This window comes from Zeus faber (assembly GCF_960531495.2).
Source record: "Zeus faber genome assembly, chromosome: 15".
NCBI classification, from domain to species: Eukaryota; Metazoa; Chordata; class Actinopteri; order Zeiformes; family Zeidae; genus Zeus; species Zeus faber.
Window position 1 is genome coordinate 20,971,255 of NC_137194.1, and position 72,089 is coordinate 21,043,343.

The following is a 72,089-nucleotide window of genomic DNA, read 5'->3' on the forward strand; positions in this document are numbered from 1 at the left end:
TTGCCCCATGCACCAAAAAAGACATATACATAGTGTGATCAATCTACAGTGTGATTGAAAAGGTCACATTTTAATATTTAATACTTTATGCATTCCTCCTTTTGGTTATACTCAGGGATAACCTCATGACCGACATCTACGGGGCCAACCTGTACAACCGCTACCTGGAAAAGCGGGCGAGCGGCAAGAACCTGAAGGCCGTCACCAAGATGATGGCGGCCACGGGCTCCACGGGTTCCGCGGCCACCGTCCCCCAGGAGGAGGTGGAGATGACGGACGGCGCCTGGGAGAGCGAGCTGGCGTCGCCCTCGGCCACGTCCTGCTGCTCCGTCCTGGTCTGCACGGGCGTCTACAAGCCCAGCGGCGAGGTACCGTCCTCGGCCAAGCGCTGCGTCCGGGAGACCACGGTCTTCCACGGCCACCGGGACTTCAGCTTTGACCCGGTGCTGGTGGAGCCGGGACATATCGTGCACGATGTGGCCGATGCCGTCGAGCTCATCTTCCAGAAGGAGAAGTTTGTGCCTCAGTAGGTCCTTTTTTTCGGGGGAAGGATCGATCTTAGTGTGATCTTGTCTGCGGCGGAGCAGATTGAGAAAGTATTCATCCAGAGAGGAAAAAAAAAGCACCATCATCTTCATCTGTAGAAAAAAAACCCCAAAACAAACTGCCGACTTTGTCATTTACAGCGTCTTTAAAAAAAACTGAAGTTTTTTCTGAGAAAAGCCATTGTTTAAATTAACATCTCTTTTTCCTTTCAATTGTTCTTTTATATGGTTTAGCAATAGTCCCTAAGTGGTCGTGTTCTGCACAATTACCCGTTTTCAAGCAATTTGAATTTAAATTACTGCCTTATTCGACAGTGTTTCATATTTTCTTAGATTATGGCAATTGCTTTAGATTGTCATTACAAAGTATCCTATACTATATTTATTATGAGAAACCATCACTTTTTTTATATAGTTATTTGGGTGTTCTTTTATTCTCAAGGTGACTTTTATTATGGTACTTTTATTCATCGTTCACCCATCTAACCTGGTAAAGCTATGCATGATGATGATGATTAAAGTAACTTTTGTACTGTAAGAGCACCTGTTTTCCATTGCAGAGTGCAATACTGTCCATTTTGATTGTACGATCTGTGTGCATTTTGTCTTGTTGTCCATCCCATAACAGTATTTGCACAGAAAAAAGCTTTTCATCCCCATTACCATATCGTCTGTGTACGTGAATCTACACCTGTTTGACTTCAGTTTCTGTTTTACGTAACAGAATTTTGATTGTGGGAGAGTAGTGATTATTAAACCACCCATTTATATTTATATTGTAGATATAAACATGATATTTTTTCATTAGAGGATTAACCACGCATCCATCAATCTGACACATTTGCATTTGTGGATTAAGAAAATGCTAGCCGGCCACAAAGAGAAACGAAAAACATAAACACAGTTTGAGCATTAAGTGAAAAAATAAAAAAACGGTGACCTCATTGCAACAAAAAATAAATCGAAACTTGACTTAACCGATTTTGGTCTCCACATATCTAATTCACTTTTTGAGTTGTTTGATTGATCACAATATAAAAAAGAGTTACTTTTATATAAATAACAAAGGCCAATATACTGTGTGTGTATATATATATATATATATATATATATATATATATATATAAAAGGCCAATTTAAGAAGTTCTTCAACTTATAATTATATTGACCTATCAGTGTCAGAAGAATCTACAACCATCTAGGGGAGCAGTGCCTGTTAAGTAGCTTTTATCTTGATAATGTGCTTGTTGTGCAGGGTATTTGTGGTAGTGATTTCATCTTGAGAAGCGTCCTTTCTAGCTCCTCCGTCCAGAGGAGAGGCGTAGAGCTCTCACTGACCTCAGACATGGTTCCCTGCTGTCTCTCTCTGGGCTATGGCTTCAGCGGGTGCAAAGGGTCGGCCCTAAAGCCCGCGTGCCCAACCGATGTCCAAAGTTTAGCTGTAGTTCTTGACCAGTCTGCGGAGCTACAGTTCACCCGGATCCCGGCGTGAGGGAGGGCCGAGCAGGCGCAGGGTGGCAAGCTGTGGTGGTTGTGCTGGTTGAGGCCAAGAGGAGGACCTGGATGCATCCTGCACGGACAACAAGATGTAAGACGAGGCTTCATGGTCACGATGAGGCTTTACTGTGTAGGCCAAGGATACATGTTCATACAGAACATCCAGTAAAATATAATAAGAAGCAACATTTAAGAAAAATATTGACATACCCTAAGTCACTTAACTTACACAAACTAAGTAGGTAGGCCTACTCATAATGTTACTTATCACTTTTTGTAATTCTTCACATACACCAATCAGCCGCAACATTAAAACCACTCCTAATAACCACATATTGTTTAGCTCCCCTAGTGCCGCCAAAACAGCTCTGACCCATGGAGGCATGGACTCCACAATACCTCTAAAGGTGTCCTGTGGTATCTGCACCAAGAAGTTAGCAGCAGATCATTTAAGTCCTGTAAGTTGAGAGGTGGGGACCCCATGGATGGTTGTTCTTCTTTGGACCACTTTTGGTAGATACTAACCACTGCATACCAGGAAAACCCCACCTTGGAGATGCTCTGACCCGGTCGTCTAGCCATTACAATTTGGTCCTTGTCAAAGTCACTCAGATCCTTACGCTTGCCCATTTTTCCTGCTTCCAACACATCAACTTCAAGAACTGACTGTTCACTTGCTGCCTAATATATCCCGCCCCTTGACAGGCGCCATTGTAACGAGATGAGTAATGTTATTCACTTTACCTGTCAGTGGTTTTAATGTTGTGGCTGTACATTGCTGAACTGTACATTGTTTTTTCCTTTTTCTCTGCATTTTTAGAGGTATGACTTTTTTCTTTTGCACACACCACTGTCTGTTTTCCATTGTGTTCCTTTTCACCCCATGTGTTTGCTTGTGAGGCTTTACTTAATTACTCACTGACTGACATGATTTAATTATTAAGGCCTCTGAGCTACTTTAATAATTACTTACTTCCTGACATCCCCTGCAGTCACTCCATCTTATTGACTGTCAGTTTTAGGATTGTCAATATTAAAAAAAACATGACTGTGAAGCAGTATTCCCAAGTTGAGGACCCAAAGTTGAACCCAAACCTGCAAGACATCACATCAGAACATGTTTTGCAGATTTGTAGAACAGTACTAAATCTATACTGAACAAATGGTTATTCTTTCCAAACAATAAGGTTAATGCACACTCATAAACAACCAAACTGTGTCACTGTTCAGGGTTGTTCGTGATGCCGTATTGCTGCGCCGTACTGTCGTATACTGTGCTGTATTATCCCAAACACTACCTCACACTATTCACATTCACATGCCACTTTAGTTCACATGCCACTTTAATTGCACATATCTGTATATACATAGGCATATTCCCTCTATCTATTCCATTTTATTTCATTTTATTTTTATCGTATTTTATTCTATATATTTTTATCTTATTCTATAAGTATTCAACTTACTGTATTACGTTTTAGGAGTCAGTTAGTCGGTCTATTAGAAAGGAATTTTTTACTTTTATTTTTTTCCTAGGACATATTGTGTGCTATCACCGGGTGCGTTGCATTACATTTCACTGCATATACGTATGAAAGTATGTATATGTATGTGACAAATAAAAAATCTTGAATCTTGAAATCTTGAAACTTCTGGATCGTACGGCAAGTCTTTCCTTAAAGGTGCAGTGTGTCGAATGCAGCGGCATCTAGCGGTGCGGTTGCACAGCGCAACCATCTGAATACCCCCCTTCCAACATGGCGGCGCCCGTCGAAGAGACGGTGGCCGCGAAATTCGCGAAAATCGCGAAAAGGAGCCACTCGGTGCTCGGTCGTTTCCGTTGTGGTTCTCTGTAGAGGAAACATGGCGGCCTCCGTGACACCCGCTCCCTAGGTAGATGAAAACGGCTCATTCTAAGGTAACGACGGCACAGCGATTCTTATGTTGACGGGATTATACACACATTAAAACATGCCTACGAATATTATATTCCATTTCTTCCGAGGCCACTCTGATACTTCTACACACTGCACCTTTGAGTGCGTGCCGAGAAAACCAATACAAGTTGCCAACTCAGATGGCTGAAATCGACTGTCAAACAAAACATTATTTAAAAGAAAAAGGAAAAATAAAATCACGTTTCAGCGTCAAGACGGGTTGGGGGTTTTGTCCTCGTGTCTCCAGTGTAATTCGAAACAATTCCTACCTTCTCAGAAGACTTCGGTGCCTTTCCATGTAGTAATTACGTTGAAATGTAAGTGAAACCTGCGAGTATCCACACAGCACCATGGAGTAAATCCTCCACCTGTGGCACGGACCGTTTCGGGGCCCAAACGGACTCGTCGACGCCCGACCGAACATAGTAAACCATTTATAAAGGATGCTTGTTTTTTTTTTTTTTTGTTGTTGTTTTGTTTTTTTCTATCAGAAAATATTGAGGAAAAAATTGAAACCAAGTCACATTAAAGATTAAACAGGACGCGCCTTATTTTAATTCACACACACACACACACACACACACACGCCACAACAAAACGGCAAATGCGCGCACGCAGACGGGAGGTAGAAGGCAACGCGCTGCGCCACACAAAACACTAGCAGAGGATGGTTTCGATCCATCGACCTCTGGGTTATGGGCCCAGCACGCTTCCGCTGCGCCACTCTGCTGCTATGACGGGAGGGTGGAAAACGACGGAGCGGATGAAAAGCTTTCGAGTTTCAATTTAATAATTGTAGTGTGATGGTACGAACCCTCTTCTCATCACTGTGTTTGAAGCGCTGAGTCACTTCCACCGCCTCGCTGCGCTGCGCTGCACTGCGTGCTGTATCACTGCATACTGCACTGCGTGCTGTATCACTGCATACTGCACTGCATGCTGTATCACTGCATACTGCACTGCTGCTGTATCACTGCATACTGCACTGCATGCTGTATCACTGCATACTGCACTGCTGCTGTATCACTGCATACTGTACTGCGTGCTGTATCACTGCATACTGCACTGCGTGCTGTATCACTGCATACTGCACTGCGTGCTGTATCACTGCATACTGCACTGCGTGCTGTATCACTGCATACTGCACTGCGTGCTGTATCACTGCATACTGTACTGCGTGCTGTATCACTGCATACTGCACTGCTGCTGTATCACTGCATACTGCACTGCTGCTGTATCACTGCATACTGTACTGCGTGCTGTATCACTGCATACTGCACTGCGTGCTGTATCACTGCATACTGTACTGCGTGCTGTATCACTGCATACTGCACTGCGTGCTGTATCACTGCATACTGCACTGCGTGCTGTATCACTGCATACTGCACTGCGTGCTGTATCACTGCATATTGCACTGTGTTGCTCTGTCGTACTGTTGTATACTATACTGTAAATATTTTTACCGGACATATCTGTATATACAAATAGCCCATCCCATATACATGACTCTATTTCCCACCCCCGCCTTGTATTACCTTTTTGAGTCTTGTTTTATTTATTGTATTTATATGATTCTATTCACTCACTGCATTACGTTTTAGGGAATCAGGTAGTTTCAGTTAGTTGGCTCAGTAGGAACGAGGTAAGCTATTATGTTCGGTTTAGTAACTATTGTGCATAATCTCCAGGTGCGTTGTAAAGACATTTCACTGCATATATGTATGAAGGTATGTATATGTATGTGACGAAACAACCTCTTGAAAATGAATCTATTTACAGTAATGTGCGCCCTCTAGTGGATGTGGTGCATATTGCGCATCTCGATATGACGGAGATGAGTTGAATGAAACTACACTTTCATCCAAAACAAGTAGCAACGGCTGATGTTAGGAGTCAGTGAACAATTCTTACGATTTGCGTATTTTAAGAGACACGTGGCCACCTTGGCCATTAGTCGAGGCAGCATTAACGGAAACCAATATTATTAACCTGTTCATTTTTACATATTTATTGATGGCGATTCAACGCGACCTTAACATTCTCGATCGTTCAACCTAGAGTGAACTTTTCCAACTTTTTTTAAACTAGTTTTCTTGTCGTGGGACATTTTCACTTCTCGTCCTGGGTGACAAATGGGGATGTGAAACGCACAAATATCAACAATTGACTTAACATTCTGAGAAATGCGTGGCTTTGGCCATGTATATGACCACAGTTTGGGAAGCGCTGATCTAGCCTAATTCAGCCGAAGGCTGATGTCACAAAACGCCACCAAACGATGGGTAGTATTGGTAGTATCGGTAGTATTGGTAGTATTTACACAATAACAACACATGCATACCATAAGTCATATATTTGTTTATTTTGCGTTCTCAACATTGTCACAGTTGAAGTTTTACAATAACTGGGGTCATACTGACTCACTATTCACTGTACAAACATAATGCACACAGAAATGAGGCCACTCCCATCTTTCCCTTTTTTTTTTTCTTAAAAAAAACCCCCAAAAAAACCCCCAAAGAAGTGTCTTCACGCCTGACAGAACAAGCCTGTAGCATGTAGGTGAACGGAACAGCCCACGTGTGTGTCCTTCTGCGTGTGTGTGTGTGTGTGTGTGTGTGTGTGTGTGTGTGTGTGTGTGTGTGTGTGTGTGTGTGTATGTGTATGTGTGTGTGTGGCAGTCAGCCTGCGTGTGTGAGGGATGACGTTGGTAGTGCGGATGGAGATGACCGTTCTAACAGTCGGACACACTGCTTTTTGGAGGCAGAGACACCGGATATGTGTTGAACCTCCCCCGCCCCCGCCACCCCAACCTTATTCTGAGGTGATGCGGACGCTTCCTGATCTTCACTGCAGATATCGGAATAGAACGAGGATAATAAACACATTATATACAGGTCACTTGGTCCCGAAACAAAGCCGTGTAGGCAAACCCTCCTTCTAGAAAATTCACCCTCTGCGCAACAAGTGTCCTATTTACATCATGAACAACAGAAGATCAATATTGTTGTTGTTGTTGTTGTTGCTTAGTTCTTGGTACAATGGGCGATTGCGGATGAAATGCACAAAGATGAGACGTCGGTATCTACACCGGCAAACACGGGGCGGCAAATCAAACCAAAATGAGTGAAAACCAAAAAAGAGGAGAGGTGGAACTTTTACTTTTACAGGCTGAGTCCTCCGCTCAGCTCACAGTGAATAGGACACACTATGCATCAGATCCATGCAGTGCATTGTTGGGGTTTCTTTCTTCTCAATTAAAAAAAAAACAAACAAACAAAAACAAAACAACCCCACCTCATCAAATTAATCAAACAACTCTTTTTTTTTTTTTTTTTTACATTATACCAAGATATCAGTTATAGTAAGAATATAAAATTAATAGCGACACATTCAACTGACCGTTATTGTCCCATACAGGATATGTTAGATCTCTCTTCCTATAATAACATATGAGGATCAATGTGTGTGTGTGTGTGTGTGTGACGGACTCATGGTGATGCATTTCCTTGTGAACGTTAATATACATTTACAACCTGATTATTGGAACACACAGCTGACTTTCACTAATTTACACACTTTTAATAGACACTTTTATTTGCAGAATGTAGAAAGTTATTATATATTTACACACACACACACGCACACACACACGCACACGCACACACACACACACACACACACACACACACACACACACACACACACACAGTTCCTTTGTATTTCTGCAGCAGGTTTTAACTGCGTTTTCCTGAAAATAATGAAAGTGTTCTTTCATATGTGCTTATCCAGCAAAATATTTCTGTTCAGCCCAAAGAGAAGGATATTCCTTTATTAAAATATATACACACATTCCTCTTTCTACTGTGAACTCTGTAGGTATTTATATATTCTCAAATGAAAAAAAAAAAAAAAAAAAGAAGAAAAAAAAAAAAAGGATATTTTTTTCACCTGAATCTCTTCCTGGAGAAAATAAAATACTTCCACTCTGCGTCCAAGTCTGCATTTTGGAACATGATTGCACTTAAACTCGCTATGGTAACACTGATTTGTTATACAATGTGCAGGGGATCGCTGCACAACAATAACATCACATGCAAAAAAATCTCTTATTTTAGACATTCCACTGAACTCCGAGGTCTCTCTCCTGGACTCTGCGAGGACAGTCGCACATTAATTTACGGCGAGAGACGGACAGGGGGTCAAAAAAAACCGAAACCGAATAAATAAATAAGGATACGACACGAAAAACGCACGGGAGGGGACGCCTCGCTTGTTCTGAATGCACAAAATCATCCCCAAGATATTGCACATGTGATTTTAAAAATCATGGAGACCAAAAAAAACAAAAAATAAAACTGAAAAAATAATTCTATGAGCTGGTTTGTTTTCTTTTTTTAAGAAAAAAAAAGATCTAAATTTCTACCGTTTTAAGAGTCTAGCGAGCAGCTGTCACGTTAAAGTATGTAAAAGGCAACGCACTGAGCAATATGTTCTGTTGGTATATTAGGAAATTTACTGAAAATACCTGAAAGGCCCAAAAAAAAAAAGTAACTTGTATCTCAGCAAACCTCTCACAATTTATGTTTTGACCTTCGGAATGATGTACTTTAGCTCAGAGGAAAGGAGACAGAAAAGTCTACCGTGAGGCTTTTTCGCTTTACATAACAGGCCATGTGCTACAGCTGCTAACCAGAGGCTTCGTCTGTCCATTTGGGAGGCGAGTCCAGATCAGACTATTATGGGATGCTTAGAATGGGGAGTTCATTCCTTCAGACGCGCGCGCACCCTGGTCTCTTCACGTCGTCCGCTTAACACTGATTCATTCTTCCCTTGATAATAACCGTAGTAATCGAAGTATAACCTTATAAATTACTTGACGCACAATATACTGTACATGAAGTCTTGACTAAATAGGTTATGCATAAGTAATTGGCACATTTAAATTTATGAGAGCTAGGAGACAACACGTAATAGCCGTCATCTACAGTAAATACAGCACTATAACTACTACGACTGAGAGTGCGTCCGCTCGGCGGTTCGCCCGGGGCCGCCGCTCGGGTTCGGCGTGAAATGGTTATATCTAGCGTCCTCCGCCACGGGTGAGTTCTGCGCGAGAGGCGCGGTTTACTAAAGACGACGGGACCCGCGGACCCGAGGAAGCGGTGTGTGGAGAGTTCATAAAAGACTACGTTCGGTATATAACGCCACCGCTGCAGCAACGCACGCCGTTCCTCCTGATCCTATGAAGCGAAGACGGGCTCAGAGGAAACGATGAAGCGACGGGAGGACGAAGCGAGGGCTATGGCGGCTGGTTAAAACGGTGTGGTTGGTGACGGTGGTGTTGGGATTAAAACGGAGCATCTTCCAGCATGGAGCGCCGACCTGAAACCCAAGCCAGAGCCGGAGCAACAAGCAGGTAAGCCAAGCAAAAGGCCGCCCCGACGTTGAAAATTTGAGTCCGTTTTCCAAGTCCTGCATAATATTTGAGTGGTGTAGGGACTGCCCGCGACCCATCGCCATCCCAGCGGCAGTATGAACACAGTGGACAGGCCGTAGGTTTCTGCCGTCGGTCCCTTTGGTGTAAAGCTGTTGTCCCTCCTCCGTCGTACTCGGAGGGACATCACACCACTGTGCTGATGCCGCTGTGCTTGGGTTTGGGTCCGCCGGGAGCAGCAGAGACCGGTGGCTGGCTGTGGTGGTGAGGCCCATGCTGGGAGTGCGGAGCGTGGTGTGGATGCTGGTTGTGGTGGCCGTGTTGGTGCTGCGAGTGGGCGTAGGTGGCGGGGTGCTGATGGAACTGCGCGTGGGGCGGCGGGTGGTAGTGGTGGTGGTGGTGGTAGGGCGGAGGGTTCTGCCCGGTCTGGCAGAACTGACCGTGCGCCGGGTGGCTGTGCATCTGGGCCTGCACCACGTGCGCCGCCACCGCCTGCGCCGTGTGGTGCAGGTTGGACGGGTGGGGCTTGTGGGAGATGAGGGTGGGGTGGTGGCCGCCCTGGGCGGAGGAGGAGGACGAAGGTGGCTTCCCCCGCTTGCTGCCGAAAAGCGAGCCCAGGATGGAGGTGGACGCCGAGTTGGGGATGGAGGTGTGGCCGCGCGGCGTGCCCTCCCGCGGCGTGGCCGCTCTCCGGCGCATGTGAGGACTGCTAATGGTTGACCCCTGCGGAGGAGAGGAGGCGTTAGCACATCCGCTTGCCGCCACACAGCTAGCGCCTCTACCACGCTACAACAGGTTGAATTCACAAAGCCTGAATATTAAGGATAAAAAAAATAAAATAAAAAAAGAGCAAAAATGTTGTCGGCATGCAAATGAGAAACCAAAAAGATTCTTCTCATGATGGGGAATGGCAGGACTGTGGATGTCTCCTGATAATGGACATGACCAGATCCATAGCGGAGCACTGATGATAACCACATGTCTGGAAAAATACAACATTTAGTTAAGCCGAGTCCGGGCTTTGAAAAGAATGCGTAATAACATAAAGATAAAAATACATAATAATAATAATAATAATAATAATAATAATAATGTGCATATGAGTAGAAACATTTTTCTGTTCTATTGTCAGATGTGGTCAATGTCGGACAAGTTTCAAACCTGCCAAGTGTCACACATGCAAGTTGTTAAGATCAAGGGAGGCACAGGTTCTACATGCAGAGGGTTTGACAGGCATCTTCATCCACATCAGGTCGGCATTCAACTCAACGGCAGCGGAACTAGGTTGAACCTCCACCCTGTTCTACACCCAAACGCCAGATCCAACCCTCCGCATTCAGAGCGCTCGCCCGCACGCGACTTCTTTGAAAGCGGAATGAAATTTTCAGGGTTCCAGACTCCCAGTGCATGGACTCATGGACACATGGAATGAGTGAATAGATGAATGAATGAAATCCACAACCTAGTAGCAGACCGCCTACTAACACAGGCTACCTTCCCTCCTCAACCCGACCTCTTTTTAGAGAGGACAAAGACAGAAGTGGACAGGGAGACAAGGAGACACAAGCTGTATTCATCCCTTCAACAGAGCAACAGAGCCAGCATTTTGGCCCTAGGAGGAGCCGAGACCCCCCCCCAAAAAAAGAAAGAAAGAAAGACGCAGAATGCCTAGACGTGACTGAATGAAGGACGACTGTGACAGAGGACAGGTGACGAGGGGAAGGACAGGAGGATCGGAGGAAGGACGGGTGGGCGAGGGGGTGGGGGATTAGTGGTCATGCTTGTTTCAAGATATAAAAGGCGTTGACAGCCCCATAGACACGACTAAACCAGGAGATCTTGAACTTCCAAACAAGGAGCAGGATCAGAGGCAGGCAACCCACGCATGCACACTAAACTGAGGCAGGCAGGTTACAGTGCATCCCAGGAGTCAAACCCCCTCCAAAAAAAACCAAAAAACGAACAAATGATCCAAAACAAAGGAACTGGAATCTATGACGCAAAAGAAGGTGCAAGACAAAAAAAAAAAAAAAAGGGAAATGGTGTGTTTGGACGGTGCACATCATCACATAGAGAGTAGCTTGGGAACCAGCTGCTTCCAACTTACTTCCATATTGCTGTCTAGTGATCCTGCACTGCTGCGGCGCCCCCGCTTGCCTGCCCGAGACATGCAATACCACAGATTAGAGATGGACAGCACGTTGGGATCAGCTACAGAGGTCTGACGTGGGCTGTCGGCAGATCCCACTGGGGGGGGGGGGAGTGGCGGTGACTGTGATGGCGATCTAAACGTGGGGTTGGGGGTCTTCCGGGGGAGATAGTGGTGTGGGGGGTAGAGGCGGTGACTCATTCTTCCTCCGCTCGGATTCAGCCATTAACGTTTTCATATGCTGGTCAGAGTCCACGCGCTGGCTGTTTTAACTAGATCGTTGTTTTATTAAACTGTCAGAAGTTCAGGAAAATACTTTTAGGGGGGGCGGTTTCGCAGACGGGGTCGAATCGAAGTCTGAACTAAAATAATCCTACTTGAACAAGCCCAGAACCGGAACGTTGCTTGATTTAAGATGAATCGGTTCCGGGCTGGGAGGTCCGAGGCTCAGGTGATGGAGGACTAGTCGGCTCCTTCCGTCTGGTCTTGGTGCTGCTCTTAGTCCAGATCAACCTGGTCCACCTGGAGGCCCCAACGTCCATTAAATCCAAAAATAAACCTCCCTCTGGCCAGGTCTGATCTAAACCGTCACCCAGACCTAGATGACCTCTAATCTGAAAAATCTGAAATGCGTTTTTATTTATTTTATTATTATTTTTTAAACCAAGACCAGGGCAAGTCTGAGACTATTTGAAACTACGACCGAGAAAGGTCAGTTTCGGTTAGTCCAGTCGAAAGTGTGATTCGGTCTCAAGATTAGGCCTGATCTGTGTCCGCGAAACCGCCCCGTGGACTCTTATTTCAAGTCGAAATTCCGCTGGAGGACTATGGGTCATTTGTTGACAACGCCACCAGTGTGTTTCCAGAAAACTGGTTCTAAGACGTAGCTCGTCTTTGGGGCAGGGGACAGCAGGAAGCCGGTCTAAATGGCAGTCACATAGGAGGAGACACATCGAAAGCAATACAATGGCTGTTGCACATGGGATGTACAGGCAGATACGGAGCACTTGTTGCCATTGTTACACACACGCACACACCCACACACACACTCAGCCAATGATACATGACCACTTATCACACACATAACCAGGCGAGTACCATGTGCATGGAAATAACAGTAAAGTACGCATGGGATGGAGTACGACTGGAAAGGAAAACGGGGGGGGAAAAAAAAAAACACAGTACACAAGAATGGTCCCACTATCATGCCACATCCTTCGTAGAGACTCGGAGATAAAACAACGTATGAGACAGGAAGGGGCGGACGCTAAGCGAGGTCGTTGCCAAGTCGAGCTGCCGTTTGGGATGTGACCGCAGGAGGAGAGAGCACGTCTCGGGGGCCGTGGGCTGGATTTCATTATGTTATTGTGCTAACTGACATGTATCTGTTCTCTGGAATGGATGGAATGTAATATCGCTTCGGAGACGGACACACCCGTTAGGACACTGATATAAATGGATGTGGAATGACTGTTAACACGGAAATCGAAACAGACTGATCTTGAGCCATTGCCTATTTTCTTTCTTTTTTTTTTTTTTTTTTTTAAACGCAACACATCAGAATTATATTACTTTCCACCTGCAAAAAAAATAAAAAATAAATAAAAAATCACAAACATGAGGAAAATTACGGCTGAATTGTGGCTTATTGTAGAAATATAAAGAAAATAGAAACTCAAGAGATGAGTAAAAAAGGTGACGGGGGAGAAAACAAATGATGTCCATAAATAAACCGGTTCAAAATGACGATGGGTGAGAACTGCCTGTCAATTTCATTCATCGTTGTAAAAAAGCCATTAAAAATAAAATAAATTCAAAAAAGCGTCACACTTTTTATCTTGACACCATGTCCATTTAATCAGTTTTTGGGGAAAAAAAAAATAAATAAATAAAAGTTGTAATTGGCTGGGCACACCTTAAACCATTCTTTAAACTACAATGAATACAAAATCAAATCCATGTGCACTGGAGTAGATGTACAGCTCCAAAATCAATGTACTATAAATCCCAATTAAAGAACCATTGCCATCCTCTTGGTATCGGCACGCAGAGTGCGTGGTGGTGGTGGAGAGCCCCCCCCCCTTAGTGGTGAGAAACGGGCAGTGCGCCGTGGGTGCTACCTGCTTCGGAGAGGTCCCTCAGGGAGCTGCTCAGGGCGCTCCTCTTCAGACCCTCCCCCATGGCGTAGGTGTCGTCCAGGCTGGCGCGATTCATGCTGCCGTTGCCGGCCTCCTTCTTCAGCCCCGAGCTCTGGGACATGCTGGGCCGCACCACGCCCTTCTGCTTCTCCAGCTCGGCTGTGGGCGCACATGGAACCATTCACATTTGTGCCTCTAATCTGGAGGCCATGTTTCAATAAAATTCCAAAGAAATTGCATACCGAGATCCAGTGGTGGAAAGTAAAGTACAAGAACTTAGTTACTGTATTTTCCAACCTACTGAAGTATATTCAGTTTGACACTTCACAGCATATATCTATTACTTTTTACTCGACTACATTTATAACACACATAACTTTATTATTATTATTTATTATTCATTTTTTCTTTTTTTAATGACAAAAGCAAGCCAAATCAGGGACTGGATCAACCAAAATGTTCATCAAGTATTCATCAGGTTCCATATACTTATCCCTCCCTTTCTTTTTTTTTTTGCATATTGTAATCTGGTCTTTGTTTAAATATTAAGAAGTAAAGTGTCAATGTGATTCTTTCACTTGTGCCGGTGTCAGGGTGTTTGTATTTTTATTTCACTGAAAGGTCGGAGTACTTCTTCCGCCAACGCTCAAATCTGTAACACACATGGTTGTGATTTAGCATCCGATATTCCCCCATCACTTCAGAGCTATTCAAGAAACTCAACGGTTTTATCCGCGCGCTCGTCCCGGGCTGCCAAGGCCGCTCGGGCCCGACCAGACAGACCGCTCCACCTCTGCTCGACATTCTGTGCATTCTGTAAACATGGGGCCTTCGTAAACAGGGGCTCGAGTAATGAGGACCATGCCCCCTGCTCCCGCTTCACTCCGAGGCGGACACAGGAAGGTGAAGAAGAGGAGGAAGAAGAAGAAGAATAGGGGGGGGGGGGGGATGGGAGAGAAACCGTGCGCTCACACTCTATTCTGTATTTCTCCATTTCCTGGACCTCGGCGATGGACTCCCGCAGGTCGTCCGTGAACTTCTTGCGGTCCTGGGGGTTCGGCGCGTTGAAGTTGATGAGGACCTTGATGTCGGCGCCCGGGATGGCGGATGTGAGACGGATCCCGTTTGGGTAATCTGCAAGAAGGAGACACAGAGATTGTCCATTGATCAAAAAAAAAAAAAAAAAAAGCAGCGGAGTCCATCTGAGGCTCGGGAAGTGGGAGACAGCACTTCCACTTCCCAAGTTTTGTTTAAGTGCCGAAGCCTAAACTCTGTGGGGGTTTTGATGCGAACGCTCTGATACGAGGCGAGAATAAAAAAAAGAGAAAAAAAAAGGTTCTGTGCTACTTACACTGATTCTCAAACAGCATGACTTGCATCCCGTAGAGGGAGAAGGACTGTCTGAAGCTGTACGTGACGGAGTTCTTCTTCTTCTGGAAGATCTTTGTTACCTGACATGGCACAGAGAAAACAGCATTCCTGAGTTATTGTTCCAACAGGGTTGCGGGAGAGGAGATAGGGCGATTCTTTCATGATTGATTCATCCCTGGAGGGAAATTGGAGGGGGGGTTACAGAAGCTCTCGTCAAAACAATAGTCAATAATAATAAAAGGAACAGGAAAAATGAAGAAGAATTGAAGACAATTGGAATTGGGAGACAATAAACATAAACATATCTATAAAAGAAATACATTTAAATAATAATAATAAATAAAAATAACAGAAATTGGAAAAATACACTAAACCTAAAAATTACCAGTAAACAATGAAAATACACAATAAGAAGAAAAATAATCCTGAAATAAACAATTAATTAACGGTAAACAATAAAATAAACCTACAATTACCAATAAACAATTAAAATACTCAATAACAAGAAAATAAATCCTGGAATAAATAATAAACAAGAAAAAATGTTAACAAAGAGTAAACCTAAAATGTAACAATAAACAATAAAAATAAACCTAAAAAAATAAACCTAAACATTTTTTATTAAAATAGCAGTACACAATACTTAATTGCCCATTAACCTGTACTTATACAACATGTACACAAACTGGGGAGGAAGACAAGAAGTGAGAGAGCGGCTAGAAAGAGGAGACGCCAGGACTGGCAGCATACCACAAGGAGGTCGTTGAACAGGAAGATCTCCCGCTGGTGCAGGCCCAGTTTCTGCAGCTTGTTGGGGTCTGGCACTTCAAACAGGCGGCAGTAACACACCAGCCTGCGGTGGGGCAGCGACAGCACCTAACCGACACAAAACACAGCCTTAAACACACGTACACGTACACACACACACACACACACACACACACACACACACACTGAGGGGTCATTATGGTCTAATGGGGAACAGAGCTGACCCGGCCTCTAACTAGGGTTTTCCAAAAAAAAAAAAAAGCGATTTACTGCCTCGGAGTGTATTGCCATCATCACAACATTCAAATAGGCTGCAGAGAAGGATGAATTTCGTTTTTTTTAGGCTTATCATTTTGGTTCATCATTTTGCCCCGCTGCCAACCACTTTTCATATGGGAAAAAAAGTGTGGTACACCCAGCCATCTGTTATGTGTAATAATCAGGAATCCAAGCGAAACTTTCTAATCCAAACACAGTGTCAAAACTGTTCAAAAATGTGATAATTGTCCACCGAAAAAAAAAAAAGAAGTTAAATATGAAAATATGCATCCATCATCATCATCATCATCACCATGTGTCCATTTCTGTTCATTAACTTCCTTGATATCCCTTTATTAATAGTGGAATGTGCGTAATAATTATATAGGATCAATATCACTCAATGCTAAAAATGATTAAAATGCAGCAACCATTTTATTAGTGTTGGCAACCGAAAGCTGATGCATGGTTGCCAACTTGGCAACCTCTTCAAAAAGTTAGTGTCGGGCCCTGAATTTGTTATTGTACGAATGAAATCATGGTTTCTAGGGACGCTCTGTCCTAAATCTCTCATGATTTAAAATGTCCCTTCCAACAGCGTGTGGTCGTGCTGTGATATGCATCCAGTTAACACTGCAGCTCACTGCTACTGAGGAATTTATATCTGTTTACTCTACCAGGGGCGGCACGCTCTGCTCTGCTCAGGGAATAGACGTTGTTTTTTAGAGGACAAAAAGTGATTTCCAGTGTAGATTTAGCAAGATTTCGGGAAGATGACTTGTGCGCAAACATGTGACGCAAACGACCACAGATAGGAGGGAGAGCTCTGAATTTAAAAGTGTAAACTCACACATCCAAGGCCGTGGTGAAGCGATCCAATCTAAAATATAGAGATAGAGAGAAAAGGAGACAAACTATCATACACAGCTTTATCTTTGGATATATACAGCTTTAGAGTTGGAAAGGGCTTCACTACTGCTTCTAAATGTCATCCCTCGTGACCAGAGCAACACAAGGGGAAATGAAGATGTACTCAAGAGATATCCACAATACCCAACGGGTTCTCTACAATACAGAGTGTGTGTGTGTGTGTGTGTGTGTGTGTGTGTGTGCGTGTGTGTGCATGCGTGCGTGCGTGCGTGCGTGTGTGCGTGCGTGCGTGTGTGACTGTGCGTTGGTTGGACTTGGCAGCCGCCGTAATGATGTTTGAATAAAAAACAGAGCTTCCCATTAGATCCCGCCCCTGGCGATTGCTGACCACTGAGCCCGGATAGAATTCTCTTGCGGTTTCACTTCAAGGGTGACTAAATGTCCCCCTGGCTACATTTGATCCCGTCCAAAAGGAGGATGTATTTCACCGATACATTTTAATATGGATTTGAAAGAGCTTCACTTTATTATTACTGGCAAAGGAAAAATGCCTCTAATGGCCGGTCTGGAGGGGCAGTTAAAGCAGAAGTTCCAGCCAAATACCAACGCACACAAATCAATGAAGAGGTTGCACCATGATTAGTGGAGCGGCTGCAGGAGGAGCCGTTCAGCGATCCGGGTCGTTGCCTCTCCCTTGTTCTTGGCAAGGGATTATAAATATGCAGGAACACGGATCCCATTCTTCATCCGGCTGCAGGGCTGGGCGACACCTCTCCAATGCCCCGGGAACATTAAAGTCAGTCGCGTAAAGGTCCAAGTCCCACCGTGACCCCGCCCCCCGCACTTAAAATATTACACTGCAGTGAACGCAGCGGCACTCTCACTCCGCCCCCGAATGCCTTCCTCATCTCACCGTCTTCATAACCTCTCTCGCTCCCTCTTCCCGTCGGACTTTTCCCTCCCTAGCCGCCCGTCGTTTGCGATCACGGGGATTTTGACGGTTTCTCTCGAAACGAGGTTGAGAGGTCGGCGTGAATCTCGATAAAAAAAACAAAAACTAAAAAAAAAAAACAACGATCTTCCTCTGCTCTGACGCCGGAGTTTCCGTCGTCCACAGTCGACGACAAGAGGTGGATTCGGCATTTTCGGCGACATTTCCTGTCGATAACCCCACTCACCGGCTTCTTCCCCACGATGAGCTTCTCCACCTTCTGCACCTGCGAGACGTGGTCCTCGTTGGTCTTGAGCTCCCTCTTGCGGATTCTCTCGTAGATGCCGATGAGAGTCTCCCTGGGGATGTCCTCCCCGTCGTCCACCCCTGACACACAGCGAGAGGTTTGGTTAGTACGCAACCAAATTACACACACAACACCCACCACGACGGACAGAAATACAGACACCAAGAAACAGCACAGGCAAAAACTAAAAACAAAAAAGCAAGGCGCCATTTAAAAAACTGTTAAAATAAATAAATTAATTAATTTAAATAAGATAGACTGTTCAATTATTTTTATTAAAAAATAATAATTAAAAACTTGAAAAAAAATATTATTTTTAAATTAATTCATACAAAAATACATATTTTTATATATATATTTTAAATCATTTGCAATTAATTTGAAATAAAAATGTTTTTATGCCAAAATACTCGAACAATGACGATCAAAACAGAGCTAAGCTTTATTTTTTGTCCGTGATTTATAAACACATGCAAGAATAAACACAAGCACAGTTTTGCCAGAGGGTAGTTGCTTTACACGCTCACAAAATTATTTACACGTGACACACTGTCAAGCTATTTTTGGTTCTCACCAGAATATAAAAAAAGGGAACCAGTGAAGTCCCTGCCGCCACAGACCACACAGCCCAAGATCTACAGAAGAACTTTAAAATAGGACTCCTGTGTTTGTCTTGGTGGCTTTTGAGGATTTCTCATTTGATTACATACACAACAGAATACAAAAAAAAAAAAAAAAAAAAAAAAAAAAAAAAAAGAATTCGGGGAAATTTGTTACCTGGACCTCGTCCTTATCAACCATAACAATTGTTTCCGACCAAAAAGCAAATCAAATGCTTTCAGAATAGCAAATATAAGAGACTTGGAACCGACAGCAGCGGCAAATGGCCAGAATCATCCTTCAGAAGAATGAAAGTACTTCTGAAAGCTCGACAGGGCCGTTTTGCTGGATTTACTCTTCGAGGCCCTTGTTACCTCGCAGGTTCTTGACAAAGTCCTCCAGCTTCATCTTCCTCTCGGGCTTGACGTTTGGGCTGTACATGTCCGTGTTGAGGAGGATGATGGCGAAGGCCAGGATGAAGATGGTGTCGGGGTTCCGAAACTGCCGCACCACCGTGGGGTTGCAGATGCAGTAGCGCTGGCTGGTCGCCCCAAAAGAGAAGACAATAACGTCAGACACCCTCCACAACAATCTTTCAGGTTTTTTGGGGGTTTTTTTCAAGGATGAGGTAAATAAGGGGAGCGGCGGTCGTCTTCGGGGGGGGGCGGCAGCTGTCGCGTGGTTGTCTGTATATCGCGTGAGGAATACGCCTCGTTTACTCAGGCGGAAGTGATCCCGGCACCAGCTCCCTCCGTGCATTATTAACCATCCATCACTACCGTGCGGAGCATCGCCCGCAGCCGGGACTTTTGCATCGCGAGAGATTTTAAAATGAAAACCAAAATCGAAAAGTCCATATCATGGAAGAGAAGCAATGTATGGACACGGGGCCAATCAACGTTATGCGGTTTGAAGGTGATATTGAGTTCGAGGAAGCTTTGTCGTGACGTCAATATCGTCTCCGGAAAATACTTTTTCCAATGCATTTCATAATAAAAATCAGAAGTGCATAGCTCATGGACAAATACAAAATCTTTGCCTAGCTTTGAAAATAAAATCCCCAATCACGTGAGACTTTTTGCTTTTTTTCCCCAGACCGCATTCCTGAACACAGCTCTCTCCTCATCTCCTCTGACCTTTTCGATGCCGTGAGTTATCGATCTTCTTCGGCGCCTCCGTTTGATGTTATTTTGCGATGACTAAGCAGCGGCAGGGGGTTTCGGCAGCTTATGATGTTTTAAACGCGACCTGATGCCGTGCCCGTGCCCGTGCCCGCGCCCGCGTGCGACATCTAACCTGAAGGCCTCGATGAGGCGCTCCACCTTCTGGGCCTCTCCCTGGACACGGATGTGGTTCTGGAACTTCCGCAGGGCCTCGTCCAGCTCCATGCCCTTGAAGTCCATCTCGTCCACGACGCAGCTGGAATGCACGGGCGCAAGTTATTTTCTGATCTCATAGAAACACGTGAGCCTGTTTGAGACGGACACACGGGCGTATCTGCGTCTGTGTGGTTATGAGAGGAGTGGACGCCATTATCACCTGCTGGATCAAAAGGTTTTGGGTCATGGGCATGGATTATTTAAATTAACTGTAGTTCCCATACTGTTTTCTGCTTCGATTCTCATTTCACTGTTACTATTTCGTTTTCAAAGCATCTCAAACATGCAAATGGTCCTTTGGTAGATTCATTCTTTTGAAGGCTATTGTATTGTGCTTTTGGTTGTTATGAGGTCATGTATGGTTGCAGGACTGAAAGGTTGTATTTACTCCAAGACATCTCTGTTGAACTGCTTCTGTCTGTTGCCGAGGAATTCCCCGATCATCTGCCTGCTGAGGCCTTTCCTCTGCAGCAGGAAGTGAGCCACGCCCACCGGGGTGTCGGGGACGAACCCTCTGTCAGTCAGGTACTGGATCCCTTTCTCTGGTTTCCTTAAAAAAAAAAAAAGGAATGGGTTTATTCTCTGGTGCAGGGGCATAAATAATCTTTTATATTGGCACACACAGAAAGACGAGGGATGAAAGAAAATTATTAACTCAAATATTTCAATTCTATTATTCAATTTATTCTATTTCCGATTGTGTTCATTGTGTGTTTCTGAATGTGTGTCATTTTCGTTAGACTAATTGCATTTTTATTACTTATCAGTTTCTATAATGTGTAGAATTTTTAAAGGGCATAATCATTAAACATTATTTAAAAAGCATTATCTTTGCATTATCTTTTTTCCCCTCAAAAAAAAAAAAAAAAATACATTGTCAATACATTTGAAGATGAAATACCCCAAAAATTGTTATTAGAAAAACTGCAGAATCGCAATACAGGGACATTCCCAACCAATACCTGTCCCTAAAAAACACGACAACAATGTCACTCTGTTAATAGTGATGAATTAAAAGGCCTGAATTTGATTTGAGAGCAAGTCCCAACATTAACCTCCTTATCACTTTCGTTTTGTAGAAATCTCATCAAAAGCCTTTGTGATCGATTTGAATTCAATAGATTGCAGTCGGTGAGTGAAGGTAATTATTGTGGGTCACCAGTGTTTGGTTAAACCAGCGGTTGTTTAAACCCCTGTTCCATCAGCGCCCGGGACCTACTTGTTGAAGAGGTTGAGCCCGATGCGGTAGTGCCTCTTGCGGATCACGTCGTTGCTGAAGACGGGGGAGTCCCAGCTGTTGCGCGTCTCCTTGTGGTACGTCTGCTTGCTGAGCGTCTGCTCTCGCAGGCTGTCCCTGGACGAGGACTCGGAGCTGCAGTTGATGGTGTCGTTGGAGTTGGACGTGCTGTTGATGCTGTCGTTGTCACCGTCGGAGAAGTCGGACTCGGACTTGCTCTGCCGGTTGGCCGAGCCGTTGATGGCCAGGTGGCTTTCCAGCTGCCGGTGGCGGTGGCGGAGCGGCGCGTCCTCGTCGCGGGACGAGGTGCGCGGCGGAGGCGGCCCGTGGGAGATGTGCTTCGGGCTTGCCTGGGATGAGGTGACGATGTGACTGTGGGGGTCGTACACCGGCGGCCGTTTGACCGAGCCCCGGTCGGAGCGGTCGCTGAGTTCTGCTGAGCTGTCGCTGGGTGGCTCGATGGTCAACAGGGGGAGGTGGTCCATCCGGAGACGCTGCTCCTGGCACTCCACGGAGGGCGTGCTGCGGCAGCTGGTGTCCGTGTCACGCCCGTCATCCTTAGGGTCCATGGGCCAGTACTCCTGGGAGGAACGCAGCCGTATGTCCGATTCCGTGCTGGAGGGGTGGTCCCCCGACCTGGACAGAGCCATAGAGGGGGACATGTCCTCCTCGTCGATGAACAGAGTGACGTCGCTGTAGGACGCCATCATTTCGTCGTGCAGGCGTCCTCCGGGTCCGCGGTGCGGCTTCACCTGGTAGGGCACTTCCCTCACCACCTCCGCGCAGCCCATGGTGTCCGGGTCAGGGCCCTCGTCGCCCTGAAGACTGCGACAGTTCAGCGCGTCATCTATCGACTCGGCCAAAGACTTGACCTGCCTGGAGAAGGCGTCCTCCAGCTCCGTGATGGCATCAGTCAGGTCCCCCTGGGCGGCGGGATGGGACACCATGTTGCTCTGCTTGTGAGCCTCCATGTCGCCGCAGTCAGACTGAACCATAGACAGCGGGTTGCCGTCCTCCGTCATGGACACCTGCCTCCCTTCAAAGTAGGAGCTGTGGACTTTCTCGGGGCCCTCAAAGGAAAGCTGCATCCTCATGTTGGACAGAACAATGCGCCTGGACATGCGGTTCTCGGACATAGAACTCCGGAGACGCTCAAAGTTCTTGTTCATCTGGTACTGGCGGAAGGCTGTCTGGATGGTGCGGGCCGCATGCCTCGTTATGAAGCGTCCCCCGTACTTACGCTCCAGCATCTCCACCTAAGGAAGACAGTGAGTAAAATCAACAAAATATTTAAAAATAATTTAGGGTAATTATGATAGACAGTCACTATTCATTTGGTACTAGTACTCTTTACCTGCTTGTCCTGGAGGTCAGCAGAGAGCTCATAGCTCTCGGAGAGCGAGCGGGAGCGCTTGATGGCCTCCTCCTCGGCCTGCTTGCGGAGGATGGACTGAGAGTGCTGGAGCTTGGGCCGGCGGGGCCTCTGGGGTCCTGGCTGGACCCCGTGGCTGTAGAGCGGGCCGTCAAAGTGGTCCGGGCTGATGGCTGAGCCGTGAGTCACTGGGCCCCGGCCGAAGCTGGCTCCACTGTCCAGGGAAGGGCCACTCTCATTGGGCCGACCATCCCCTTCCACACTGCGATGAAAAAAGAGATGATTAAATCCCCACAAAATATGAAAAAAAAACTGTTCCCATAAAGATCTTTCTTCACATAAAGAGCTTTTGCTCAATTTAAACAGCCAGACTAGCAGGATTTATTTTCACTCAGTGTTTGAGAGTGGGAGTGTGATTCAGCTTCATGCGGTTAATCAATTAATTTTCTCTATTAAGTGAGATTTTTATAAAGACAAATGTAAAAGGTGTGCAAATGAACAGCAGTGCTGTAACTGCGGGTAAATGTGCCTACACAATATAGGAATTGAGAAATTATATAATCTTAACGGTGAATTATAGAGTTGAACTGCACGGTAAATGGTAATGAAAGGACGGACAGAAATGTGTTTAAAGAATCGCAGCCATTTCTGAAAAGTGCTGATTCCACAACTATAAGATTTACAAATACCAATTCCTTCAACACGCTGATTAAAAATGCTGCCTGTAATGATTTATTTTTAAAAAATGACTCCAATGGAGTACCATACATTTTCCTCTGCTACAGCCAGATAATTAAAATGACAGAAAATAAACCGTCTATAATAGTGCGTACAGCATAATGGAAAAGACAGGAATGTCATCATTGAATGACTTCCAAAACATATAAAAAAAAACCACTGAAATAAAACTGAAAAGGCTACTCACTCACTCTTACTTTCCACGGCAATAGACGAGGACGGTCTAGTGCGGAAAGACCTTCTATTTTCTATAAAATGCCAACTTTTCCTCCACAGCTTGTCCACCATTCTCTCAGCTAGTCCAGAGTACACGGGCTCTTCCAGGAAACCAAAGTCTGCTCGACGACCCCGAGGGCCAATCACCGAGCGCTGATGATTGCACCATGTTTGGAGAGGACACAACTGACCGTTCCAATAGACACTACAAAGTCCATTTTCAAGGAGAGGAACAGCCTAAACACCGCGGACAATGACTCGGAAAAGGGTGAAGTGCTGGCCGTGCGTGGTTCAGTGGTTCGGTGGTTCTCACATCTCCCAAGCAGCCTGTGTTTGAACAGTGACACGACACACCCATGCACTGTACACAAACCACTTCCTTCATTAGACAGTTGAAAAATCAACACACGATAGCCAGCGCACTGGCAGCAGATGTAGATGTAAAAATCCCCATAAACTACAGGGGCCCAATATGTTTCTCCACTCTTTACTGAGTGGAACCCACAGTATTCACACTGACAGAGAGATATGACCTTCCAGCACAGCGCATCTTCGCCGACAAAATGATGCACATTAGGAAAATAGAAAGACGGTTCCAGTCTGGTTTAGAAAGATGCCACCGGGAAAAAGAAAATACTCTGATGACATCCTAATTCTGTTTGGAGATGCTTGTGCTGTATGCGTGAAATGCCGGTTCATCCACGGCCATTACCGAATAATGAAGCAATAGAGTAAATTCCGGCGACAGATGAAGTTGATCACGTGAAGTCCTGTCCCTTGCCGTCACGGCGGTTAAGCCAAGGCTGGACAACTAGACGCAGGACAACTAGACAGGAGAAGAATGTTTACTCACTCCCCCGTGGGGCACAGGAGATACCGCTTTTGAGGAGCAGCAGATATTTCTCGGGGAGCTTGGGGGGCTGTACACTGTCAGATCGCAAAACAAAGAAAAAAAACAAAACAAAAAAAAAAAAAAAACAAGAAGAAAGCTACGATATAGGCCCAATAAAGACCACCACAAACCCACAGACCCAGTAAAACAGAAATGTTCTTTCATAATCACTGGCGCTTGGGACGAGTCTCCCCCGCCATCTGTCGTGGCAAACTGTGACGCAGCCGTCCCCGGAGTTAAAGTCACACCTTGCGCATGCTGCCGTGGCTCCTGAATGCGGATAGCGGCCGTCTTTCCTCGCGATCCGACAGTGAGGGTGATTCCAGGATTTCATTATAGAGTGATTCATGACTGACCCTGGATCCGAATTTGCACCAAGAGAGTTATTTGATGCCAAAATACAAAAGCCTCTATCAAATGAATATAAGGCACATAATGGGCTTCTTTTGGCTTCGACAGTGGTCGTCTTCTACTGTGGTTTGTTTTCTGCCCCGTCAGCCCCCACTCCAGAGAAAAAAACAAAACAAAAAAAAACACATTTGAGGAAGGAAGTTAAAAACTTACTGGTCATGCGGGGTTCAAACCGGCATCTGTCCTACATTTTGTCAGTATGCTACCTTTTCCTCCATCTTTGACCTCCAAGTTGTGTTTAATAATACAAATAAATGGAGGGGAGAGAGAGAGCGAGAGAGCGAGCAAGAGGAAGGGGGATCGAGAGCGAGAGAGAGAGAGAGAGAGAGAGAGAGAGAGAGAGAGAGAGAGAGAGAGAGAGAGAGAGAGAGAAACCAAGTGAGAATAAGTGCTGTGCTACTTTCCCTCTGAGGTCACTGTCCGCCCCACTCAGTCAGGTCAGTTGTACATAATGAAAGGGAAAGGAGGGAGGGGGGGTAGTAATGGAGGAGTGAAGGGAAAGACAGAGCCACTAACAGAGGAGGGCTGGTTAACCACGTGACAATGCTCCAAAGAGGCAGCGTCTATAAACAACACTCCAACCCCCTGACTGACTCGTATCGGCTCAGACAGGGCGGTTAGCCAACACCGCATCGGCAGAAGCATCCGCAGTGTGAACCCACAACAAACGTTGATATTAGGGAACCAATCGCAAGGACTGACAACGGATTTAGCAATAAGTGTGCTTATCCCAGAACGTCTCCCCCCCCCCCAAAAAAACAACAACATTTTGACTAAGCCAAATAATCTGTCTGGAAATGAGCAGCGCTGCCTGTGGGTCATGTTACTGTGTTGGCCTCAACCACCTCATGGTGTCTGGCCGTTTGTCCTCCCTTTTCATCCGCCAGGAGACTCCATGGTTCTTATTTAAACATGGATAAGCGTTTCTGCTCAGCTGGCAGTGATTTTCTACCATGGGTTCCAGGAGGGTTTTGTCGGGGGGGTAGGCCACTGACCATCCCTTCCTCCTCCTCCTCCTCCTCCTCCTCTCCCTTACAACACATCCTGAACAAACAGGACCAGGCCCCTGCCTCAACCCATTCCATCAGCAGGACCTGAGGGAGAAACATTCCTCCAATCCTGGAAAAGAGGAGTCACATCTACAGGAGTTCTGGGAATAGAGGATTGCTAATGAAGTGCAGGCTGGAGCTTGGAACAAAGAGAGGAGAGTTTTCCAATGGGGAGCTACATCACCAGTCCCGAATGAAGGCACGCCGCCTCCCGCCTCCCAAACAGAGGTGTAGGCACTGTGATTCACTTGCATGTTTTTCCAATCATCTGTGTAATAGCGGCTCCACGTAAAAATTCCTTTTGGTGATGTTGAGCTCCAAAGTAATGAGCAATGTGGCGGATATTTCTAACCACAACCTTGGACAAAGAACTGACCCTATGTCACCATACCAACCAACCAAACCATACCATAACTCAAACCCCACACTGTATGCTCTATACAATACTGACAACCCCCCCACCCCCCGGCACAACACAAGCAGATGTTTTCTCCGCCTTCATCGTGACTCAGAGAGCTCAAAAATACAGATGTGGACATGTGTCCGTGCCACACAGATGTGAGGCCGTGTTTTCCAGGTCAAAGTTCAGGAGACCACACAGTAACATGTTAATGAAGTGCAAGTACTGCGCTCAAAATGTGGAACTTTGGGTAAACACCAGCCGGCCGAGCAAAGAGCAGGTTGGAAATTCCGCGGTGGAGATGGAACTGTAAACCGAGAGCTCGCGGGAGAGGGTATTGAGTCGAGAGGAACTTGATAAGAATCTAACTTCTAACTGTAGTCAGCTGTCTCTGTTTGAAGCCCAGCAGTGTCCACGGCGTTTCTCGGGACTGAGGTAACTACAAACCGCCCCCTGGCCTCACAATTGACCCGGCTGGAGAGAGGCCTCAGCTGTTGAGCCAGCGGTTCCTCTCCCGGACCCAAAACCGATGATACTCCATCCAAACATCGTGCATTACGGTTGTATGGGCTTAAATGACGAGCGATTTGATCAACCAGAGTGCACGACATTAGGTCCCTGTCGGTTGATTCCCCAGAAGCTGACCCTGTCATGTTCCAGATCTTGTACAGTCCAAGCCGGAGCATCGATCCTGTCATCTCCCGCACAGCGACACGCCAACGGGCTGGCTGTCATTGTCTCTACGGCAATGAATAATTCAATTATCTGCAATGCAACAATCAGTACCTGTCCTTGATTCGGCCATTTACAGAGCGCGCCGTCAGAAGTCAACAAGTGAGAGGGACACAGCCGACCGCAGGAATGCCCTTCAGCCGAGCAGCGTTGGGACAATACAAGCTTCAGATGTTAGAGATATATGTTCGGTGTGGCGGTAACTGCACCATTATGGCAAACACATCCAACGACTTCGGAGAAGGGACGTAATCTGTTTTCCATAAACGGGGGAGTCCAAATTGAAACGGCAGACACTCACTTTGAAATGATTAATTCTCCCTAGTTTAGCATTACAGCATCATTTCTGTTCTGCTCTGCCCGGTGGAAAAGGAATAATGTGAACCTGGGTGCAGACCAAAGAGGGTTTTTTTTTTTTTTTGTGGTTGGTTTTTTTAATTCCACATGTAATCCAAGCTCTATCTCACAGATCACACGTCTGCTTACTTGCAAATGCCCTATGAGCTTTAGGATAAAGTGTAACCTTATCCAATGACAAAAAGCCCAAATGCAAACACACTTGAAAACACACATGCACGCACACAGAGTGAGAAAGTCTTAGCTATGCAGTGTCCTGTTACCCTTACCCTCTGTCTGGCTGTAGCTCCAAAAGAGACTGGGTTTTCTCTGAGTTACACTGCAAACACCACATGCTGGCCTGCAGTCACAAGATGAGGGAGTCCAAACATTACCAGCCCTCCCCGCCTTCGGTCCCCATTACAACCGGCGGATTTCTCTAAACGAAAGAATCCACAGATCCAGACTCCCATCTGCTCTGGCTCCCCCGTCGTAGCTCTGAAACGTATGTAAACGTTCCCAACGCTCTCCCCGGCTCTGGGAAAAGCAGCTCTGCGCGGACGGTAGGCAGGCACAGGGACTGTTAAGTGGCAGCCTGTAATCTCTGACAGACGAATGGCGATTTCTCTTTTTCCCCCCTCTTTCTTTTTTCCCCTCCCTCCCTCTGGCCGGCGCACCAGGCTGGTAGGAGTGTGAGGGGGGTGGAGGCTGAGCAAGAGAGAGAGGACTGTGGGGTTTTTGCCAGGCCCCAGTATGGAAGGGGGTCGGGTGCATGGAAGGGGGTGTGAGAGCATCGTGGCTCTGTGAGAGAGAGGGAGAGCGGGAAAGAGAGAGAGAGAGAGAGAGAGAGAGAGATGATCCAGTTGGAGGTCTGAAGGTACAGGAGGTAGGGGAGTCACAGGCAGGGGGGCGGTGGGTAATGCCTCCATTAGACAATAAAAGTGAAAAACAGACTAAAATGAGCACAGCAACAAAGATAAAGAATAAAAGTCTGTAAAAAAAATAGAGGGGAAAAAGAACAGGGCTTGAAGCGGGGAGTGATCAGTGGTTCCTTTTAGCGAGTCTAACTTGAAGAGCAGCAAGAAGAGAACCTCTATTAATAGAGCCTTTCAGAGACAGAACTAACTACACTGCACTGAGAACAAGAGCATCCAGAAAAATTTACTTTTTTTTGTCTTCTTTACTTGTATACCTTTAGTCAGTAGGAGCCCTCCTGACTGATGCTCCCTGGGCTTCGGTGTTGACATGACAGACCAGACTAATCATCCCTCTGAGAGACGGCGGTGGCGGGCAAACCGCCCCCCCTGTAAACCCCTAGTCAAAGATATATTTTTTTTATGTAATGACAACAGGGCACAGGAAATGGAGGTGAATAGTTCCCAGATGGGTCCGGTGTAGAAGGACACCAATCATTGAGATGCATGTCTCAGAAGGGAGGTGCCGACGTGGTCTAATTATATCTTAAAAACGGCGGCTTCCTCTGGTCCCTTTTTTTTTTTTTTTTTCATCTAGCACTTCAAAAGGAAGATTAAGAACAAGGGAGGGAGAGAGGCGGGAAAAAAAAAAATCTAAAATGGAGGGGGAAGAGCGTTAAAAATGTTTCAAGGTACACACCAGAGTACATGAAACTCCTTATGCGAGCGTACAGGAAACAGAGGAACCACGGCTGGCCGAGCTGCTTCACTCGGAGACCTTGGAACCCATCGCTGCGACCGCAGCTGCTTAAGTACCGTCAAACGTCACCCGTCACACAATCCAATTATTGAAATGTATTTACTTTTTACCCCCGACTGACAGCAAATAAAATATTCCGGCGAAATAAGAGGACCCAATCCACTCGAGAGACGCCTCTGTCATATTGACCTTTTTTATTAACCATTATTATTTCATTATTTCAACACACTTGGAAACCCCCCGAGAGGAACAGGCACGTGTTTACGTTCGACCTCTGAAATGAGTGCGGGATATTAGACGGACGCCCCGGCGGCGGATCTTGCTTTGTGGATGAATCACAGGGGGTACGTAACTGGAGATGACTTGTTTGGGAGTGAAATATGGAGTAACACTGGGGTCTGTTTTGACGGGAGGCATATGAGACCTTCCAAATTCCTGCGCCTATCATAACGGTCCTCGTCGTGAGGCTCGGGGAGAGGACGAGAGCGCTTTGCATAAAAGATGGCGGTAATAAAAATAGAAGGTAAGCAGCATCTTGATAAGCTTTGCACACATTCGGCCACACTCAGACGTAATCGCACCGAGTCTCTCCTTCACGGTGCCGCTTTTTTTGCTTCCCCCCGTCTGGTTTAACCTCAGTCTGTCTCTCCGGCCTGCGCACTTTTTCGGCTCCGGAATGATGTCAGAGCGGAGAATTCCAAGCGAAGGGCCCCTCTCGGCTCATAAAGCCCCCGCCCGCCCTCTCTCGCTTTGCCTTCAACTCAACACACATGGCCCCTCTGCATTTCAGCTCCTACTCCATCACACTCCTCTCCACAGTCTTAAAAAAAAAAATAAATAAATAAAAATCCTCCTCTCCTTCTTTTCCTTCCCGTCCATCGCCCGCTCTCACTTCACGGAAAGTTAGACGGATTGAATCTGGGGCGCGGCCAAGCGGCCATCGACAGGTCGGCTTCACGCAAATGTCTTTATCAGGTGGACGCATGGTCTCCAGATCCAGCCGTGTGATGACGGAGTCATCGAAAGCGAATGTGAGCCGAGAGGGAGAAGGTGCTTCACCGTTCTTGGACGCTCAGAGAAGTAATTAATGGCAGCAGAGCTCAATAACAGACAGGACGGGAAATGATAAAGGAAAATGAGGGTTCGCTTTATTTCTTCCCCCTCGGTCAAAGCGAAAGCTTCCTGAAAATGTGGTCTTCAGTACGGGCGGCTCTGTCTACATGACATCACACGCCGCGTCTTGTATCTGCTTATGTTGGCGAGCGCTGCCCCAGGAATGGAAAATTAAAACGAAAAAAAATCCAGCCGTTGTTTCGTGTGGAAGCAATTAGACGGGGTTGATGTCATAGTTTGATACAGCAGCGCTCTGAACTAGATGTAGGGGCCCCGGATTGCTGTCCAACCCAGAGCAGCTCAGCACAGTCAGAGAGAGAGAGAGAGAGAGAGAGAGAGCGAGAGAGAGCGAAACAAAAAGACAAACATGTTTTGTTTCTTCTTCCTGTAAACTCTCGGGAGAAAAGAACTCCCGTGCATAATAAGGAGTTGGCAGGATATGTATAAATAGGGTTGAAATGACAGTAATTAAAGGATATGCTGTGTCTGCTCATCAGATCCTGGCAGCCGAGCTGGAGCAGATGTGTTGCCTTTGGGATTCTGTTGGGAGTGATCAAAGATGGTCCTGCGTGAGCGGCATCTGAGGGGCCGCTCTAAAAACCTGTCTGTGTGGGGGGCTCGGTAATGCATTGGCTTATTTAAATTGAGAGAGGGGCAATCTTTTTCAATTTTTTTTTTATCTTAACCACCTGGGCAGCAGAGGCTGACGAATCGTGGAAAAGAACTGTTTGTTGAGTGCGTGTCATTTATTTATTCATGTTTGCAGCCAAGCATTATTACAGTATAAGGACACTATTTTAAACGTGTTTTATATCCGTAAGCAAAGTGAAGGTCGCACCCTTTCAAGCAGCTAACACCTCGGCCTCACTGAACAAGTGTGTGTGTGTGTGTGTGTGTGTTTCACATTATGTACACAAAGCATTACACTGTTCTAAACACCGTGGCCTGCTCTGTCTATGGCTGCCATTAGACCCTGCAAGCCTCTTTAGATGTGGAAGGAAAATATAACTCATGTATGCTGCACTGTTATTAGAAAGGAGCCCTTTCTGTCCCTTTATCGCGTTTTTCAGTTCAGCTCGCGTATCCATATTTGTATCCAGATCCATATTTCACTCAGGCTATGCAGTGTAGCTCCGCCCCAGCGCAGAGACAGTCCGGCATCATGCCCCCCTCGCTAAAGAAAAAAAAATAATAGACCCATGTGAGATGGCACACTCTGGTAAACACACTGTCAGGGAAACGAACACCACCGGTTAAATGCTGATTTCATCTCATTCTCTCTGCCGCTTGTGAGGGAACCATGTGAAGTACCCACTGACATTGGGGGATTTGGAGGTCAGCTGGAAACAATGGAAACCACGCGCAACCCTGCGGAGGAGGCTGCTGTTGCGGTTGCCTCTCAGATTGGCCCTGAAAATGGGACAAAGGCCACCGTGGATATAAATACCGTGGTGGTCACAGGAGCGTGACACTGTGGCCGAGCCATAAAAAGCAAAAACCAAAGAGTGACGTCGACCATCAAAGGAGTTACAGTGCAGTCCATGGGCCGCGCTGTCAAGAGTGACAGTGCCCCCCACTGGCTGTACATGGCATTGCACACGCGTCCACGAAAGCCACACTGCAGTCTTATGACGCCTCCAGAGGACATACAAGTCAGACGTGGTTGACGTGGTTGACGTGGTTGTCATGGTTGTGTGGGGGGGGGGGAAGGGCGGGCGGTTTAAGGGCTTGTGCAATGGGTTATTCGGAGAATGTAAAAAGACACTGAGTGGCGCGCACTCTCTGGTGGGGAACCATGCAGGGAGGTGTTGGTGCCGCGTGCTATTTGAGGCAGTGGCGAAGGCACCTGTCACACTAGGAAAGGATTCACTGTTTGTAAACGGCTGAATGTTGTATGGTGGTACGCTTCTTAGTGCACAATTGCATGGATGATTTTCAATAGTAGCCAACCGATATAATATATCTAATGTATATAAATATATACTACTAATATATATACTTTTTTGTTCAAATAAAAGGCTACGACAGCACATAGTGTGCTGTGAGTATCCATATGTTGTTTTCTGTGTGTGCGTGTGTTTGTGTGTGTGTGGTTGATTTAGTGCCAAGTGCGTCTGACATGGCAATCAAATTAGGGCCACGGGTGAAATTATTGAATTGAGCAAATTGACAGTGAGGTTTACAATAAATTGCTGTTTCAATCAGATTGCATTAATTGTCATCTGCGGGGATCAGAAGACATCATAAAAAATATGATGAGCTGTTTTTTTTTTTGTTTTTTTTTAGAGATTCTATAATCGCTTTTGCATGAAGTTGCCAGGCCTGTTACTGCTTGGAAATAATGTAGTCCAGGTCTAGGACCAGCTTCTAGCCGCCAACAACAAGAGTTAGACAGTTCACAGTTAAACTTTACTTTTGACTTGACAAAACCTCAGCATCAAAATGGCTGTGAGAAACACACAAGGATTCCACGGGAGGAAGGACGTCAGAGACCCGTCGGCCTCACACACCCCGCTGTCTAATCGCTCTGACACACTTAGACTTGATGTCTTTTCCTTAAGTGCCAGACTCCGGCCGGGGCTCCGGCGGCTCGCCGTGTCCCTCTGTCCTGCCCCGGCCGATGCCAACCCTGTCCCTGCGGCGTCCAAAGACCAGCGTGGAGACACTGCGGCCATTGAGCGCCGGGGGAGCTCCTCCCTGCGCTGGCGCGGCTCATTGTTTGTGTTGGCGCAGGGCATAAAGGCGGCCTTTCTCGTGCCTGCGCCGTCACACATTTACCGTCACCGATTGGGGGGGAAACGAACAGGGGCCGTCGTGTTGTCAGCTCCAGCGGTGGTGTCATTATTTCTGTCAAAGATCTTTGTCAGGAGTCAGAGAATTTCCTACAACAGAACGCACAAATAATGTCACAAGACGTTATTTGAAACGCTCTAAGGCTTTCGCTGCGAGACCTCAGCGTATAAAGCCTTTTAAATATTTCACATAATTTGCACTCCAGTTGGAACAAATAGGAGCAAACTCAATTTGTATGTAAAAAACAAAATGGCCCGCTCACTTGGCTGCAGACAGCGGGATAATAATGCACAAAACATAATGTTATTTCTAGAGTACGTGCCTGAAATGACCAGAGTGGATACAGATGTAGGGGTGCGATCGCGGCCAAATTCTCATTTAGTTGCGGTGATATTTGAGGGAATGACAAAAATACACATATGGGATCATAAAAGTAAGCCTCGTCTAGAAGAAGCCCATGCTCATTGGAACTGAATGTGACAAATCAGCCTTTTATTTCATCGCTTCAGGTAAGATATTCTCATTTAGAAATGCCTTTGTTTTTGTTTTTTTCTGGCAACGTTGCCAATTACATTTTTATAGCGTGACTCAAAACACAGCCAGACTTTGGTAAAAGTTTGAAAAGTGTCCCAATAGATGGCTAAATTAGAGGTATTATCTGAGCAGGTAGAGTTATTGTACATTTTAGCTCAGATATACCTAAAGTAAAAAAAAAAAAAGAAAAAAGCCATATGTTGATATGTTATTAAATCAATTAAATAATAATGAAACAATTAATAGGGCTGTAGAAGGGAAAAGAAGAAGATATGGAACGATCGTCCATATAACTTACTGACTCCTTTTCTTCTTCCGATTGCCTGTGAAACAGCAACATAGAACACATATACATCTCAATTCTGGGTTATTAATAAACATACACAATAATAACCTCAGACTGACTGAGCTACCTTATAATGACGAAGTTTATCAGAATCCTTTACCCTATTTTCTGGTCTGTATTTGCTCTTTATGATAGTTGCCAATCTCTGATATTTTCGACCAAATGATTCATAGACTATCGCTCCTTCCTCGAAGCAACCAGGACTACTGCGACATTTCTCAAACAAAGAGCAAAAGATTAGAGGAAAAAACTTAGAAGAAAATTTTTAAATACGGCCTTATCCAGCAGGTCAGGAGAGTGCTGAGAAATGGATTTGCGTCGACACATTCCAATGGCACCAAATATCCTGAGCGGGCAAATTCCATTCATACTTCATTTCCAGCAGGAAATGGAAGGGAGGAAGTCAGCAGATCTCAAAGAATCATAAAACCTGTCCGGGGCGGACGGGCGAGGACACGAGGATAAAAAAACAAAACAAAAAAAAAAAAAACCTGATCAGAGATCCTTCGAGGGGCAGGGCATCGGATGGATTACACAAGTTTATTGTTTCAATGCTCTTCATCAGCTCGGCTTGGAACGGCGCCAAGGATGGAGGTTATAGAGGGTGTATGGATTAATTCACGATTTCTTTGACAAATTACCTGACAGCGGCTAACGTTATTTGCCATCCATTTCATTTATACACAGTCAAAGCTTATTGGATGCGATCCAAGCACGTATTGGAACTCAATAAAAGATGAAATTCCTTCAGGGGAAAAACCCCTGCTGCCATTTTCACGGCACAGGGGCTCGCAGCACACCGAGCCCAATTAGAGGACTCAAAACGAGGAAGAGGAATACAGCCATGCGGGAGAAATGGATCGGGAACGGACAGTGACTCTGTCCGCTGCCTGGGCTGTATTTTTGAAGGCTTTTGAGCTTGGCTCCATAAAGCTCACTGCCGTATTGACCGGACGCACCGGCCAGGTCTCGGCAGGCCGTGGGGCCAATCGATCAGCAGTTCCTGAATAACTCATTAGAGGCCGAGGGCCCCAGCGTTCTCGCACGTAAGATAACACAGCCCCGACTTAGAGGAGGTTGGGCCGAATGTGAATGACCCCCGTTGTCACAGTCCCAAGGCCCGGCGCTGTCAGCCGTTTGATTACTCCATCTCACAGAAGAAGTTGTTGTGGATTCAGTAGAACTCCTCACAGTGCCACCGTCCGAGCGGAGCAGCGAATGAAGGAACGACGGTCAGAGCACAAATGATGTCTTTGCTGCGTGAGGCAGGTCTATGCAGTTTAAGAAGCTGGTTGGTGTCTTTATTGTTTGCTTCATGGGAAACTTTTATTGGGCTCCAGGAGCAGGATGGAGGTATATCAGAGGACTAGAGAGGTTTCTCCACCTTCAATCCTCTTAACGCCTCATGCCAGCAGGGAATTCCAGTGCCAGTGGAAGCAACGGGAAGATAAATGAGTTTAACCTGAGCACATGGGTTTGCGTTTCCTTTAAGTGAATGATATATATCGCCAATATTCCAGTTCTGATATTTTAATCCACTTAACAGCCTCGGATGCCAAAATCCAAACAGGAGTAATTATCCAGATTTTAAACCCTATGTAGAATCTAGCCACAATCAAATGTATATTTACGAGAAATACTGCAACAAATAATGTGAATTAGGCGTATTTCCGTTGGGTTGAGGAAAATTGACAGTCTACCCATATTTTCCTGCATATTATTACACTTATTATAGTCTTACTGTAGTAATAAAACAGTGGCATCAAATAAACAATAGACAATAAAATCGTTAATCTTAATTAAAATTAATCATCCGCTAAAAGTTCATGATCATGACCTAGCTTATAATGCTTATAATAAAACACGGAGGCCGATGCAAATGTGACGGGTGAACTTTACTGTTTCAATAAATTGGACCTGTCTCGAAAACATAGATCTGTGTAGGACTAGATTAGCGTGGCTCCTCATCTGAGTGGATTTACGATCCTCAACTGACCCGCTTCCCACTTGAGAATGACACAGACCAGCTTTACAAAAAAAAAACATTACATTACAACGGCATGGTGGCATGTCTCAATATTAGATTGAATCCCCAAATTAGATTGAGCCCCCAAATGGGACTCCAGGTTTACATACGGAGACTAACAGAGGGAATATCCACAGCTTTCATTCTCTGGACCAAGAAGACTCAATTCGGCGACATCCTGCGTCGAGGCCGTGAGACAAAAACAAACCTGCCTCGATGCACCGCGAAGTCGGGAGGGGGATGAGGGACAGCGAGAGGGAGCGCAAATGAAAGAAGGAGGGCAGGAGAAACATGGGCGAGCCTGAGGACCGTGTGCTTGTGTGGTAGGGAGGGACGCAGAGGACGAGCGCAAAGGGAAGGGAAAAAGCGGCCGGGCAGGCTTTGGTTGGAACACAAAACCTTGTGTGTGCATAGTGAGCACACAATACAGTGCAGCAGTGTATTTATCTAGCCGGGATTTCCCACGCAGCACTGATGAGGGACAGACCCCTCACGCTCCGTGAATCTAACAAGCTCTAATGATGACCGCTCTCCATACAGGTCCAATTAGAGCAGGTCAGCAGATTTGGGTGGACAAATGAGGATTGTTAAAAAAAACCTGCCTCTTGAGAAAATGTATTCATAATTTGAGCGCATAGGGATGGGGGGAGCCGGGACCATTAGAGGAAGTGATGGGTTCTGTTGAAACAGGATGCTAACAGGGCAGTTCTTGGACCCCGTCAGGGATGCGCGGCGAGTCAGGGGGAGCCAGACCGGTAGTTGGGGAACGATAAAAGAAAAACCAGGCCAGAGCAGAGTCTCCGGCCATTTCAGAGACGTCCAGGCTTACGGGACCGACAGAGGAAGAGTGTGTTAGGGCAATATAACATGTCATAGGGTGAGGCTTAAGGTTAGGTGGTCAGGTGGGATCGTGTCTAAAAAAAACTAAAAACGCAAGCAGACATACATCTCTACACGCTATTAGAGACAAATAAACATGAACCACCACGGCTTCTTCTCGTTCTCGGCATGACGCCAGAGTGTGAGAGTGACCTCAGACCGCACGACAACGGAGCCGGCTCCCTGCTGCACGAGCACCACCAGCCCGCTCAGCTGCAGGTTGCTGTTCAATGCTTTCCATGCAAGATGATGTACTCATTTTCTCAACTGTTTGTTTTTTTTTCCCCTCCCTCACATTTTCTCTCACAGGTCTGCACACTGGACGGTAGTTTACATGCGTTCAACGCCGCAACATCTCCACTGGAGATCCTGCACTAACCTGCACGCACAAACAGAGCCCACCTACCTCCACACATAGGCTTTTGCGTTGGTTCAAAAGCGCCACGGTCCAAACGTCGGCGAGAGCTCTTTCTCTCGACAGCAAGTGACAATCTGAGCCGTTTGGGACCAAGCAGGAAGCCAGGGCTGGTCTGTCGGACGGACAGCCCTAGGAACCTCCATCTGACTGATTTACTCTCCACAACATCAGCACATTCCCCCCTGAAACGTCAATGGAAAGAGGAGGCTCTAGTCACAGCGAGCGCCCTCCCCCTGCCTCTCTCCATCTCTCCCTCTCTCTCTCTCTCTCTCTCTCTCTCTCTCTCTCCCCCCCCTTCTCGTTCTCTCTCTCACCCGTTCAGCATGACCCTCAAAGCTTTGTCCTCTTTCTTTTTGGAGCTCTCTGCTTCTTTCATGAGGCTCCCATCTCTCATCTCTCACACCGCATCGCCCTCTCTTTCCCTCTCCCTCCTTCCGTCAGCCGTGCTCTCGCTCTGCTCCGGCCCGCCATGTCTCCTGGTTGAACTGTGGTCATTTATTCAGCTGTTGTGCCGATTCCCTTCGGGTCCTGTGAGGCCGTGTCCGCAGGCTGTGTTGCAGCTCTGCAAGGTCGCCGCTTTGTTTTCGTACCTCTTTACGAACCCGTGCAAGGGGTCGAAAGGGCCCATCTGAGCTCTCAGGAAAGAGGAGAACCGCCGACAGAGAGAGCAACAACCCCATGTGCACTTAAATACACTGTAGATTATTCCCTGTCTGTGCTGCCTTTGAGAAAAGACTGTTGCTTGCAGTCATTTTGTGACATTTTTCAGAGGTTATTTTTTTGTTTTGTTTTGTTTTGTTTTTTTTACAGAAAAGCCAATGTGTGTGTAGACGGGCAGACCATGTGATTGTGGCTTCGCAATCGGAAAAAAAGTTGTCAGGGAGAGGAAGTCCAAATCACTTCCAGGAAACTTTGGCCACTTTTGCCTTGCCTTTGCTATCACGTCCCTCCCCCTGTCTCAGTCCTGTTCAGTGGGCCTCATCCAGAACCTCTTCGAAAGGAGCAGGAGACATGTACCCGAAAAGTTCCCTTCATTTTCTGTACAGCTGGGCGTGTTCGCAGAGATTAACATTTCAAAAGGGCGTAAAAGTTTAATGGACCCTCGGCACCACGAGGGACTTTCATGACCATATTCCTGTAATGGATACGTGGGTTGCTTCCAGGTACATCGTTCGATCTGAACAATGGCTTAATAAAATAGCAGCTGCAGCACGAGGGAAGGAGCAGAGTCAGAGGACGAAGCTTTTGGATCAGATTGTTGAAATTGGAATTCAGGACTGGCCAGAGAATTTATATGCCCAATTGTATTCCATTTATTACGTTTCAGTGCTTAATTCTCATACAATTTCCGCAGCAACTTTATCCACAGAAAATATGTTATATACCCACCCAGTAAGAAATAAATCAATGCACATTTAAACCTCTGTCTGATATTTTTGGGAGGAGTATTTGACTCTGAGGTTATGCTCATCTTTCTACCAACAGATGGGGCTAGTGTACAGTCAATACTGTGCTGAGATTTTGGCACAGCTCTGATTTGGAGCTTGGGACCTCAATTATGGAATGAAAAATTCTGGATTTTGTCTACAATAGAGGGAGAAGAATATCATTAAGCAAAGCAGGGTGAGGGGCTTTTGTGCTTGTGCATTTGATCCGTAGGAATCACGTGTATATGCGTGATTTCCAGCGCCAAGCCCTGACTGGCCACAGATACATAAATCCCAAGGGGCCATCCCCAAGGAGCTATGGCAGAGGCAGGCATAGTAAAAGGCTTGGAGCCCATGAAGGCAAGCTTCCATCATCAGACTGGGTAAAAAAGACCCTGACAGGCTAAACCACAAATACAGTACAACAATGTATTGCACAAGTGTAAAATAAATGGAGATGGTTGGTGAAATGAAATGGGATGGATACAAATGCTCCACGACAGTTACACATTGTCGATGCAGAGATGCATGCCTGCCAAAAAGCGGTGAACATAAATAAATAAATAAATAAAAATCAATAGATTAGATAGAGGAAATAAATTCCTCTGCGACCATGGGAACCCGAGTGATGCCAGCGCTGATGTGCACGTGTGCGGCGATCAAAGAGCCTGGGCGTCATGGCAACGTGCATGACTGACAGGGGAATTGCATGTCCTGCCTTGCACATCAGGTGAAGAGCTGCAGTGATTTGTGCATGCGAAAACATACATGTGTACGGTGCCAGCCCAGCCCACGGTGTTTAGTGCAACCAAGACAAACATTTAACTTTAATGACTGTTTACGAGCCGCGGCCCCAGCCTTCCTGACAGCATGGCAATTTTATTCACGGGGACGGGTGCTAATTTGAGGAGGCATCATGTCCACTCCAGCTTTCTACACAAAAAGCACGTGGGAGCCCTCAATGCTTTCAACAGCCCACCAATGAATGAATATAATATATTTTATATTAACACTCTCTTAATCAGCTGTCGGACAACAGGCCAGTGCGATACCTAAAGGCGGCCCCGGGTGGGCTCAAAATGATTTATTTTCTTGATGACACAGAGAGGGGACATACATCCTCTAGTAATTCAATAATAGTGAGGTCAGTGTTGGGAATCTTAGGACAATGAATTTGTTTAGCTTTTTACCCAGCGCAGGTTTTTTGGCATTAGTCATTTGTGCATTAGTCTGGAGGCTCATATCTCACAGGGAGCCGAGAGCACCAAAAGAACGATTTTATTTCATCCAGTAAATGTCACATCATTATCATTACCTCCGCCCCGTCCACCCCGTCCCCTCTATCCCCTTACTTATCCCTTGTCCAAAATACAATCTCATGTGAAAATTGAGTGTCCTTTGTGTCGGAGGACAAAAGGTAGCTGATTTGAAGCATTTGTCACATGGGCTCTGGTGGCTCATCTCCGGCACAGTTGAGCAGCCTCTCTCCGTGACGGAAGGGCAGGATTCACACCTCCAATTCCCATTCACATTGCACCAACCTTTCTGCATTGAGAAGGATAGGGATGTAGATACCAAAGCAGCCTCCCTATTCTGCAGCAAAGAAGTGGAACTGGGTGCTAACCATTCATCGGCCGTCTTCGCCTTTGCAGCGTGCATTTCCACATTCGCTTTTGTCTGCGTGCACGTCTTTGGTGATTTGTCAGTGGATTCATTAAAATGCATTTGCATTTCAATGTCATATGAAGAACGTATGAAATGAGAGCGCTGCAACTGGAATATAGACCACACAGTGCAGAGTATTTATAAGAGCTGCAGTGCAGCAGCATGAGCTCATCGCTCTCCTCCCCCTCCTTCACGGCCCTCCACCCCACCCCCACCCATTCCTCTGTCTCACCATTACATAAGTTAAAGCCACACACATGCTCATAATTGGCCAGGCAGGCACTGTGAAGACATGCAGAGGAATATGTCAAAGGTAGAACAACACAAGAGGCCGCTATCGTAGTCTCTGCCCCTGCTCCATGCTGAGCGATTACAGCCGCCCCCCAAATAATCACACACAGCACAGGCACACCTAGGATGGCTAAAGCAGTTTTACCCAAACTCCAATCGTCCACACATGCACCAAAAGATGAAGAAAGGGCAGGAGAACTGATACTTTCGCTCCGACCATCACAGCCCAACCCGGTGAACGCCCATGCGTATCAAGAGCGTCTCTCTTTCCACCCCAGTATTCTTAACAGCGCAAACAAACTGGCTTCCTCAGATGATTAGCACTACAAAGCTCCGCGGCCCAACTTCAGAAGTGCAGACGCTGCAGAGGAGGCAACCCTCCCAAATCTATCTCCCATAATGCCATTTCCATGCAGTAGTCGGAGGGAAAGGGAGAGAATTGTGGTTCAATCCGGAGTTCTTTCCTTATGACCATGCAACATAAGTCATTTTTTATTGTCATATTATAATAAAAGTTAAACTCTCAGACAGACCAAAAAAACCCATAACCAGGCAACTGAAAAAATAAAGTTATCTATTATTGCTGCTAAGAAGATAAATATATTTTAAAAAAAAACAGACCTTCAGAATGTAAAGTCCCCTCTATAAAAAAAAAAAAAAAAACAGGTTTCAATTATTTATACAGACCTCATAAAAGCATGGATCAGTTCAAGCCTGCGCATACAGCCAGAGGACACACTCGTGAATTCTAAGCCTATTTTCCACCGAATAAGCACAGGGTGTACATAAATCCCAAGCACAGGTGACAGAAAGTATGTGGAATACCCTATGACCTCCTTCATTTGGGCCTGGCGCAATTCCCTCTTCCTGCGGTGCGCCTCGGCCGATAAACGCTGTAACTGCAAAAAGGAACATTATTCTGGATTTCAATCCAGTCCAACGCCGGAGCTGAGGGCAGTAAAAGAGTAGATTTCCGTTACATCTAAGTGCAACTCTCAGGAACCACCGTAGTTATTCATGAACCTAACATTTTCTGGACCAGAATACTGCTTCCATCCTAGACATGTCTAAGCTTTTCCACCCAAGGGAGCACACTCTCACTCACCACTGTGGGGCTGAACCTCCGCCTGGTGGCTCGCTCGCTTTTCCATCGCACAATGTTCCTCTCAACACCCCAGAAAGACCTCACCGCTCATAAAGTTAGTGTACCAGGGCAGGCGGCCAATGGAGGGGGTCCGTTCTACCACTCATCTGGAACCAAACGCATGTTCACGCAACTTGTGGGGATCCGGCTCAGGCGAAAAAGAAAAACCACGCAGGTTTCTGGTCGCCCTCGATTTAGGTCATGCGGGTCGAGCCCAGAGAGGGGCGAGGCGGGGTTTTCGTCGTTTCGTCTTTTCTGAGTTCATCAGACGGGCGGTGAATCAGAAAAGGAATTGTCAGCAAACAGACGAGGTCTGTTAACTCTCCCGGTCCTTTTTTCACCGAGACTGCGAGAGAGCTTCGGCTGTCGCTTTGCTCCTCTGTGGAACGAGGATCACAGTCGTAGCGGCATCGGTGACAATCTCTAGACCGAGACATTAAATAAGTAATGTTCTCTCCGCTGCGCTCAGCCGCACCGCCTGACACAGAACCTTGTCCCCTCTTTTCTGCGGCGTCCCATTACAGTCTCTAGTGTCCTATTACACTATCTCCTTGCAGACGTACACATTGTTATGTCCTCATTGACGGTGCAAAAACTGCTCCTGTTCCCTTCAAACATCGACAAAAAGCCTCGCTGTCTCGGGAGGAAAATGTATTGGTTCCAGTTTAAGGAGATAACTGGCTCTTTCGGGCAAATTTGATGAAGGGGTCGGCATGTGGTACAACTAGCCAACGAGTGAGATTGCAATCAAACTTTCCCTTGCTACATATCGAAAATAATTGTGCAGGTGAGGTGCAATTCAGTCGTTTAAAATTACATTTTGAAAAAAAAAAAAGAACGAACAGGTGAATTAATCCCATTGATGTATTAAAGCGACAAGGAAAAGCTTCTCTATACGATCTAGATAAGGGTTATCTCAGACTACCTGCCGGATCAGGAACATCTGGGTTCATTCAGAGGACATCCTCTGAAATCCCTATATCCTGTAGCTGTAGTAACAGTAAGATTCATCATAAGGCTGAAGACAGTTCAAAAAAAAAAAATAAAAAAAAAGAGAGGACCAGATATTCTTATTTCAAGACTGACAATTATGACGCAAAGTTTATTCCCAGAGACCTTGAAGACTTTTTAGTGTTGCCTTTTGTTAATATATGGTTTGCCAGCAATGGTATGTTTGCATGGTTTTGGATATGAAACCAGAACCCTCGGGTATATAGACAGGAATGTTATTTGATTAGACAGACTTCAGAAATATCTACACAGACTGCTGCCTGGTGGTTACGCTGGTTAGAAAACAACCACCACAGCCGTCCACTCTGGTCCTGCCAGATGGTCTTCTTACCTTATGGTCCGACTGGAAATGCAGTACTTCCACATCACATTCCAAACGGCAGTGACATCAGTGGAGACATGAGACATACCCAAAAAAACTGTCCATGGCACAAACTGGAAATGTTCAAAAATGTCTTAAAAAAAAATAAAATTAAAAAAAATAATAATAAAACTGAGGCAACTCCCCCTAAAACTTCCCAAAGAAGTACAGTCTGTGCTCACTCCCCTCTAAGGCCACAAATTACAACCCACATCCTTCACTTTCCATGGAAAAAACCCACAGAGATATTCCTTCTCCTGCTGCCGAAGTTACTTCATCTGCGCCTTTTAGATGCTCTCTCTCTCTGCCCCATTTCGAGTGGAGTTACCAGAGTGTTGCTGGTCCGAGCAAGCCGTCTGATGACCAAGTAAGGTAAAGGCCCAATATGTATAGCCAGCTGAAAATCATCCCTCTGTTTAACAAAGGCTCTCCACCCACATTTAACCAGAAACCAACTGTACTTTTCTTCTTTGTGACACTCCTTTTTTCTTTCCTTCCAACGCAACCTTGTACTCTTCTGGCAAGGACCAGCTCCCCAATGGTGATGGGCTGGACCTCCATGTGTTGTGTGTTTTATGTATATGTCTATGATAGGTGTGTGTGTGTGTGTGTGTGTGAGAGTGTGTGTGTGTGAGAGAGAGAGAGAGAGAGAGAGAGAGAGAGAGAGAGAGAGAGAGAGAGAGAGAGAGAGAGAGAGAGAGAGAGAGAGAGAGAGAGAGAGAGAGAGAGAGAGAGAGAGAGAGAGAGAGAGAGAGGGAGAGAGAGAGAGAGAGAGAGAGAGCGAGAGAGAGAGAGAGAGAGAGAGAGAGAGAGAGAGAGAGAGAGAGAGAGAGAGAGAGAGAGAGAATAGCAGACAAGGGGGAGAGAAAAATAAATTGTGTGTGTGTGTGTGTGTCCATGTGCATATGGTAATACCTGGGCACATGTCCAACAATTACACTGCTCTCAATGGGAAGGCGAAGCAGGGGGAGGGTGAACCCCAGTTCAGCAGCTGGGAGAGGCTGTTTTGAGTTACTACGCTGGCCTTGCCTTAAAAACATGGCCTCAGTCCTGGAATACAATCTGACTATGTTGTGCTAAAGGGCAATCTGTACCACCCCGACGACTGCTGTGTTCCTGCGTATCTGAGGAGTAGGAGCATAATGAGTTCCTTGGAACGTGTTGATTCTACAGGAATAAAGTTTTTAGCTCAAAGCTCCGCTCAACACTCCCAATACATCACTGAGTCATCGACTGAGATAATACACACCAGAAAAAACAAGCAAAATTTAATTTGTCCAAGTTCTGCAGTTTGAAGGGTTTAAAATTACAGACATTTGTTGAAATAATACAGCCATTTGTAATGGGTGTTGTACCTATAGCTTTGGGGGGGATTTCCATAAATATAGGTGAAGATGGCGCTTTGATTGGAGATATGGGGGTTCGCTCCCTATACGTCCTTTATTATAACCACTTGTGTGTGACAAGGAAAAGGTTCCTTAGGTTCCTAAGGTCCCAGATAATGTTTTTTTTTGTTTTTTTTTGTTTTTTTTTTCTACATGCAGCCGAGAAAAGAAAAAAAAAAAAAAAAGCCTCTAACTACCACATCTATGTTAGCGTGGCAGAGAAATGATCCCAAACCACTGTTACATTTGATGACAAGATGTAGCTCTAGAACTGGTCATTTGAGAAACAAAAAAAAGAGAATTTACAATAATCAGATGATAACAAAAAAGTATTTTTGTTACATCTGTGAATACACTTTTAAGTGAATAAAAGGTTTCAAAAACCAGAGACTTGACATGCAGCTACAAAGATTTTGTTTGTTTTCATCTAATTTTAGAGGATTTGGGGCAAAGTGTATCAACATGCATCTTCCAGGGATCGACTCTAGAGACAGAATGTATGCAGTGGAAAGTAAGAGTGTCAAATATCTGTGTCGTGACAGTTAGTAAAAGACATGAGGGGACTTTTTTTTATAGTGTCAGTGCTACAGCAGGGGGGTGGGGATGTGTCAATTAGACAGGCTGGAACAGGGGAGAGTGCAGGAAAGCACCTTTTCAACTAACCTGACTGCACAGGCAGATATGAGCCGATGGAGCAAACTCTCAAAATACTGTGAACCAGCAGGCATTTCAGTAAAATGAAACCAAAACCACTAAGACACTGCGGAGCAATGCAGAAAAATGCGTCCAAAAAATATATATTGAGCTCAATCAAGAGACTCAAAACTAGACCTGATAGCAAGAATCATTGAGTGTCAAAGATGAAGAAATGTCAAAGACTGATCGAGATGAATTTGACAGCCCTGATACAAGCTGCGTGGAATAATCAGGCATAGATTATGCAGTGGGTGAAAGGTAAACAGGAAGGATACCCATGGGATACACATTAATGAATTCAGGCACTGCCAGCTCATCTTATTCAGTTCATCAGTAAGAGCACTATGTGGACAAGAGAAACAAGGAAGCCTTTTCTAGTTGCCAAGTGCTTAACCAAGTGTTTTTGGAAAGAAGTAAAAAAAAATAATAATAATAATAAATAAAAATGACTACCTGCAAATCAATAATGGTCCAACCAGTTCATGCTTCCATCATTAAAGTATCTCACATAAAGCTGGAATGACAACAAAGCACTGTAGAAGAGATGGACGTGACCTCCCCGTTTTCCCACAAAACGTACATGAGACACAAGTAAGGGATGAACTTTTCCTTATTCGCCCGAAGCGGAAAGTTCCCCAACACCGCATGAAAGACCAACAAGGTGAAAGCGCTCTGAGGCGAGGCGTTTTGGAGACCAGCCCCGTCCGACATACCTCTTGTAAAAGTTGTTGTGAGGGTGCAAACACAGCACATGCCAGTAATCCAAGCAGAAAGCTTTAAACTTCCACATCCTCGTACTCCGGCAGGCCCCCCTCTCAAGCGGATATTAGCAGGAACGCAGAGTGATGGGGAGGACTAGAAGGGTCCATCGCGGGACGTGGTCGATCGCTGAACAGGATCCTGCTCGGCTACTCAGCGTGCAAATCCAAGGCATGGACGTTGGCTCTTTCGCTCGGTCTCGGCTCTGAGTGGGTCAGCAGCCTCCCACTGGATCACAGCCTGAGTGGTTCCATCCCGCCCAGATCGACCACAGCGCTCCTGGACCCGGACCAAAAACTCGCCAGCCTGCGGAGCCGAGTCCATCTGGAGCCGGCCAGATGCAGCTGCCGATCCTTTTGGGATCTATGTGGACCGGGACGGTGGTCAGTATCCACCAATAATATCCCAAAAATAACCAAGAAGCCGGTGGCTGCTGGAAGCCCCGCTCAACTTCTATTCAGGTCAGCCGGTCTCTCCTCTGCGTCCTTCCCACCGCGGTGCGTGTCAGAGCCTGGGATCCTGAGAGACTCCTCAGCCACGGCCACGGCTACGTACTCCCCAACTAGCACAGGTAGTGGAATGCGTAGGAGTGTGGAGGTGCGGAGGATTCCTCCAAAGCCCACTCATCCCTATTTGAAGTGGCACAGTATTAAAAGGAGATTAGCGGCGACCTCCTCTTCCTTGCAGGACCCCTGACAAAGCTGCAAACTTTTCCAAGAGGCGCTAGTTCCGCCCGGCTCAGTGTTGGTGTCCTTCACTCAAGCATTATCCCTCTCTGCCGACCTTCTCAAGCTGGCTCAGAACCTTCTCTCCTCCCATCTCTCTCTGTCCCCATTCACATGATCCCCTCTCTCTCTCTCTCTCTCTCAGTCTCTCTCTCTCTTTCTCAGTCTCTCTATGCTGCTGGTATCTACACAGGACCTCCCAGAAATGTCCCGATTCTGGTTGCTGGGCAACACTACGGTACTACTGAAGCTGCAAATGGAAGCCTTGCAGCACAGCCTGTGATAGGTCGGGCCTTTTCAAGGGGAGGGGCTGCTCCAATGCATGACCACATGAGTTTACACACATGCTGTGTTTAGAATAAATATTGGCTTTTAAGCTTTGACTCTGAAATGCCTTGTGAAATCGTGGATGGATTATGCATGGATGCTCTATTTAAACCAGTGCCATTTATTCTAAAGGCAGCTCTGCTTGAAGAGATACCTAGTCCCAGACGTTCCAGCAGGGATTCTTCCAGAAAAGGTGTAAAGGAATGGGGTGAATAGTACATGGGCGGATATATGCGTGCGTGAAATACATTTTATATCCATGAGAGGGCTGGCATGTGAAACTCTGACCGGACAGTTGCAGGGTGTTGGCCAGCATGTTGGGATGAGCTGCCGTTCACAGCAGAATTGAGACGGAGCGTGCATTGCTCTCCCCTTTCCCACTGAGGGGGGGTTGGGCTTTGCACTTAAGCACAAACATGGTGCTGTTCTCCGTGTCTGTCTGAGCCGCGGTGCCAGACTGCAGTGCCACCCAGTCCCAGCAGCAATGGGGAAGGGTTGTGGAGGGGCCTCTCATTAACATTCAACCTCCATCAATTTTCCACACACACACACACACAAACGCCAATCTCCGAGCACACCGTTGCTTTAACAAGCAGACCGTCCAGGGATCACACACACACACACATAACAGAAACATAGACACGCACTTATATACACGAATGCAGCAGCAAAAACACAGCTAATTGGGGTGGTTGGATCTGTGTCTCCCCTCGCTGACGCCCTCCACATGGCTCCTTTCAATCACCTCATGGCACAATATGGGCGTCGTGGACACTATGAGCCTCCTGTGCTTCCACAGAGAGGTTATAAAGAGATGCACAAAGCACAAAGACACACAGAATCCCTTGTCAGTGAGAGAGAAAGTGAGGAATGAATTAATCTACACACAGTTCGACACACGTCTGAATGCTTATCACAAATGACAATGTCGGATTTAAACACGGCTCCCGGAATCGACCACACACTCGACAGTCTTTTTCTGTGGCGCTCATCTGTATTCATGAATGAAAAATAGCTTCTCATGCCGTTAAGTTAACAATAATATTTAACAATGTCGGTATTAACAGTGTGCTCATGTCTGCCAGTGCAACCAAATTTTTTAAATTAATTTAAGGGGCTTAGAGCACAGTTACTGTTAAAATACAGAAGAAATGTGAAGACCTTTGGCAATGCCGCAGCGCTGCCGTTGTTAGAAACTGCTGTGTTCAAATATCCTGATTCGTTTTTTTACAAAATGTTCATACTGTTGATCAAGTTTCAACCTACGCTGTCCATCATGCGGATAGATTCATGTTCATCAAGCAGGAGCAACTCGCTCTAATTGGCATTTATTTGCCTACAGGGGTTGTGGGCGGGACTATCATTTGCTTCCGTGAGCAGAATACACTGGAGTATGTTCAGGGGCAAAAGGTATAATTATTTTAGTGGTAGTGTAAAAATGGAATAAAACCCAGCTCTCTCTCTCTCCCTCGGGAAAACACAGAAAACAGTCATTATTTGGTTCATAGGATTAAGAGCCGATCTAATGGTCTCAAACATACACCCCTGAATATTAGTCAATGGCCAATGATGAAATGAACAACATGGCATGTAATCTCATGTGTTAGTGTCAACTATGTGAACTGCTTATTGTACGTCGAGCATTGTTTGCTAAATAGCCATTTGTCCAGATTAATGCGCGCAAAACCACAAGCTCACACACAGGTGTGTGTGAGCTTGTGGTTTTGTGTGTATGGGGGCGGCGGTGAATAGGATTATGGCAAAACTGAATAGGACAGAAAGCCGGATGACAAGTGGTCATTGTCTTCCTGTTTCTCCTGGCGCATCAGTGCAGCGATATGGGCCGATAATGACCGTTTTAACGCCCCTCAACAGGGACAGAGCCGCAGCAAGGCTTAAATTGTAGTAAGCTCTAAGAGGGGCATGTGAAGTCAATAAACACATAAAACATAGAGAATGGCCTTCTGCACTCAGAGAGAGAGAACGCTCTCATGGTCATCGGTGTGTGAGGAAGGGGGAGGGGCGAGGAGGCTGAAGACGGGAGGAGGTCATCTGAGATGGGCGTCGCGACAGAGGGATGGGAAGACACCGTCTAGGATCATCAAGGGTGGTGGTGCAAAGGGACATAATGCCTTTCCATGAGCTGTAGATCAAGGCAGAAGGTCACCTCTCCAGTACAATAAAAATCAATCAATCAGTCAATTCCACTTTTGTATTTCTGATAGTGACATTCAGACAGAATAGCTGCACAAGAACATTAGGAAAGAGAAAGGACTGCTTGAATGAAGGACAGGCTGACTGAAAGGATGTCTTAGAATAGCCCGCCCCCTAGTGGTCCAGAGGAGAAGCTCCCATATTTTTGACACACTATAGAATAAACCATTTTGAGGTTTAAAATCATGTATATTTATTTCATACACCTGAATTTTATACTATGAAATGAAAACAACACACTGTACATACATCTTGCAGCCTGACCCATTTGTTTATCATTATGACCCATTCTTGACATAAAAATACATTCTCCTCCCATTGATCACTGTTGTTCAGATTTATTGAGTTAAAACTTCTGTTTCAATACAAGACATTAAATGGGACCATTTAAATCATTTTTTTAACGTGAAAAAAGAGAAGATGTTTATAGATTTACCTTGCTCATATGCTAGGCATAAGGAAAGGTTTTATTCATGAAAGACCAGAATGCTCCAAAGAGGAGGAAGGTATTATGACCAGCACAAGAGGATGCATAGAGGCATTTCTTACAAGCATGCTGGCTTCCAGTATTTGGAAGATTTTGCCGTTCAGTATTTTTAGTAGGCAGGTTGAAGCTGTTGGGAGACAACCTTACAGGACGGTTTGAGCACAGTTTGTACAAGCACCAGGGCTTGTATCAGACTGATTGTGGAGTACATCTGCTCAGCCTCGAGCCCGAACGCAGCCATGCAGACGATAGGTGCAGGGGGGGCGAAAGAGGGTGAGGGGAGAGAGCCATAAAGGGAGGGGAAAAGACAGAAAATTGGAAAGGAGTGGAAGAAAAGCAGACGTTAGCAGAAGTTTCAAGGAGTCTCGGGCAAGTAGAGCGTCAGAAAGACGAGGACAGCCAAAGAGGGAAAAAGTTCCCATGTGGCGGAGAGGAAGTGGATCCCTTGGTCTTAGTCTGTCGGTCCCAATTATCTTGGAGGCCTTTTCCTATCTTGAGGCCGGGCAACAGAACTGATGGAGAATTCAGTCTTCCCTGTCAAAGAGGGAGGCGGTTAAGACCAGCAGAGTAACACAGCAGGCTTTATTTGTCTAAACTAGTTTTCAATTTTCTTTTTGAGAATTAATGCAAACAAAAAAAAGAATAATAAAACATTACGTCTTCCTTCGCAGATCATAATGATCTGGTTTGACTGTGTTATTGAAACTTTGTGTATAGGTATAATGCTGATGCCAGACATGCACTCAGTTCTAAAGCCCTTTTTGCATTAGCCTCTCTGTTCTGGATCCATTAGAGGTAACACACAAATTCCAGGGCCACTAGAGAGAAATAAAGGGGAAATAAACATACGTGCAAGCATCACCCGTCACCACGTGCACGCTTTAGCGCAGCCACGTCATGTACAGACCTGCTCAATGATGTTTTAGAACAGTTACTATTATGTAACAGTGTTGGCCATAAACAAATACACGTACCCTGGTAGTTTGCTTCTATTTGGCCAAAGGAACAAAATGTTCTAGAGATGAATCTTATTTGTTGGCACCCAACTCCCCTCCGTGCTCCGTCTCTTAGTTCCACGCAGTGCTGTTGGCAATTGTGGGGACTTATTATGGGCTGTTTAAAACCGAGGATGCATAAACACGAGCGGGTCCCCCAGGGAAACTTGCTCACTGTGATGTGCCACTGAGAACACTGCAGCTCCCAGTGGCCTTGATAATCCTTCCACATGGCTCGCACAGCTCCCGTCTCCATCTGCAGCCCCATGCAGTGCCAACGCAGCCGCTATTTGCTCAGCGCCAGCCTATAAATGGTCAGCTGCCGAAGTTTCAGTGGGCAAATCCCAGCCATCGGTGCCAGCTGTGGTCAGCTGAAGTCTGGTTTGTGCTGTCCTTGCAAAAAGCTAGCGTGCATCTTTTATGGAAGCAGAAACCCTCAACATTTAGCGAGACAGAGTGACCAACTGACCGTAGCTGACAGAGGCTTGGCCTGGCCCCTTTTGTTGGTCAGGCAGCACAGAATTTAAAAAAGGCAAAGAAAGGACTCAAAGTGCTCCTCTCTGTCATGTCCATGATCAGTCATTTCACCTACACACCGTTGGTTCCTAACAAACAGACCACTTCAGAATGTAATGTGTAGTTTACAGACACGGTGTACGGCTATGGCCTTAACAATAGCAGGCGTGTCCATACATAGGTATGACTGTTTTAGCATGTTGTGTGTGTGTGTGTGTGTGTGTGTGTGTGCCGACAGCCCTGCCACAGCGTGTGCTCATCTGCTGACAACATGCAAAGCGACAGGATGCCGTCATTGCCTGGCACCGCGCTGTCCAGCAATGCAGCCACCTTACGCAATCGCATCATGCGTCCTACAGTTCCTGGCTGTAGGCTCCTGTAGGACCTCTCTGGACCGGAGCAGTTTCTCTGTGGCTGAATCTGCAGAAGCAGCGTTCTATGTTGTTGTGTGCTCGGGAGCAGAGTGGAGGCGTGTGCCGTCAGCGCCTTACAGCTGTAGTGACGCACTCGGTTTTCCTCAGCGCTGGCGTCACATGAGCACGGGCTTTGCAATAAAAAAATAAATAAAATACAACAGCCAATAACGAAGAGTGGGCATTGCCGCTGCCCTGGATTTATTACAGCGCACGTGTCTCCTAAGGATGTGCTGCATTATCTCAATGAACATAAAATCCATAACGCTTAACGTTGCACTTTTTATCTTTCCTTGCATTTTCGCTTGATAGACCCATACAGAAGGAGACTCTCTAAATCCAAGCATGCAGGAAGATACATTTGCATAGACAGACAAGAAAGAAAAAGGCTTGGGATACAATAAGCAAAACGTAGCTTTTGTGATCTGGAATTGCAGCGCATCAATTGGGTAAACTCCTGAGGGAGTTGAGAACCTCCGACGTCTGATAAGACTTTCGCGTTCAAGGGTGCACAGGTAAATGGACTGACCAGGCACTTTTAACCTGCACTCTGACAGAGGAGCAGGTAGTGATGGCTGGAGAGTGAACAACAGGGCTGGGTAACAATACTGGTGTCAAGTATCTACAGACCTACAGCACAGGGAGAAACACAGTCAAAACCCCTCCGATACGCCAGGGGCTATGGATGCAGCTACTGTCCATAATGACATAACTGTGCCATGATTTTAAGAAGAAGAAGAAGAAGAATCTTTAATTGTCACGCAATAAACCACACTACAACACATGCACATGCTTTGGACGGTGGCCGGTATAATGAGGCCTCTGCATTTGACCCATCCTGGCTTGTCCTTCCTCCGGGGGGGCAGCCTGGAGCAGTGATTTGTTCTGTTTATAAGATACTTAGTGTGTCTAATGTCAGATCATTTTGTATTTTTCTGATAATTGGACATATTTCTCTGTGGTATGCGGACCGGCGGTACATTCCTCTGCACCAGAAAAATGTAAGACAACCAATTACCTAAATGCCTTGTCAACAAAATGCCCTGCCCGGCTACAAATTACCGCGGAGCGACAGACCTGGGTCGATTATTCTTTTGAAATACATTAGAGACATTTAGTTTCGCTTGTCTTGCATGCAGAGTGTGCGTTTTCCAGGGTAGCATATGACACACTCGTTTGTTTTGTTGTGTTAAATGGAACAAAACACGCTCCCTGGTTCACAAATCAAGCCGCGTCCTGCCTTTGCAGCCGCACAGGTCAGAGTTGAGAAAAGCAATATGCACTCAGGCCAACATGCTCTGCGGCGGAGCTGAGGATGGCGTGCCCTCCTGGCTCCCGGTGTTATGGCTCCTGCATTACAAATCCAGAGAGCCCCTGGGCCGTCCACGATGATGAAATGACATTTAAAAGGGGACGGTACTCATCCAGCTCCAGATATTTCCTGAAGGTGTAATTCGAGCCGACTCAGAACAGACCTCAGTCTGCCTGAGAAGGGCACAGCAAGACGTCGCCGTTAAGCTGCAGCGCGTCTCTTCAGTTGCTTGAGTAAAAGAATGTGTTTGTCACGCAAAGTGGTCATCGTATACCAGGAGGCCAGGCTGAGGCCGAGGAGCAACCGGGGGCTGGCATAGACGGTGTACCAGCAGTAAAACCACGGGCGGGTAGAGAATCACGTAACAGCAGGAAAAATATAACGTTCAGGACGGCGATGTTCATATATTTAGGGATTTTACAAAAAAGATAATATGAGAATTACACTTTCCACCGTAAAATACATTCTGGACATGTACAGAGATGTTATGCCAATGCCTGGGAGTGAAAAAGCAGACGGCCTGTGAAGGGCAAAAAAGGCATAATCGGATGGATACCTCCATCGTGTACAGCATTATGCAATAGCCGCCTGTTTCAGTGAGGTTTTATGCAATGAAAAATAATTGTATTCAAAAAGATAATTGTATAAGAGCCATCTCATTGGAGGCATCCTGCAAACATTCATAAAGGAAAATCGAATCGAGTAAGCGCTTGCAAAAGAAAGACAGTACAAACAAATCCTTATTCAGTAAATAAAGTGCACAGTGAACTTTCTGGTTTTTCATGTCATGTCACGTTCGCAGTGTCAGCGACACTGGTAGCAGAGCAAACCTTCGTGAAAACCCAAAATAACAAGCCTCCAAAACCCCCCAAAAAATGGGGGGAAAATGAGCACTTCATGATAATCTTCTTCCACAAGCAATCTTCCCTGCACATGGCTAAGGAGCTGAGCCGGAGAGACACGCGCGGGTCCAAACACAGACTGTAAGATTTAAATGACTGCATCCCAAAAATAACTGGCCAGTCCCAGCCGCATTTGCCACACACACACACACACACACACACACACACACACACACACACACACACACACACACACACACACACACACACACACACACACACACACACACACACGCCATGCACGCACATGTATACACACATGCACTCTACAAAGGCTACACACAAACACACGTACACACACATATACGCCTACAGACACAAATAAACACACAGATGCAAGCGCACAAACACACTGTGCTGGAAGGTACCCATGTGCGAAATCTGAGCTGTCGCATCATCATCCACAACTGAATAATCTTTCCAGCCTTCAAAGGCTCCGAAAAACCTCTCACTTGACTTCATTACATTTCCACTCTCCCGCCAGACGCATTGTTTACAGAGAACGCGGGCAGAGACAAGACAACGGGAAAGGGCAGAGAAAGGTCTGGGTGCCAGAGGTGACTCAGCAAATCATCCGGCACCGACCATCCATCCCACTGCCGTCCCTGTCCACCAGCACCGGACCGGTATCACCCCCGGGGACCGGGGCGCCCCGTCTTCCCGACCAAGCCTCCCCGCTCCACACCCGACACGCTTACTCACATGTCATAGAGCCGGTAGCCCATGGCGGAGCCCGGTCTGCTGGAGTGGGACCCTGGGTCCCGCGCCCGCCGGGGGTCGGTGCTGCTCACCACGGCGCGCCACACGCTGGGCTTGTCCATCCTGTTTGGTGGTCAATGTGACTGGATGGCGGGACGGCGTGCACACACGAGCTCAGTCTCTCACTCTCTCTCTCTCTCTCACTTGCTCTCTCTCTTTCCCTCCCAGTCACAAACACAGGCAGGCGTCTACGTGATGTAACAAGAAGCGCCCAAGCAGCAGGCAGAGGTAGGGGGGGCGGTGGGGGTGAGGGGGGGCTGCCCGTTTGCTGCTGATCCAGGGCCTCGGTTTAAAAGCCCGCTGCTTGACGGCAGCTGTGATGCTGCCAGGGCTGGAGGCCAGCGGCCGTTGGCCATCCACATCAAAGGACGCGGCCTGAAGGAGGGCTGCCAGGCGACCTCCGCCATCTCATTAATACGACAACCATCACCGTACGCACCGCTCCACCCTCTCCTCCGCTCTCGGTAGTACAGTCCTCAGCAGGGCCGTGCGATTGGCTCCTTGGTCTCCATAGAAACAGGAGGATGTGTCAGAGGTAGGGCTCATTATCATGCCATTCTGCTCTCTCTTCCTCCCCCCCCACCCCACCCCTCCACCCCATTCTCAAAGCTACCCACATCTTTATTCTTCAGAACACACTCTTTTCCCTGCCACCCTCCCACCCCCCATCACAGCCGCCCAGTCCCTTTATTTTCCTCTCCTGTGAAATTTAATTCAGAAACAGAGGCTGAGGCTTTTCCGCTCTAATGAGGCGCCGTGCAAATAAGTCGCCAGGTAAGCGCTCTTAATAAGGAGGGCCGAGAGCCGGCAAAAGCTGTGCGGATCTGAACAACTGTGCCCAGAGTAAAACACAAGAGGAGTGGGGAGAGAAGTGGGGGGGTGTAATGGAAGCTCCTGAAAAATCTATAACGAGGAGGAAGACAGGTCATTTCATCGAATGAACAGCGTAATAGGTCTCTTTGAGAAATCGAGCAAGTTTTATCGGACACAACGGTTTGACACTGTGTAAAAAAAGGGGGTCTGTGTGTGTGTCTGTGTGTGTGTGAAATTCTGTGTCTCGCCTTGCACAGCCCTTGCATCATGAAGGACCAATGCAGAACCCAGATCAAATGTGTGAAATATTAAGCAGAAATAAAGCAACAATTATTAGGGTTCCCCTTTGACTGGGGGGGGGGGTGACGACTCTGACAGATGACAAAGCACTCTGAATTAAACTGAAGATGAAAGCACTTCACAGACACATAAATGGTGAATGGTGTACATAGCGGAATTGCTTACAGCTATCAGAATCCAGAGGACTGAGGAGCCACTTTTCGAGGAAGCAACACACGTTTGACAATCATCGCCTGGTAACAGGGTCCATGGAGACGGGCTCTCATCAGCACCAGAGAAACCAGAGCTGATGGAGGTCTCCAGGAGACAAGACCGGCTGAGCCAGGCACCCAACCAGATAGGGAAACGCTAATAGCTCACAGAGGAGTGTGTGTGTGTGTGTGTGTGTGTGTGTATGTGTGTGTGTGTGTGTGTGCGAGCGTGTGTTTTACACCCGGGATAAATGCTATTGGACAAAGCAAAGTCACATTAAAGTCAAATGGGGAAAGTGCCGTTGTGTCGCTCAACTGGTTACAACTACATGAGGCATCATCAATTAGTGTTTTTGTAAAGTGATAAAGGACCTCGTATACGAGTTCAGACTCTCACAAAAAGGTAGCATTGCAGGCATCACGGCAGACACGACATTGGATGGAGTCCATTATGAACGGGAAGCGACATGAGCAATAAGTGGGCCTGGACTCATATCAAGATCTCCTTGGGGGTTCATTTCCCCCCGTAGACCGAGAATGGAATTTTCCATTCATATTGCGCTCCTAAAACCCAGAGATGGCTGAGAAACCTGGCAGTAAAAACTTAATGGCTCAAACTGGGAGCCGCTCTATCTGCATGCCGGCGAAAGCCGACGCTGATCGGATGAGAACGTGCCCATGCTTGGGAGAAGTTTACATGCGTTTAGTTTAGAATTTTTTTTGGTTTAATAAAATGGCTATGTTATGGTTTATGAGCTGAAATATACTTCCTAACTATACCATTCATTCTGGTCTGCAAACAAGCACCAGCATTCAGCAGAGAGAAGAGAACAGAGGAGAAGAAAAGCCGAGAGAGAGAGAGAGAGAGAGAGAGAGATAGAGAGATAGAGAGAGAGAGATGGAGAACATTGCAAATGAGCTTTGAATATGGCCGGGACGTGATCCATTCCCTTCCTTATGGAGAGCATATCAGCGAGCCCGAGGCAGGGTATTAGTAGTCAGGGCACACATGAAGACGGGGGAAGAGAAAGAGGAGCGGCGAGCAGGACAATCTGTCAAATTGACAAATATCCTCATGTTCACGACCCAGGACTCATACTGGAGCGAAACCACAGGCCAGCACACACGGGGACCACTCTAAAGTGTAAGCTTAAGGGCCTTTAATATTAGTTAACATGGCATTTGATGGCCGCACACATCGGTGTGTGTTCCTACAGTACGTGCCATTGGAGACATAAAACACAGCTATCTCATCCCGAGCTCGCAAAACTCTCCTCTGGCGCCGTATGACACCTATTAATTCAGTGATGCCGGATTAATAGGTGTTGGCCGGCTGCTGGAGCGGGCTGGACCTGCGAGATGCAGACATGTGAGAAATACAGACACGTGTACAACCAAAACAAAACAAAACAGACGCACGCACGATTTTAGGTGCCGTTAAAACCTTATGAGGACAATTAACTGTGCCCTGATGATCCCAATGTCTTTGGTGCCGGTATTCAGGTGGTGTTACACCATAAATACACATAGGCGTGCACACCAAAAGCAGCGCGTTGCTGGCGTTCACTTTCAAAGGATGTGCATATTGATGAGCTCCAGCCTAATTACCTCATTTGCGCCCTCTTGAAAAGGCGGCCAACTGCGGAGCTTCCTCAGCGGGCACAATCTCAAAGTGTGAGGGAATCAGTCCGGCGGTGGAGCCGGAGAGGCAGCAGAATGCCAATTGGCTCGGGGAGGCTTCTGGGCGGGGGAAGATATCTCCATTTGTGTCTTAAACAGCCGAGCGAAACCCAGAAGTGGGGAAAGCCGGGAAACGGCTGAGAAGGCCTTCGGGCCCATTTGCTTCAAGGTCGACATCCAAGTTTGAAACACTCGAGTCTGAATTTTCCATCTCGAACAAGGGAGGGAAATAAAAGTGCACGGACACACGCACACACACACTTGAACACATACTTATCAAACTTTAGGTGTTCCGGTCGACGCCAACACCGCGGTACTTTCATCTCAAAGCGCCGAGCTGATTGAAGTCAGCTTCGTTCCGGTGCCGCTCACTTTCCTTGGGTGTTAGGGGAGAGTTTGGCAGCTTTTACACTGAACGTCAGATTTCGATTGTGTGACTTTGAGTCCCTCCGTACAATACGTCGGAAGTGTTGTGACAGATGTGCGCCGACGGATCTGTCCGTGCCTGTCGAGCAGCGGGACGCCTCATTTAGTCCTTAGCTAAGCTGCACTGCGGGGGTTCCTCTGAGAGAGAGAGCCAGCGGGGGAGAGAGAGAGAGAGAGAGAGAGAGAGCGAGAGAGAGCAATAGAGAGAACATTAACAGCACAAAAACCTAACCACAAGGTGGCACTGCATGACCATTTCAGCATCGGTTTTTAAAGAATGAAGGCTGACCGTTGTATTGAAGGTGCCATGCGCCTAATTCCAAAGCGGGGAAAAAATGCTTATCCCATAGGTTGGGACTGATTAATGTCACAAAATAGAGCTCAAAATGGATCCATTCATTTGCTTCCTGGGATGCAAACAGCATAGTTGGGATGAAGATAAATGTTCCACAAAAACTCCCCCCCCCCCCTAACCACTCCAAATTAACTTCAAGAGAATGGAAAAATTGTCCCCGGTGGTCCCCTCACCCCCCCCCCCCCTGTCAGGAAGCGGGGCATTTACTTTTCATGAAGCTGTTATAACGTAATAACACAGCGACGTGGCTCTCTCCATTTATCTCTACGGAAAGAGGGAGCAGTGCTTTTTCAGGGCTTTCCTCTGTCAAAGCGATGTGGCTCACAGCCCTGGGGCGGGCGAGGAGAGAGAGAGAGAGAGAGAGAGAGAGAGAGAGAGAGAGAGAGAGAGAGAGAGAGAGAGAGAGAGAGAGAGAGAGTCCATCCAACCCTTGCTATGAAACACACTGTGATCTATGAAATCCTTCTGTCAGACCTGGTGGTTTCCAGGGGAAATTGCTTTTTCATATCAAGGACCATGAATTTCATACGTATTGGAATCTCTGGGATTCCAATATGAAAATATTTTGTATTGTTACGTGTGAGTTACATGTGCAAACTTCCATACCTGTCTATACAGTAGTTAAAGAGATCAAAAACATCCATTGTACATTCTGGTCTGGTAACTGAAATAAAGTTGAATTATTAATTAGCTGGAGACCCCACTGGAACCTCCTGATGGATCTCTCGGGGGTCCCTGAACTCCACGTTGATAACCACTGGTCTACGGCAACACGAAGGGTCTCAACACGGTGAGAGAGACGTCGAAAAACGCAGCGCATCTCACCTAGAAAGCACTTTATGGGACCCCGGGAGGAGATCGTCATAATCTCATAATCTCATAATCTAATCTCTTATCACACATCCGTTGATAAATAAATAAAATGGAAGAGCTTCACCTGCGAAGCTCAGTCTGCCCCGCAGTTTAGGCGGATAAAAAAGGACCATCCATGTGTGCATTCTAATCCTTTTCTGTAAGTTGCTGCTCACGGGCTGGGACGGATAAATCGCGCACACGCACACACGCGCACACGCACAGGCACAGGCACAGGCACAGCAGAATATCCTATCGGGTACACACACCGACCAAATACCTCTCCTGTTGTGATTTCCTAGGAAGAGGGAGTGTGCCACCGAGGCTCAAAACCTCATCCCCTCATCCAGCTTCCCCTCTCCATTCCAGCTGTGATATAAAGCTATAAAATTGCAAATGCCCGCTATCAGAGGGGGTGATCCATCTGAAGTGCTTGCAGGCCCCTCGGCTGGCATTACTGTGGCGTGGAACTAATGAAATGATAAGCTATGCAGGGGGACCTGTCCCGTATCGCAAATCTCTGCCCATATCGGTGGGGGAGGGGGGACGTCCAAGAGCGCCCGGATTGGCAATGCAACATGAATAAAAGCGTCCTCATTGGGCATCTGTCCGTATCAACTGGATACCGGCGCTGAGATTAGACTGATGTCACGCGCAATCTCATCTCGAGAATGAAACACCTGTGAAGTGACAAGGGGATCATCCGGATGCCGTTTTGTTTTTTCGGAGAAGGGATTGCACTCGCTGGTTTTTCCACACTGGAACAGCCTGTACCAAATATGAAATGTCTGTCTGCTCTACGTCAAGAAGGGGCCGCAATCAAAATTCCAATCAAGCTGCTTTCTCATGCATAGAGATTTCACTTTTTCCCCCCTCCTATTCAATCTGTTTTGTAGCCTTCCCTTTTGCGGTGACCACCACAAAGGCTAACGTCACACTGATACCGGGGAATGCAAAGCAGCTTCTCGCTGTGATTTAAGAACCTGTTTGTGCGGCCGCCAGTCCCCTCTCGGAAGCATTGTCAGTGCTACGCATTATCATATGTCAGGGAACATCTCGCTTATTGTGACAAATCACCCGGCTGATGTGATCGTGCGCTGTGCCGCCGAGGCATGGTTCAAGCTCCCGGAATTACACCGTAGGTTACAGAGAGAGGAGGGGGAAAAAAAAAAAAGCAAAAAACATGAACTTACCTTATCTAAAGTAAACAGTCGGGCAGAGTCTACACAAGCCGCTGGAACACTTTGAACAAGTGTTCAAAGTGTGTGGGGTTTAGACATTCAGCAAAAAAAAACAAAAAATAACATCCAATGTGTTCTGGGTATTTTTCAAACGAAACACACTTCCTTACACAACCATCCATCGATCAATATATCCATCCCCCCCTCACACATATTCCCCCATTCTTATCAGTGTCTCACCAGCTTACTACAGCTCTGACATGAATCTTGAATGGGACGGCTGTCCACCACTCACACCTTCAAGCTATTTCGGGTTTCTAATTAGCCAAAGCAACCCAATTGGAGGACTAATTGGGGTGACACTGGAACACCCCTGGTGGAGGTCCGAACTCCAAACTCCACACCGCTGTGTGTACCTGTACCAGCATGGAGGTCTGTGACCTCTGGTGTGTTTGCCCTGGGAACGGCAATGTCAGCCAAATCAAACAGGGACAGACGTCCAAAGCTCTACTTCTACTTTGGACCTTGTGTGGTTACATGGCTTGTCTTGCATTTTGATTTTAAAAACAAAAATATGGAAATATTTATTAATAAGTAAAAAAAAAAAAAGTGTAGTGTAAGTGTTTCTATGTAAACTGGCGCTCTCATAAGGAAAATGAAGTCATAAGGATATCATCGATTCCAATGCCGAGTTTTGATTCTCCCCATCGACCTGATTCTCTAATATTTCTCCGATCGGTTCCTGTATGAATCGTCGAGGGTACTGATACTTAGATGAACGACCTTTGTTCGTCGCAGAAGATATGGCCGTGGAGTCACTTCTCCCGTCTCGTAATTGCTTTTCAAGATAACCTAGACAAAAGCCACTGCCCTGCATCTCCGCCCTCCACCGTGGTGTGGTAGTGTGATATTGTTTGCCAGTGTTCCATGGTGTCAAAATTGGCTTTGATCGCTCACTTTCTTTCATTTTGACTTCATACAATTTCCACCAAGTTCCATCTTTACTTTCAGCGTGCATGGCAGCGCGCTGGATACACCGGGAAAGGCTGTCGCAAAGATGAAGCATCCAGCTGCCAGACATCGGCGAGGGGAGTCGTGAGCGTGGCGGCTCATTGATTCTGCTGGAAATTGGGAACCAATTCCAAACGGGTAATGATTCTTGATGCACTGCACTTCCTGATGCACTGAGAAGGAGAAGAAGTGGCTTTAGATATATTTATATAACACGGCTATACGTGTATTTATTTTACCGGCATATTTACTTTATTTGCTCGTACCATCATTGCATAATAATGCAGTGCTGTAAGTAAGTAAGTAACTTTATTTATATAGCACCTTTCAAGAGCAGCGACGTCACAAAGTGCTTGACAGAGGAAATAAGCGTAAACATACATAAAACCCAATTTAAAAAAACTGAAAGAAATAGAAACAATTATACAAAGGCAAGTCTGAACAAATGGGTCTTAAGCTGCTTTTTAAAGGTTTTAAAGCTATCCAAAGATCTTAACTCCAAGGGGAGATAGCTCCAAAGTTTAGGAGCCACAACCTCAAAAGCACAGTCTCCTTTAGGTCTCTGTTCTAGATGGAGGAACAACCAGCAAACCCTGATCAGAGGACCTCAGAGACCTGCTGGTGATGTGGGGCTGCAGTAGATCTCTAATGTAGGCAGGCGCCTGACCATGCAGAGCTCTATAGGTGATCGCAACACGTTTAAACTGGATTCTGAACTTGATGGGGAGCCAGTGAAGAGCAACGAGAATCTGCCTCACATGTGACCTTTTGGAGGAACCTGGTGGAGAGTTTAGCAGCAGCATTTTGGACACCTCGTGAGCGATCCAGGGATGTTTCTCTGAGGTAGGTGAAAAGGGAGCTGCAGCAGTCAAGGTGGAACGATATAAAAGCATGAATTAACGAATCCATCTCCGCTTGAGAGACAATGGGCCTGTTCCTACTGTATACACCTTTTGACTTGAACAGTACAGTTCTGTCAACTTCTGCTGCTGTACCTCAATTCCCCCCCTGGGGATTAATAAAGTGTTATCTTATCTTAACATATGATGATAAATAACAACAAGCCCCACATGCTCTTACGCAAATACACATAATTATGACAAAAAAAAACATATTGGTACGTTCATTTATGCCCAAACACACACGTGGTGTCCTCCCCCAGAGGGGATAAATGACATAAATTAGCATATGAAAGGCACGCACACAATTTGTGAGCGTCATCCCCCATCGGTTCCTACAGAGAGGGAGTTAATTCAACTTATCATAAGCCACATGGCCTTATTTATGCCAGATCCTGGACTCTGTGTTTCCAGCGAAGCAGCGTCGTCGCCCAGCATGAAGCCCGTGATTAACTCACACAGAATGTGATGACGAAAACAGAAGCCCCGGCACATCAAAGGGCGCCCAAGAGAGCCTTCCCTAGAGTTCAGACGCATTATGAAAGTGGGCTTTTTGTTTCATAGGCCTATTAAATGGTTACGCTGTGACTTCCCATCTGGTAAACCGGGAACCTTGTAATACGGGCAGGAGTAAATAAAAAGGAGAAACAATGTATCAAACTCGATGATTCAAATTTGTTTTTGAATTTGGCAAGCGCTTTCGATCATGTCGTGTTCTGTAAAACGAAGAATGACTTTTTTAAACATTGTAACGTGACGCTGCCATGTTATAATAGCGTGTTTTCTTCAACCCCCTCCACGTCTGACACGATCAAGAGGTTGATCAAGACACGTGGAGTGAATTTCACACAAAACAATATGCAATCCTCTATAGAGGGACGCTTTATGCAATTTTCTATGCAAGCATAATCTCCTGAAACAACCAAATGTTTGGCCCGTCTCCGCCATGTGCGGGTCCCTGAGGGGAGGACCGTTCAACGCGCCTTCTTCCTGCGCGGCGAATAACACATTAGCCAATTGCAGGGGGCGGCCGGCGAGGCTGCGATCACAGGAAGCGAGGCCATTCCTGGTAATCAATAGGCTCTGCAGTGTTATTACCACAGAGCCTGGAGATAAGCACCGCCACAGATACAGCCATCGGCCATAATGAAGATTGTAAAGAGCGTGGATTATTATACACAAATTGAAGCCCCTCGCTCAGTTCTGCGGTTTCACACTGACATCCCACGCCCCGTCAGAAGAACCCAACGCGGGGAAGTGCAACACCAGCGCTCCCGCGGACATATTTTGATGGACGCCACGGGAAAATAAGCCGGGGGGAGGGCGGAAGGCGAACAGGGCGTTAATGTCGTGGAGAGATTTACTCCAGTTTGACCCCCACGGCCAGACTCCCAAACCCTGCCCTGCCCTGGTCTGACCTTATTTCCTGCTAATCAGCACGGGGAGGGGGGGGGGGGGGGGGGGGGGGTGGGGGGGGGGGGGCGTGCAGATTAAAGATTAAAGAAGAAAGGGCAAGAGCAGAAGGGGAGAAGAAAAAAAATAAATCAAAGAGGGAGGCATAAAGCAAACGAGCAGGCGAAGCAGGGAACGTCGGGTGTTTGAGCTTCTGTCAGGGAGCCTTGAGGCGCAGGGAGGCGCTAACATGGACGGTGCTGCATTAGGAGCTCGCTGCAGGCAATAAATACAACAGGCAATATACTCCACTCCCCCGTTCCAGTACGCTAGAACCACCTTTTAGCCAATGGGTTTTCATTTGCCGCGGGGTGGAGGAAGTTGTATTCTGCTATTGATGAGGCAATCTGTATTCCTACGTCAGACTGGTACACATAATATCATAATAATAATAATAATAATAATAATAATAATAATAAGGAGCTCATGGACTCTTTCCTTTCAAGTTTGACTCTAGCTGCCCGCTTTCAGATAGCGAGTCCTATCGAGCAATTACGCCGTATCGCCATAAGCCGCGAACCCGCGTCCCCACCGGCCCGGGCGCTCGCTGCTCCACTCTGACTTTCTTTCCGACGGATGAAAGGGACACTTCCTGCCGTCGCCTCTTCACACGCCGCAGTCGAGTGGAGAGCGTTAGGTGTCAAACACAGCTGACACTGCGGTAGAGGGGAAAAGCACATCACTGTCCTCAATCCCAACCCCCCCAGAGAACATTATGTGATACAAAACGTTTATGGGGTGGTGAAGCGGATGCAGATAAGGCCTCATCTTGGACCAAATCACACTTTTAATCTGGACTAACCGGAATGGCCTTTATCGGTCGTGGTTATAAATAGTCTCAGACTTGCCCTTGGCTGAAAAAAAAAAAAAAAAATGGATTTCCAGAAGGAAGATTAGAGCTAATCTAGGTCTAAGTGAAGATTTCAATTAAATCTTTGGATACCTACAACAGAGGTGGAACCTTGACAATAGAGGAAAGGGATTATCCCGATTAAGACCAGCACCAAGACCAGACAGAAGGAGCTGACTACTCCTTAATTACCTGAGGACTTTCTAGCCTAGAACTAATTCACCTTGAATAAAGCGTAACAAACATGTCGGAAAAGGCATTTTTTATTTCCGGATTATTTAAGTAGGATTATTTTATTCCGCGCATAGAAGTGAAGCAGACTGGTGAAAAGCAAGTGAAGAGGCGGAGAGGGTGAGGGATGACCACAGATGGAAAGGTACAAGGTACACCATAACACTGAAAGGCGAAAGAAAAAGACAAAGCTAAAAAGGAGGGGATGGCGAACGGAGGAGAAAAGCATCCGACACAGGGTGTCGGGTGCGGAAAAATAGGGAATCGAAACTGGAGTTAAGTGTCGCAGCGTTCCCCCAGAGAATCCGCTCGTCAGGCCGTTACAGCGGGCGCAGGAATACGCCGGAGCATTTGTCACACGTCGGCGGCGGTCTCCCGCCTCTGATGACTGTGGAGTGGTAACCCTCTTCCTCTAATTCAAGGACCACAGAGTGCAATCAAAGTCCTAATGAGCTTTTTGTTCTGGGAATAAATCTGAGGCACAAGCCAGAGACGCGTAAGTCACTGATGAGGCTCTGAGGGCAACAAGGACTGAGGGGGAAAACATGGAGGTAAACAATGAGCGCTTGTGTTGTTAACCCCACATAAGGACGGCTGAGATGAAAGAACGGGGGATTTGGAATTACAAGACAAAAAAATTATGTTAACGTCAAAGATGAAAATGTGAAATCTCGAAAAAAAATGTCCTACGGTTGGATTGTTTAAGGTGCATTGATTTGATAAATGTGTGAAACCAGCTGGATAACGGTCAAGACGACGGGTTTCACATGTTCATGGGTTTTTAAAAAAATGGGTTTTAAGGACATGATCGTTTCAAGATTCAAGATTCAAGAGGTTTATTCGTCACATACATATACATACTTTCATACATATATGCAGTGAAATGTCAATGCAACGCCCCCGGTGGTTACGCACATTATGTTCTAGACTGAACACAATAGCTACCCAAAAATTTCTACTTGACTCACGAGCTGATTTCTAAAACGCAATGCAGTAAGTAAGTCAAATAATATAGAATAAAATAAAATAAGAACTCATGATCGTTTGTATGTTATTAGTATTATTATAATTCAGCAGTGCCCCAATCAGTAAGGAGCGTTTTAAATGCATGTATACACAGTAACACCTCTTATTCTGACTTCTTTCCTTTTTGAATAATAGATATTAATAATAGTTAAAATATATCTAAAAATATATTATTCCGCGAGGAATATATACAACTGTTTTCAGGAAGCGCCTGACATCACATCTAGCCCGACCGAGTTCTAACTTTTGATCTCCCTGTCTGTCTCCATTGTGGCTTCTTGTCCACACTATTTATTCTAGTTATTTAGTATTCTTTTTTTACCGATTCTTGCGACTAACTCTTGGGGGATCGAGGTCATGCTGCACATTCATCGTCAGAACAATACGACTGGCGGTGGTGGCGGCTGCTCGGGTGTTGCTGATGTAGAAAGTTACGTTTTATTTGACGACATCGTTTGGCTTTTCAATTTTGCAGGGGGGGGGGGGGATGTCAAGAAAAGTCACAGTTTCCCAGGGGACAACACTCCTTTTTTTTTTTTTTTGCGCGCTGAAATATTTTGATTAATAGGCGACAACAGGCGGCACAGTGAATACAATTAATTCTTCCGAAAGGTTAATATGCGTGCCGTTGTACTTCCAAAGTAATTAAAGCTGCTTCTATTGTTCATCTTGAAGTAGCAGCCATGCCGGCTGGCACAACCTGCAGAATAACCAAGCGCCCGACCGCCACAGTCATTATTCACCACCGAGTCCACACAACACATAACGGCCAAACAAGACGAGGAGGAGATTTACCGGGGATGCCAGAACATGGCAGCAAGAGAAAAATTTGCACAATACTGTCTACATTTTATTCCATATCCTTATTTGTATTTATATATCTACATATTTTTCATTTGCCATGTGTACATTTTTAACAGTAAAGTTGACATGTTTCTGTTTTTATTTGCGGTTATCTTCACATCTCAAAATATAATTTTTTTTTATAAAAAAATACTAATTAAGATTTGTTTTCTATTTCTTAGGTTATCGTCACTCATTTGTATATATATATATATATATATATATATATATATATATATATATATATATATATATGGGGTTTTTTTCACTGCAACATTAAATTTTTTTTGAGGCTTAGTTCAGGCCAATTCAACCTTGGCCTGCAGGCCAAATGGGGCCCATGTATTAATGCAGACTGGCCCTTGAATAGATTTCAAGGATAGTGATGAACTGTAGTCATATTAATTTTAGAAATACCTGTAGGGTTTGAAGTAGCAACAACCTCATGACTATGCAGAAGCCATGTGCACTAGAATAGAAAACCTGAGAGAATATTATCTAGAAACGCATGAGTTAATGTTAAGCTTTTTTAGAAATTGAAGAATGTGAAGGTGGTTTTGCACTTTGTTCTTTCTTTGTAGCTACAACAAGCTCTTGATCTCAACAACGAAAATTGCTTGATGAATTTGTCAGGCCCCTAAGCTGGTACCAGGTTGCTGGTACCAGGCCCCCAAAAAATACAATTGAATAACCCTGGCTTAGTTTGTATTACAACACAGTAGTACTGTGTAACACTAATATGTGAAATCTCAATATATATTCCCTATTAATTGCACCAACAACAATCCATTGGAATTTAAATTCCTAAAAGGATGGCAAGAAAAGCGTAAATCTGCATAGAAAGTGACACTTGGTGTCTGATGTGTTTACTCCAAACACTGCAGCCAAAACAAGTGGAATGATTCAACACTCTGCAAGAGATGACACAGCAGCTCGCAAAAGGCAAATTAAAATTCCCCTCGCTTGCTCCGGCTCCTGTGCTGCACAGAGACCCGGGCGGCGAGATCAATCACCAACTGGGACACTCGCGCAGTACTATCATGTCAAGAGAAAAGCATTTTTACAGGACTCTTTGATTTTATTAAATTAGGTGTAAGCTTCCTTTGAGCCGTACAGCACTTGAAATAACTTTCAGTAGTTTTCTGTCGTTTCACATTTCTTTGTCTACTCTTTGTCGTTGACAAAGGAGATGCAATTGCATTAATGCCTAAACGCGTGGGGGGTTAACAACCTCACCCCGTAAAAAAAAAAAGCATGTTACGGAAACAATGAGAAGAAGCCATTCTGGTAAAGAGCAAATGGTGGGGGCTCGTCGCCCAATGTTCCAGAAGGAACGGGAGGAACTAACTAACTAACTAACTAAAACGCAAAGTTTTATTATATTTTGACTGTTGTGCATTCACAACACAAAAACCTCTTGTAATAATAATAATAATAATAACAATAATAATAATAATAATAATAATAATAACAATAATAGGATAGGAATCGGGCACTCCATAGTTTTGGGGACAAAAACTTCAAAGAATTAACAAGTGACTTTTTTGTCATAACAGGGAGAAACCTGCAGAATGACGCAAATAACAGTGCAAACCATCCAAAACTCATCAGGTTGTGAAGAGTGTATGCAAGTGAGGCGTCAGCACCAGATTCTTAATTAGGGCTTGTCGGAGAAATGAAATGTGACTGGGAGATAAGTGAGCGTGCAAACAAACAACTGCGTGAGACAAGAGTTGGGGAAAAAAAACAGCCACCCATCATCAGAGGCGTGTCATCATCCATTTAACCTATTAGCTTTCCTGAGTGCTTTGTCTTTTTTGCAACCTCTGCATCGGGGCGAGTCAGCGACATAAACAAGCTCGGCGGCAACCACTCCTCATTTCAGTCCGGGGCGCTCGCAGATGTTCCGACTCCCTGAACCCCCGGCATGCCGCTCCTTTATGGATAGGGAGTGCGACTGGTGTGAATTTTGGATTGATTCTTGAGCTGTAGCGCGGGCTACAGAGTCTGAGCTGATTGCTATTTAATGATGAAGCACACGGTGATGCAAAGTGCCTTTTAAACTCCCATCACAACCCGCCGCCACCCCCCCGGCCCCCACCCCCTCCGGTTTGTCCCTCTTGTGTGGACTTCCCATTCTTCTCTCATCTCATCTCATCTCATCCATCTCTGCTGGCAACTTGGCAGCCTCTCTCCGGCGCCGCGCTCTGCAAAGGCAGATGGGTAATTGGTTGTAGAGGCTAATACATCGGGTTCCTGTGTCATCCAGGGTGAGCCTAATGAGCCCCCGGCAAAGTCAGTTTCCATAGGTTTTTACCGTGGGAGAGTCGGGGGAAACAACGCCGCCGACATTAAAGCGATACGTCATAAAAGAAAACCAGATGATTGGAGCTTAAACAGCCTTAAACAACAGGACACAGAGTACGGAACACGCCGGCGGCGAGGGCGTGCCCGAGAGTCACGGGGCTGGGCGTCTCGGTGACACGAACAAGGCCAGAGGAAAAGATGAGAGACATACTGTCCGGCCGAGGCGCCGCGCACGTCAAAACAGGCTGAGACGACCGCGTCTTACTGTACCCGAAGGAGGCCGACTTCCACTTGCGACAGGGGAGCTGTCTCCTGCAGCCCGAGGACGGCGGGCCGCCCGGGTTCTCCATGGCTTCCATGGGGGGCAGGGAGGCATGTCTCCTACAGAGAAGGACGAAACCATATTTTAAAAACAAAAAACGCATTTCCCAGACGTTTGACAACGAAGGGCATATTTAATCGGGAAACCTTTGGCTTTGGGGTAGAAAAAGGGAACGGGAACCTTCTCGATGCGAGATGGGAACTCTGCAATTAAAACCATCCATCTTTCCTTCCTTTCCTGTTGGGGGTTTGTGACTTTTATGACGTGGGCTTTTTACCACTTCTCTTTTTTTCCCGCAGCAGAGGGGCTGCTGCACCCGTGCAACAGTGTGTAGAATACTCCTGCTGTACACTGCAAAGCTCATCACGGTGGATAATCTCACCAAATCGAAATAAAACTCACTCGCTTTAAATTTCCAGTGTGTACCTGGTTGCCTTCACCACCGTCTGTGCCCTGATGCCGTCGCCTACAAGTCAATGATTTATCTTCTTCTTTGAAAAATTATTTTCCACATTGGAATTTATTACAATGTGTTACAAAATGATAGACAACATAGCAGAAATACAATTCAAAGAAAAATAAATGCAATAGCGGTAAACCAGATCAATGATTCCCCCTTAGTTCTCCCTAGACCTTCATCTCAGCCTTTTATATGCAATATGCAAGCAATGCAAAAGAGCTGAAGGAAACAACAGAAGAGAAATGTTTTACTTATTATGAATGTTGGTGGGCTCCTCTTTTGACTGAGTACTGTATTTATAGTTATATTCCAAAGCAATTGTGTTCCACCACTGCACTTCAAGCTATTTTGTATTTCCACCAATTTTCTCCTCTCTTAAAGTCACCACAGCCAAACGCCATTTCCATCCATTTCCATGGGGATATTCCTCGTCTTTATTCTTTTAACTCGTGCCTTTTTCCTCTTTGCTACATACAGACCTGGTCCATTTCAATCGCCATCAACTCAAGCACCTCGACCCTTTTCCGAAAGCTGAAAACATCCATTATATCTGTCACGTATTCTTACTTTAGTACTGAACTTTTGAGGTATCTGTACTTGACTTATAATTCGATTTTAGGCGGCTTTAGGTTTATACGTCACAGCATTGCATTGGAACTGTGTGACATCTTACCCAACAGCATTTACCTGCAAGTACAATTTACATTTCTCTACAAAAAGGCTTTTCATAATGGTGGGAACCAGTTTACAAAAAGGGTTTTACTTTGCATTTCAGCTTTGCATTTCTGTTATATTGTAATAAAAGGAAGCCATTACTATCAACACCTTCAGCTCAACCCATAGAGGTTCAAATAAATATATACATATATACATATACAGTATATATATATACACACATACATACATACATACATACATACATACACTTATATAAATACATATATAAATACACACATACATACACATACTTATATAAATACACACATACATACATACATACATACATACATACATACATACATACATACATACTTATATATATACATATATAAATACACACATACATACACATACTTATATAAATACACACATACATACACACATACACACATACATACATACATACATACATACACACACACACATTATATATATACATACATACATACATACATACATACATACATACATACATACATATATATACATACATATACACACACACACACACACACACACACACACACACACACACACACACACATTTTTTAATAAATATTAAAATATTTTATTTACTTGAGCACATTTAGTATGAAGTACTTTACTTGTGTAGAATGTTAAACATATAGCTTTTCTTACTTCTACTTAAATATAAGATATTTTCTACAACTCTCTGATTCTGTGTAAAGGCTGGTCACTTTTAATAACATTCATACAAGTCAACATTATGCCGACATTTGACATGTATGCTGAAGTAATTTCTCAAAATCAGATCAACATTTGGCCAGTAGCCAAGAGTGCCAGGACTGACGCAAATGGATATTTATTTTAAATCGCATTTTGAACATGGAGACCGCTCCTCCATCCCAGAGTCGCGCTGCTATTACTATCCATTTCCTCTCTTGATCCCTTCTGCCGTTCCGGTTTCAACAATCCCACCCTCCGACGCCTGACATGATTATTACATTAATCCATTGTGAATGGAAGGGGGGGGGGGGGTGGACAAAAGAAAACAAAAGAAAACAAAAGAAAAGAGAAAAATCACACCCCTGCTCTGAGGCCCCGGCTGCTATGCATGGCTAATGATATTGCGGCTGGTGCCATTTGCTGCTGTTTCCGAATAATAAATTATTAATTTAAGGAAATGCTAATGTGTCTACTCGGGCCGAGGCGGGAGCTGTGAACCTTGAATAAGTCTGAATTCTTCCCCTGCTCCTTTCCCACCAGTTGGATGGAGCTGCAAAGAGAGACAGTGAGCGATGCACGGAGACCCACGCGTCCCTGTACAGTAGCTCATTAACAAAGACGTTACTTTTCATTATATTTTCTTTCGTTCCGTCGACACGTGAACGGCTATCACGCCTTGTTCTGTAAGATTCTCGCGGGGGGAGGTGCCGACCACGAGACCAACGCCCTTGGCCAGAACAA

At 45.9% G+C, this 72,089-nt stretch overlaps 2 protein-coding genes across 4 annotated transcripts in view; one reads left to right on the plus strand and one right to left on the minus strand.

Moving 5' to 3' along the window:
* LOC307241749 (haloacid dehalogenase-like hydrolase domain-containing 5) overlaps window positions 1-1,518 on the plus strand; it is a 4,925-nt gene extending 3,407 nt beyond the window's left edge. Inside the window, exon 8 of the mRNA XM_080015968.1 lies at window positions 116-1,518. Coding sequence (XP_079872094.1) covers window positions 116-530 — 415 coding nt within the window. The 3' untranslated portion in view covers window positions 531-1,518. The remainder of the gene's footprint in view (window positions 1-115) is intronic.
* A 4,799-nt stretch (window positions 1,519-6,317) lies between these two features.
* LOC307241684 (IQ motif and SEC7 domain-containing protein 1-like) lies at window positions 6,318-46,136 on the minus strand. 3 transcript variants are annotated; one of them, XM_080015880.1, is made up of 14 exons: window positions 46,047-46,136; window positions 22,779-23,058; window positions 21,407-22,680; window positions 20,576-20,737; window positions 20,105-20,227; window positions 19,183-19,349; window positions 18,149-18,288; window positions 16,951-16,980; window positions 15,825-15,950; window positions 15,055-15,154; window positions 14,676-14,837; window positions 13,686-13,862; window positions 11,524-11,573; window positions 6,318-10,139 (listed from the first exon to the last, which is right to left on the minus strand). In XM_080015880.1, exons 1-14 carry the CDS (start codon window positions 46,121-46,123, stop codon window positions 9,603-9,605), a joined length of 3,405 nt encoding a protein of 1,134 aa, XP_079872006.1. In that variant the 5' UTR covers window positions 46,124-46,136; the 3' UTR covers window positions 6,318-9,602. The 3 variants fall into 3 exon arrangements, with proteins under 3 accessions (XP_079872006.1, XP_079872007.1, XP_079872008.1); XM_080015881.1 differs by lacking the exon at window positions 46,047-46,136 and adding an exon at window positions 27,861-28,042; XM_080015882.1 differs by lacking the exon at window positions 11,524-11,573 and having other exon boundaries at window positions 9,984-10,139.
* Window positions 46,137-72,089: the final 25,953 nt, after the last annotated feature.

Coding starts and splice junctions, on each gene's coding strand:
- LOC307241684 (XM_080015880.1), bottom strand. CDS start 46,123: ATGTGGAAGTTTAAAGCTTTCTGCTTGGATTACTGGCATGTGCTGTGT. Junction 23,059..46,046: donor CACAACAACTTTTACAAGAG/GTATGTCGGACG, acceptor TTTTCATCGCAG/TGTGGAAGGGGATGGTCGGC. Junction 14,838..15,054: donor CATGCTGTTTGAGAATCAGT/GTAAGTAGCACA, acceptor TCCTTCTTGCAG/ATTACCCAAACGGGATCCGT.